Source organism: Lolium perenne, chromosome 5 (assembly GCF_019359855.2).
Source record: "Lolium perenne isolate Kyuss_39 chromosome 5, Kyuss_2.0, whole genome shotgun sequence".
Classification (NCBI taxonomy): domain Eukaryota; kingdom Viridiplantae; phylum Streptophyta; class Magnoliopsida; order Poales; family Poaceae; genus Lolium; species Lolium perenne.
In genome coordinates this window covers 233,326,574-233,387,521 of record NC_067248.2, presented here as the reverse complement: position 1 = coordinate 233,387,521, position 60,948 = coordinate 233,326,574, and the positions used below count along the sequence as shown (strand labels likewise).

Here is a 60,948-nt window from a genome sequence, read left to right as displayed (position 1 = left end):
CAAGCTGGAATTTGTCTGATCTGTTTGGTGTGCTTCAGTCAGAGAATGGCCGTCCATACATATCATTGATTTCCTTCCGATCGTGCCTTTTCCACTTAGTCTCCCCTCGTGCCGCGATTGAGGAAGACCAATCGGCTTAAGGTCAGGAACAAAGTCAACACAAAACTCAATTACCTCCTCATTTCCATAGCCCTTGGCGATGCTTCCTTCTGGCCTAGCACGGTTACGAACATATTTCTTTAATACTCCCATGAACCTCTCGAAGGGGAACATATTGTGTAGAAATACAGGACCGAGAATGGAAATCTCATCGACTAGGTGAACCAGGAGGTGCGTCATAATATTGAAGAAGGATGGCGGGAACACCAACTCGAAACTGACAAGACATTGGATCACATCGTTTTGTAACCGTGGTAGAACTTCTGGATTGATTACCTTCTCGAGAGATTGCATTGAGGAATGCACATAGCTTCACAATGGCTACTCGAACATTTTCCTACAGGAGCCCCTCAAAGCAATCGGAAGCAATTGCGTCATAATCACGTGGCAGTCGTGAGACTTCAGGTTTTGGAACTTTTTCTCCGCCATGTTGATTATTCCCTTTATATTGGACGAGAATCCTGACGGGACCTTCATACTGCTCAGGCATTCAAAAAAGATGACCTTCTCTTCTTTGGTCGTAGCGTAGGCGGCACGACCTTGAAACCGTTCCGGATGCCGGTCATCGTGGTCTTTCAAACTTTGCTGGTCCTGCCGTGCTTCCTTTGTATCATTTGACTTCCCATACACGCCCAAGAAGCTTAGGATGTTCACGCAAATATTCTTCGTAACGTGCATCACGTCGATTGCAGAGCGGACTTCTAGGACTTTCCAATATTCTAGCTCCCGAATATAGATTTCTTCTTCCACATGGCTACGTGCCCGTCAGCTCCCTTCGGAACTGATTGTCCGCCAGACCCTTTCCAAAGATGACTTTCAAACCCTTGACCATATCAAATACCTCAGCACCAGCAGTGTTCCGCAGGCTTCGGCCGGGGATCTGCCTTGCCGTTGTAATGCTTGCCTTTCTTTCTTCTTGGATGACCTTTCTAAGAAATCGACGATGCCCAAGGTACACGTTCTTCTTACAATTTGGCAAATGTACACTTTCGGTCTCATGTAAGCAGTGCGTGCATGCATTGTATCCCTTATTTGACAGTCACGAAAGGTTACTCAGAGCAGGCCAATCTTTGATGGTTACGAAAAGCAACGCTCGTAGGTCAAATTCCTCTTCTTTGTGCTCATCCCACACACGGACACCAGGTCTGCCCCACAGCTGTACAAGTTCATCAACTAATGGCCTTAGGTACACATCGATATCGTTGCCGGGTTGCTTCGGACCTTGGATGAGCACTGGCATCATAATGAACTTCCGCTTCATGCACAACCAAGGAGGAAGGTTGTAGATGCATAGAGTCACGGGCCAGGTACTATGGCTGGAGCTCTGCTCGCCAAAAGGATTCATGCCATCCGTACTTAGACCAAATCTTATGTTCCTTGCGTCACTGCAAAATCTTTGAACTCTCTGTCGATCTTTCTCCATTGCGTTCCATCTGCGGGTGTCTCAACTCCCCGTCCGACTTACGGTCCTCTTTGTGCCATCGCAACAACTTGGCATGCTCTTTGTTCCTGAGCAGAGACGTTTCAACCGTGGTATTATAGGAGCATACCACATCACCTTGGCGGGAACCCTCTTCCTGGGTTTCTGGCCCTCAACATCGTCACCAGGGTCATCGCCTCTGATCTTATAACGCAATGCAGTGCATACCGGGCATTCATTCAAATTCTCGTATTCACCGCGGTAGAGGATGCAGTCGTTGATGCATGCATGTATCTTCGTAACCTCTAAACCTAGAGGGCGGACAACCTTCTTTGCTTCGTACGTAGTGGCGGGCAACTCGTTATTCTTTGGAAACATATTCTTCAACATTTTCAGCAAGTTTTCAAATGCCGAGTCAGCTACACCTGCCTGTGCCTTCCATCTCAGCAAATCCAGTGTGCAGCCCAGCTTTTTCAGACCATCATCGCATCCGGGGTACAGCGCCTTCCTGTGATCCTCTAACATGCGATCCAAATTCTCCCTCTCTTTTTCAGTTTCGCAGCGTCTCCATGCATCAGCAATGGTCCGACCAAGATCATCAACGGGATCATCATCACGTGCCTCTTCTTCACCTTCCCCTTCACCTTCCCCTTCACCTTCAGCATCCTCCATGAAAGTATCACCGAAATGAGCAAGATAGCTTTCATCGATGAAATCATCCCCTTCTTCATCTTCTTTCATTATAACCCCTCTTTCTCCATGCTTGGTCCAACAATTATAGCTTGGCATGAAACCGTGCCGAAGCAGGTGCATGTGAACATCTCTTGAGGAAGAGTAACCATTCTGATTCTTACATTTAACACATGGACAGATAACAAAACCCCCCTGCTTGTTCGCATTAGCCACTACGAGGAAATCTTTCAAACCCGCACTGAACTCGCCGGAGAGTCGGTTACCGTACATCCATTGTCGATTCATCTGCATTATTATAATATAAAATATATAATTAACCATCATGCATTTGTTAAACTAACTAGCTACAAACAATATAAATTAAACAATGAACTACACACACATGCACATTTTATCAACGACACATCAAAGGTTCAAGTTGCTAACCGCGATCGAGGAGGAAAAAATAAATGAGAAAGCTCAAGTGTGGCTCCAACACTTCATATCATGTTTGTTTCATGCTCTTGGGGCATTTCATCAAACACCTTATGTGCATAAGAGGAACCAAAAGCAAACCTAACACCCACTTGTGAAGCTTGTGAAGAGAATGGCACCAAATGGCTAAGTGTTGGCTGCTGGATGGGTATATATAGGGGAGGGGCTTTAGTCCCGGTTGGCCTGGCCAACCGCGACTAAAGGCCTTCGGGCACCTTTAGTCGCGGTTGGCCTGGCCAACCGCGACTAAAGACCCCCCACGTGCACCGGCTGGCCACCGAGCGCCCTGGGCCCAGGCCTTTGGTCGCGGTTCTCCTCCCGAACCACGACTAAAGGTACCATTAGTCGCGGTTCCTGCAGCATCGCGACTTATGGGGCTCACCCGAAGCCTGTTTTTCCACCAGTGGGCTGACGAAGCAAAGATTAAAGGTCGAGCTTCAGGAGCTGGGCGTTTCACACCCCGCGCGGCCCCATCTACGGCGCTGGCTCCTTCGACGCGCTCCGCCCCTTACTCTACTCCGTCTAGTAAGCCGGTCTCCAATGTGTCTAACACAATAGAGCCAACCAGCTGAACATATTCATGCCTACCCGAACCCTGCCTCTCCAATCTTTGGCCGAACAGGGTCTTTTCCCAGCAACTCCAGTCGATTGAAGACATGGTGAGTCAAATCCCAGCTCAAGACGTTACTACTTCTCTTCTCCTTATATTCGGATTTCGTTAAAGCATCGCGAGATTGAGGGCGTTGGCTATCTAGTAGAGAAAGGAAACGGATCTGGATCTAGCACAAAAGAAAAGGAAATACTAAGCAGCAAATCACATAACAAAAAGCCTCATGGGAGCTTGGTGACCGGAAGCAAATGACACCGGGAGTTCCTTCAGCAGTTGGTCGACGGAATGGCGCACGCGTTCTTGCGGGATAAGCCTGGAAAGCACGGACATGGTCATAGCTCCTCCTGGAGCGGCTGCACGACGTCAGCGTGGGGCACGACCTCGTAGCCAAGCAGCTTGACGGGCTCCGCCCGACCACGAGCAGGAGCACCGAGGCGGAGGTAGGACAACAGGAGGCTTGGATGCCGAGCGTCGCAACCGCAGTGCGCGAGGGGATTTTTCCTGGGTGAATAGAGAAAAAATCAGTAAAACCGGTAGGGTGGCAATTTAGTGGTATTATGTAGTTTGGTGGGAGGGTAAAACGGTAAAAATAAGAATGGACCAACAAGAAGCCTTATTTTCTTTATTATTAGGTATATATAGATTAGTGCAAAGCTTGCCGAGATGGATCGCCTGCCAAAGGAGTTTTTCATGAATGGGTCACCCTCACATCGCGCATCGACACCTATCGTGCGGCCACCGTCTTTTAGACATTCCAACTCTCATGCTATGCTGAAGATGAGAATGAGGAGGGGTGGATTTTGGGGTCGACTCGGAAACTAATACACAAGACCACGACATCTAACATAAAAAATCAACTGATTGCAATGCATGGACACCAGTAGAAACGCACGAGTATATTAGTTACTAACTTCGTATGTTTCTAACATGCAGTTAGAAGACAACGATGTGTGAAATCACTGCTGTTATTGTACAAATGCAGCAGTGGTGCACTAATAATGTGGATTAGACGACTAAAGTTCATGCATTGACACTGAAGATCGAATTAATTACTTTCATATATTAACTCCCCAAATAAGAACAAAACAACAAACGTGGGTTGATTAGATATGCTTCAACTTTTACATTTGACACATCATATATTGTCTGGACAAATACGTGGGAAAATGACCCTCCATATTGTAAAATTAATAAAGATAAAAAAATAGATGATATAGTATGTGTAAACAAAACAATTTGGCAAAAACAAGATCCAGGTGTAATGTAGTACAAATCGTTGATGAGTGATGATATTTTTGGGCAAATCCTTAAATTTTCTCATAATTTACCATACCCTGGTACAATGAAAGTTCAAAAACACATCTTCAAGTGCACTAGTACTATAAAACACTAAACGGTGTTGGTAAACATTTGACCATGCCTACGAAACTAAACTCCTTAAAAATATAGAAAAAACTTGAAACTATTTAGTGAAAGCCAAGTTCATCTTTGTAAAATTGGGTGTAATCCACACGGGAGCTGGACACTTCGACCAAAGCTGAGGAGACACAATTTTCTCCCTTGTTTTGTTACCCAAGTTCAGAATCCCCATATCACGGCGCTTACTCTTGAATCCCCTTGTCCATAACACACTATCATCAGTAAAGTAAGCATGATTTCCCTTGAGAGCCGGATATTCTTCGGCGGTAAGACAAAGTGTTTGATTATGCCCAAGAAACAACACATGGTCCCGCAAGCAACTGATTTCCTTCATTTTGTTTCCTTCACCATAAACTTCAAATATCTCAAGTTGTCCGGTGTTCCAGGACACAGTTTCCCCGGGCTTAGGTTCTAAAATATAGTGCTCATATGATCGCCACACTTGAAGGAGATAGCCCGATGGAGATTGTGCAATGTACACACTCGGACCCCTGTCAGGCTGGGGCCCCTCCATAATAATCTTCATCGTGACCACAGTGCTACTAAGATTGAAACCATGAATTTCTCCCAATCTAGTCGCTGCGCACAGCAGGCCATCCTTGTAAATGCAATCATGATAGTGCATGTATGGTGGCAGCCATGTCCAACTATCATCCCCTGTCCTTGCAAATGAGAGCTGACAAAACGGATTGTGGATGAACACCAGCAGGAATCTATTGCATGTATCAGGAAACACAAAAGCTTTATGGTGAAGGTTGTTCCTCAGCTCCGCAAGAGCAAACACCGATGGTCGGCCGTAAACCATATTTGCGGTGCGGCATGTGTATTCATACTTGTGAAGAGCACCAGAATAATCATAGATGGGCTTAACCTGCTCGATGGTGCTCACCGAGGGCAGATCAATCTGTTCACGAGTGATTGGATTAACAAGGTGCATCTCGGACCTGTTGTCAACTGTAACCAGCAGACCTAGCGAGGACCCAATCAAATACCTAGTGCTGATAGGTGGCTCTGGAAGAGTCAACTTGTAGACCCGGTTCTCCGCGAGGCTGTAGAGGCAAGCAACGTTCTCACCAGCTGATTTGGAAGTGTAGATGAGGCATGGCGTCTGCGCGCGCTTGTAGTGCTTGCGCAGCCTCCTATATGCCGAGTGCCAGGAGGAGCAGACAGAGCCGGCACGTACGAGGTCAGGGATCTCAAGGGTGGCGAAGATAACCATGAGGATGTCCTGAGGCAGCTCCGGCGATGTGCCCGCCATAGTCTCGATCAACTCCGACGACGTACCCACCATAGTCAGAGCTTCGGCGACACTCTGACAATTCTCAGGAGGTGTACCGTCAGACTTCATAAGGCCTCTCCAAGGTTTCGAAGTTGTAAGTTTGGATGGAGGCAGGGAGGCTCCGGGGTATACTTATAGATCACAAACCGAGGACAAGCCTGATTCGTATAGGCCAAGAACTGGACTGGGTATTCTGTAAAAAAAATTGTTATTATTGAGTACGAACTGAATCGGTTTGCTTCTCAGAATCCTTTTCTACAAAGGCCGGAAATTATGGTACTAACCGACTAACCGGCCGAGGATGAAACTCGAATAATCCAGACACCAAACACTAGTAGAGAAAAAGGTCTTTAATCCCGGTTCGCAACTGCCATTAATCCCGATTACGCAACCAGAATTAAATATGCGGGACTATAGACCCCCTTTAGTCGCGGTTGCTTACGAACCGCGACTAAAGGCCCTTCCACGTGATTTGAGTACTCGAATCACCCCCGAACCACTCCTGATTTGAGTACAATTAAAGCGAGATAAACGAAAGTTTTTTCTTCCATACTTACCTTTTTAAATAGTTCGCATCAAATACTTTCATTAATATATATAAGAGTATAAGACCCCTTTCCTTTGAGACCAATTGGCGATGACTCCGGAGTTCGGCATATTTCTGTCAGGTTCCGTAAAGGAAAAACTGTCTTGCCAATTAACGTGGATGATCGTGTATGGTATTTTTTCGATAAAGGTAATATATTAATTAATATTAAAAGATACTGTACCAATTACATCTAACATCTGCAACAACGCAATGTCCTAAAAGCATTACGGATACACACAGCCAAAAAAGAGAAAAAAAACCAAAAAATTTATAAAGGCATTGTTTTGAGAGCGGGGACTATCTTGAGAGTGAAAACCTAAGACATTTGGTCGGACGACGACGGCGCTGGTGCACTGTTCCTTTCTTAGAGGTGTCGCTTTTGGAGAGTCTAGATTTCAGGTGTTGTCACAGTAGTGATTGTATTGCTGTTGCTAGGTCTGGAAGGCTGTAGCGGGACTTTTAATTCTTAGCTTTCTTTACTCGGTTTTGGTTGTGTGCATCCGTACTGCCACTAGGATGGAACGTTGTTGCAGAGGCTAGGTGTAATTGATATCTTTTGATATTAATATATTTCCTTTATCTAAAAGAATAGTCCAGCTACAATATCTTAGCCTTAGCAACAACAATACATCCACCACCAAGACAACACCTGAACTTCAGACTCTCCAAAAGTGACGCCTCCAAGAAGGGAACAGTGCACCAGCACTGCCGTCCTCCGATCAAAGATCTTAGGTTTTCACCCTGAAGATAGTCCCCGCTCTTAAAACAATGCCTTTATAAATTTTTTGGTTTTTTTTCTCTTTTTTGGCTGTGTGCACGGTGCGTGCGCGGTGAGAGAGAGAGGGCCGGCCGGCGGCGCGCGGGAAGGGGAGAGGAGGAGGGCGGCAAGGAGCACGGACGGTGAGAGAGAGACCGGCACGGTGGCGGTGGCGAAAGGGGGGCGGCGGTGGCGGTGGCGCCGCCCCGTCGCTGCGAACAAAAAAAAAGCCCGCACATATACGGAGGGGGCGGCGAGGGGGGCGGCGCATCGCCGCCCCCCTCGCTGCCCCCTCTCCGTATACGCGCGGGGTGCATGTCAAGTTTATATTTTTTAACTTTTAACTTTTTTGTCAAGTTTTACTTTTTTGTCAAAGTTTTACTTTTTTTCTTAATTATCAAGTTTTATATACGTTTTTGTTAATTATCAAATTTTACTTTTTTTTTGTTAATTATCAAATTTTACTGTTTTCTAAAACTAATTAACTAGTTAAAATTAAAAAAAAAACTAAAAAACTAAAAAAAAAAGGCGTGGCGCCCCATCTGCACGATCTCTCGTCAACGAGAGAGGGCCGGCCGGCGCGTGCGCGCGCTGCAACACAGCGCGCCGCGCCGGCGGGCGAGCGAGCTAGGCGGCGGCGGCGGCGCCGTGGCGAGAGGATCGAAGAGTGGGCCGGGGCGGCACGGTCGGGCGGGCGTGGCACGGCGGCCGGCGGCGGCGGTTTTCTTTCGGAGAGCGACGCGCGCGCGGGAAAGATCGAAGAGGGAGGCGGCGGCCGACGGCGCGGCGACGTACGGCGGCGACGACGGCGGTGTCGGCGATCGGCGGTCGGCGGTCGGCGGTCGGCGAGGGCGCGTCGGGCAGCTGACGGCGTACGGTGGCGTCGTCTTCGTCGGTTCGTGCAGGCGTTACGTTCGGCGGAGGAAGAAGATGAGCGGGCCGTTCGCGCCGCGAGCTTTTATAGGGAGGACCCTTTAGTCGCGGTTGGGGACGCGAACCGCGACTAAAGGTACTTAGTCGCGGTTGGCGGACCAACCGCGACTAAAGGGTATTTCGCCGGTTTTTCGTTCCAGTGAAGGACCCTTTAGTCGCGGTTGGCGAGGCCAACCGCGACTAAAGGTCTTTTTCGAATTACTTTTCTTTTTCAATTCAGAAAATAAAACTAATTCATTTCAGAATCATAAAATACAAATAATATATCAAAAAATTCAGAAAAATAAAACTAATTCAATTCAAATTCTTAAAAATACAAATAATATATCAAAAAAATCAGAAAAATAAAACTAATTCAATTCAAATTCTTAAAAATACAAATAATATATCAAAAAAAATCAGAAAAATAAAACTAATTCAATTCAAATTCTTAAAAATACAAATAATATATCAAAAAAATCAGAAAAATAAAACTAATTCAATTCAAAATTTTAAAAATACAAATTATATATCAAAAAAATCAGAAAAATAAAACTAATTCATTTCAATATGTTAAAAATACAAATAATATATCAAAAAATTAAGAAAAATAAAACTAATTCAATTCAATATGTTAAAAATACATATAATATATCAAAAAATTCATAAAAATAAAAATAATTCAATTCAAAAGTTCGTTGGCCCCCTCTTCCCGCCTCTTTCCGCCGACCCCCTCTTCCCTCCTCGTCTTCCCGCCATTTCTTCCCTGTCTTCCCGCCTCTTTCTTCCCGCCACCAATTGTTTCCCGCCAATTTCTTCCGGCCTCTTTCTTCCCGCCAATTTTTTCCCGCCAATTTCTTCCCGCCACTTTCTCCCCGCCTCTTTCTTCCCGCCTCTGTCTTCCCGCTCCCATTTTTCCCGCCATTTGTCACTACATATAGGTAGCCCGGCTTGGCCGACATCACATCTCTACAATCTCTCATCACTCTCTCATGGCTTCCACCGCACCCACTCTAACCTACCAGCAGGTGGAGGAGCTTTGCGCCTCGAACTACCCTTGCCCTCCGGGCTACCGCGTCCCTGCCGGCTGGAGCCTAAGCGCCGGCGGCGTGCCGGTCCCTCCCGTCCCTCGAGTGCTTTGTGCGCCGGCGGCCATCACGAACCACTACTACCTCGACCTCACGCCGGAGCAGCGGATGAATCCCGGCGGCATCCCGATAACCAGCATACTTGGGACGCCTTCTTCATCAATCGGCGTGAGAGGGCGCTCGCCGGTATGAGGAGGACGGTCTGCCTCCTGAAACTTCCACGAGGCCGGCCGTCGGCTATGGTGGTACGGCCGGACTCTGCAGAGTGTCATGGACTACATCACGGCCGGCGATATCCCCCGCTGCGCTACCCTCGATTCGAGCCACGAGCGCCGCCCGACGACAGCGACGACAAGCAGCCGACGACGACGCCGGCATCTTAGAAGGCGACGACTACCAGTACAACGGCGGTGGCTATGAAGACTACGAGTATGCATATTATACGCCTAGGCAGGAGTATGACTAAATCACTCCAAATTTCATGTATGCAGGAGTATGACTTAGTCACTCCAAATTTCCTATATGCAGGAGTATGACTTAGTCACTCCAAATTTCATGTATGCGGAGTATGACTTAGTCACTCCAAATTTCATGTATCATCGGTGCTATCTCGAGTCAATTGAATCATTCGAAAATGGACACCAAACACATCACGGGTAATATAATTCACATGATTCATTCAACAAAGTTTGGTACAATAAATTATTACACATCATTTCTTCCCTTGTGTCCCCGCTTGCTTACGATTGTGCCGTATCCATGGAGCATCCTCATCATTTAACTTAATGCTTGGGTCGGTGTTCACTTTGAAGGGCGGAATTTCAGCAAACATATTATAATCTTCGACATATCTGTCTTGTCCTCCACTCCCACGATGTTTCTTTTCCCTGAAAGAACAATGTGGCGCTTTGAATCATCGCATGATGTGCGATCGTTTTCTTATCTTTCCGTTTCCTTGGTTTGCTACTCATGTCCTTCACATAGAAAACCTGAGCGACATCTTTCGCTAGGACGAATGGTTCGTCAAGGTAACCAAGATTCTTGAAATACACTATTGTCATTCCGTATTGCTGGTCCACCTTTACCCCACCTCCTGTTAGCTTGAACCATTTGCACCGGAACAAAGGGACCCTAAAGGAGGGTCCATAGTCAAGTTCCCATATCTCCTCTATGTAACCATAATATGTGACCTTTTGCCCATTCTCGGTTGCTGCATCAAAGCGGACACCACTTGTTTTGGTTGGTGCTCTTTTTATCTTGGGCGATCGTGTAAAATGTATTCCCATTTATCTCGTACCCTTGGAAAGTCGTTATAGTCGAAGATGGTGTCTTGGCCAACATGTACAGCTGATCTACAACCTTATTGTCACTCATTAAATGTTTTCTCAACCAACTGCCGAAAGTCTCCATGTGGGCCTTACTAATACAGGATTCAGGATTGGCAGGGTTGTCCTATCGTAAAATATTCTTGTGTTTCTCAAAGTACGGAGCCTCCAAGCTGGAATTGGTGAGATCTGTGTGGTGTGCTTCGATCGAGAGAATGGCCGTCCATACATATCATTGATTTCCTTCCGATCGTGCCTTTTCCACTTAGTCTCCCCTCGTGCCGCGATTGAGGAAGACCAATCGGCTTAAGGTCAGGAACAAAGTCAACACAAAACTCAATTACCTCCTCATTTCCATAGCCCTTGGCGATGCTTCCTTCTGGCCTAGCACGGTTACGAACATATTTCTTTAATACTCCCATGAACCTCTCGAAGGGGAACATATTGTGTAGAAATACAGGACCGAGAATGGAAATCTCATCGACTAGGTGAACCAGGAGGTGCGTCATAATATTGAAGAAGGATGGCGGGAACAAAACTCGAAACTGACAAGACATTGGATCACATCGTTCTGTAACCGTGGTAGAACTTCTGGATTGATTACCTTCTGAGAGATTGCATTGAGGAATGCACATAGCTTCACAATGGCTACTCGAACATTTTCCGGCAGGAGCCCCCTCAAAGCAATCGGAAGCAATTGCGTCATAATCACGTGGCAGTCGTGAGACTTCAGGTTTTGGAACTTTTTCTCCGCCATGTTGATTATTCCCTTTATATTGGATGAGAATCCTGACGGGACCTTCATACTGCTCAGGCATTCAAAAAAGATGACCTTCTTTTCTTTGGTCAGAGCGTAGCTGGCACGACCTTGAAACCGTTCCGGATGCCGTTCATCAGGGTCTTTCAAACTTTGCTGGTCCTGCCGTGCTTCCTTTGTATCATTTGACTTCCCATACACGCCCAAGAAGCTTAGGATGTTCACGCAAATATTCTTCGTAACGTGCATCACGTCGATTGCAGAGCGGACTTCTAGGACTTTCCAATATTCTAGCTCCCGCAATATAGATTTCTTCTTCCACATGGCTACGTGCCCGTCAGCTCCCTTCGAACTGATTGTCCGCCAGACCCTTTCCAAAGATGACTTTCAAACCCTTGACCATATCAAATACCTCAGCACCGGTGTGCTCCGCAGCTTCGGCCGGTGATCTGCCTTGCCGTTGTAATGCTTGCCTTTCTTTCTTCTTTGGATGACCTTTCGGAAGAAATCGACGATGCCCAAGGTACACGTTCTTCTTACAATTTGGCAAATGTACACTTTCAGTCTCATGTAAGCAGTGCGTGCATGCATTGTATCCCTTATTTGACAGTCCCGAAAGGTTACTAAGAGCAGGCCAATCGTTGATGGTTACGAAAAGCAACGCTCGTAGGTCAAATTCCTCTTCTTTGTGCTCATCCCACACACGGACACCAGGTCTGCCCCACAGCTGTAAAAGTTCATCAACTAATGGCCTTAGGTACACATCGATATCGTTGCCGGGTTGCTTCGGACCTTGGATGAGCACTGGCATCATAATGAACTTCCGCTTCATGCACAACCAAGGAGGAAGGTTGTAGATGCATAGAGTCACGGGCCAGGTACTATGGCTGGAGCTCTGCTCGCCAAAAGGATTCATGCCATCCGTACTTAGACCAAATCTTATGTTCCTTGCGTCAGCTGCAAAATCTTTGAACTCTCTGTCGATCTTTCTCCATTGCGTTCCATCTGCGGGGTGTCTCAACTCCCCGTCCGACTTACGGTCCTCTTTGTGCCATCGCAACAACTTGGCATGCTCTTTGTTCCTGAACAGACGTTTCAACCGTGGTATTATAGGAGCATACCACATCACCTTGGCGGGAACCCTCTTCTGGGTTTCGGCCCTCAACATCGTCACCAGGGTCATCGCCTCGATCTTATAACGCAATGCGGTGCATACCGGGCATTCATTCAAATTCTCGTATTCACCGCGGTAGAGGATGCGGTCGTTGATGCATGCATGTATCTTCGTAACCTCTAAACCTAGAGGGCGACAACCTTCTTTGCTTCGTACGTAGTGGCGGGCAACTCGTTATTCTTTGGAAACATATTCTTCAACATTTTCAGCAAGTTTTCAAATGCCGAGTCAGCTACACCTGCTGTGCCTTCCATCTCGGCAAATCCAGTGTGCAGCCCAGCTTTTTCGGACCATCATCGCATCCGAGTACGAGCGCCTTCTGTGATCCTCTAACATGCGATCCAAATTCTCCCTCTCTTTTTCAGTTTCGCAGCGTCTCCGTGCATCAGCAATGGTCCGACCAAGATCATCAACGGGATCATCATCACATGCCTCTTCTTCACCTTCCCCTTCACCTTCCCCTTCACCTTCAGCATCCTCCATGAAAGTATCACCGAAATGAGCAAGATAGCTTTCATCGATGAAATCATCCCCTTCTTCATCTTCTTCCATTATAACCCCTCTTTCTCCATGCTTGGTCCAACAATTATAGCTTGGCATGAAACCGTGCCGAAGCAGGTGCATGTGAACATCTCTTGAGGAAGAGTAACCATTACGATTCTTACATTTAACACATGGACAGATAACAAAACCCCCCTGCTTGTTCGCATTAGCCACTACGAGGAAATCTTTCAAACCCGCACTGAACTCGCCAGAGAGTCGGTTACCGTACATCCATTGTCGATTCATCTGCATTATTATAATATAAAATATATAATTAACCATCATGCATTTGTTAAACTAACTAGCTACAAACAATATAAATTAAACAATGAACTACACACACATGCACATTTTATCAACGACACATCAAAGGTTCAAGTTGCTAACCGCGATCGAGGAGGAAAAAATAAATGAGAAAGCTCAAGTGTGGCTCCAACACTTCATATCATGTTTGTTTCATGCTCTTGGGGCATTTCATCAAACACCTTATGTGCATAAGAGGAACCAAAAGCAAACCTAACACCCACTTGTGAAGCTTGTGAAGAGAATGGCACCAAATGGCTAAGTGTTGGCTGCTGGATGGGTATATATAGGGGAGGGGCTTTAGTCCCAGTTGGCCTGGCCAACCGCGACTAAAGGCCTTCGGGCACCTTTAGTCGTGGTTGGCCTGGCCAACCGCGACTAAAGACCCCCCACGTGCACCGGCTGGCCACCGAGCGCCCTGGGCCCAGGCCTTTGGTCGCGGTTCTCCTCCCGAACCGCGACTAAAGGTACCATTAGTCGCGGTTCCTGCAGCATCGCGACTTATGGGGCTCACCCGAAGCCTGTTTTTCCACCAGTGGGCTGACGAAGCAAAGATTAAAGGTCGAGCTTCAGGAGCTGGGCGTTTCACACCCCGCGCGGCCCCATCTACGGCGCTGGCTCCTTCGACGCGCTCCGCCCCTTACTCTACTCCGTCTAGTAAGCCGGTCTCCAATGTGTCTAACACAATAGAGCCAACCAGCTGAACATATTCATGCCTACCCGAACCCTGCCTCTCCAATCTTTGGCCGAACAGGGTCTTTTCCCAGCAACTCCAGTCGATTGAAGACATGGTGAGTCAAATCCCAGCTCAAGACGTTACTACTTCTCTTCTCCTTATATTCGGATTTCGTTAAAGCATCGCGAGATTGAGGGCGTTGGCTATCTAGTAGAGAAAGGAAACGGATCTGGATCTAGCACAAAAGAAAAGGAAATACTAAGCAGCAAATCACATAACAAAAAGCCTCATGGGAGCTTGGTGACCGGAAGCAAATGACACCGGGAGTTCCTTCAGCAGTTGGTCGACGGAATGGCGCACGCGTTCTTGCGGGATAAGCCTGGAAAGCACGGACATGGTCATAGCTCCTCCTGGAGCGGCTGCACGACGTCAGCGTGGGGCACGACCTCGTAGCCAAGCAGCTTGACGGGCTCCGCCCGACCACGAGCAGGAGCACCGAGGCGGAGGTAGGACAACAGGAGGCTTGGATGCCGAGCGTCGCAACCGCAGTGCGCGAGGGGATTTTTCCTGGGTGAATAGAGAAAAAATCAGTAAAACCGGTAGGGTGGCAATTTAGTGGTATTATGTAGTTTGGTGGGAGGGTAAAACGGTAAAAATAAGAATGGACCAACAAGAAGCCTTATTTTCTTTATTATTAGGTATATATAGATTAGTGCAAAGCTTGCCGAGATGGATCGCCTGCCAAAGGAGTTTTTCATGAATGGGTCACCCTCACATCGCGCATCGACACCTATCGTGCGGCCACCGTCTTTTAGACATTCCAACTCTCATGCTATGCTGAAGATGAGAATGAGGAGGGGTGGATTTTGGGGTCGACTCGGAAACTAATACACAAGACCACGACATCTAACATAAAAAATCAACTGATTGCAATGCATGGACACCAGTAGAAACGCACGAGTATATTAGTTACTAACTTCGTATGTTTCTAACATGCAGTTAGAAGACAACGATGTGTGAAATCACTGCTGTTATTGTACAAATGCAGCAGTGGTGCACTAATAATGTGGATTAGACGACTAAAGTTCATGCATTGACACTGAAGATCGAATTAATTACTTTCATATATTAACTCCCCAAATAAGAACAAAACAACAAACGTGGGTTGATTAGATATGCTTCAACTTTTACATTTGACACATCATATATTGTCTGGACAAATACGTGGGAAAATGACCCTCCATATTGTAAAATTAATAAAGATAAAAAAATAGATGATATAGTATGTGTAAACAAAACAATTTGGCAAAAACAAGATCCAGGTGTAATGTAGTACAAATCGTTGATGAGTGATGATATTTTTGGGCAAATCCTTAAATTTTCTCATAATTTACCATACCCTGGTACAATGAAAGTTCAAAAACACATCTTCAAGTGCACTAGTACTATAAAACACTAAACGGTGTTGGTAAACATTTGACCATGCCTACGAAACTAAACTCCTTAAAAATATAGAAAAAACTTGAAACTATTTAGTGAAAGCCAAGTTCATCTTTGTAAAATTGGGTGTAATCCACACGGGAGCTGGACACTTCGACCAAAGCTGAGGAGACACAATTTTCTCCCTTGTTTTGTTACCCAAGTTCAGAATCCCCATATCACGGCGCTTACTCTTGAATCCCCTTGTCCATAACACACTATCATCAGTAAAGTAAGCATGATTTCCCTTGAGAGCCGGATATTCTTCGGCGGTAAGACAAAGTGTTTGATTATGCCCAAGAAACAACACATGGTCCCGCAAGCAACTGATTTCCTTCATTTTGTTTCCTTCACCATAAACTTCAAATATCTCAAGTTGTCCGGTGTTCCAGGACACAGTTTCCCCGGGCTTAGGTTCTAAAATATAGTGCTCATATGATCGCCACACTTGAAGGAGATAGCCCGATGGAGATTGTGCAATGTACACACTCGGACCCCTGTCAGGCTGGGGCCCCTCCATAATAATCTTCATCGTGACCATAGTGCTACTAAGATTGAAACCATGAATTTCTCCCAATCTAGTCGCTGCGCACAGCAGGCCATCCTTGTAAATGCAATCATGATAGTGCATGTATGGTGGCAGCCATGTCCAACTATCATCCCCTGTCCTTGCAAATGAGAGCTGACAAAACGGATTGTGGATGAACACCAGCAGGAATCTATTGCATGTATCAGGAAACACAAAAGCTTTATGGTGAAGGTTGTTCCTCAGCTCCGCAAGAGCAAACACCGATGGTCGGCCGTAAACCATATTTGCGGTGCGGCATGTGTATTCATACTTGTGAAGAGCACCAGAATAATCATAGATGGGCTTAACCTGCTCGATGGTGCTCACCGAGGGCAGATCAATCTGTTCACGAGTGATTGGATTAACAAGGTGCATCTCGGACCTGTTGTCAACTGTAACCAGCAGACCTAGCGAGGACCCAATCAAATACCTAGTGCTGATAGGTGGCTCTGGAAGAGTCAACTTGTAGACCCGGTTCTCCGCGAGGCTGTAGAGGCAAGCAACGTTCTCACCACCTGATTTGGAAGTGTAGATGAGGCATGGCGTCTGCGCGCGCTTGTAGTGCTTGCGCAGCCTCCTATATGCCGAGTGCCAGGAGGAGCAGACAGAGCCGGCACGTACGAGGTCAGGGATCTCAAGGGTGGCGAAGATAACCATGAGGATGTCCTGAGGCAGCTCCGGCGATGTGCCCGCCATAGTCTCGATCAACTCCGACGACGTACCCACCATAGTCAGAGCTTCGGCGACACTCTGACAATTCTCAGGAGGTGTACCGTCAGACTTCATAAGGCCTCTCCAAGGTTTCGAAGTTGTAAGTTTGGATGGAGGCAGGGAGGCTCCGGGGTATACTTATAGATCACAAACCGAGGACAAGCCTGATTCGTATAGGCCAAGAACTGGACTGGGTATTCTGTAAAAAAAATTGTTATTATTGAGTACGAACTGAATCGGTTTGCTTCTCAGAATCCTTTTCTACAAAGGCCGGAAATTATGGTACTAACCGACTAACCGGCCGAGGATGAAACTCGAATAATCCAGACACCAAACACTAGTAGAGAAAAAGGTCTTTAATCCCGGTTCGCAACTGCCATTAATCCCGATTACGCAACCAGAATTAAATATGCGGGACTATAGACCCCCTTTAGTCGCGGTTGCTTACGAACCGCGACTAAAGGCCCTTCCACGTGATTTGAGTACTCGAATCACCCCCGAACCACTCCTGATTTGAGTACAATTAAAGCGAGATAAACGAAAGTTTTTTCTTCCATACTTACCTTTTTAAATAGTTCGCATCAAATACTTTCATTAATATATATAAGAGCATAAGACCCCTTTCCTTTGAGACCAATTGGCGATGACTCCGGAGTTCGGCATATTTCTGTCAGGTTCCGTAAAGGAAAAACTGTCTTGCCAATTAACGTGGATGATCGTGTATGGTATTTTTTCGATAAAGGTAATATATTAATTAATATTAAAAGATACTGTACCAATTACATCTAACATCTGCAACAACGCAATGTCCTAAAAGCATTACAGATACACACAGCCAAAAAAGAGAAAAAAAACCAAAAAATTTATAAAGGCATTGTTTTGAGAGCGGGGACTATCTTGAGAGTGAAAACCTAAGACATTTGGTCGGACGACGACGGCGCTGGTGCACTGTTCCTTTCTTGGAGGTGTCGCTTTTGGAGAGTCTAGATTTCAGGTGTTGTCACAGTAGTGATTGTATTGCTGTTGCTAGGTCTGGAAGGCTGTAGCGGGACTTTTAATTCTTAGCTTTCTTTACTCGGTTTTGGTTGTGTGCATCCGTAGTGCCACTAGGATGGAACGTTGTTGCAGAGGCTAGGTGTAATTGATATCTTTTGATATTAATATATTTCCTTTATCTAAAAGAATAGTCCAGCTACAATATCTTAGCCTTAGCAACAACAATACATCCACCACCAAGACAACACCTGAACTTCAGACTCTCCAAAAGTGACGCCTCCAAGAAGGGAACAGTGCACCAGCACTGCCGTCCTCCGATCAAAGATCTTAGGTTTTCACCCTGAAGATAGTCCCCGCTCTTAAAACAATGCCTTCGACAAGGACATTGCCAGGCACAACGAGCTAAGGCCAGACCTTAGGTTTTCACCTTGAAAGGTAAGACTCCGAACTTCACATGTGTTGCCGCCCCCACTTTCATACCACTGCTGCGAACCCCGAAACACCAAGCAAGTCCCTCAATGGCGGAGACACTTAAACCTCCCTTAGCTAGCCCGTCAATCTGGCCTTCCTGATATTCTCTTCTTCTTACTTCACCATGGACCAAATATCACTTGATGTCAACACAGAAGAGAGCTTCACGCAGCTCCCTCTAGGACTAAACGGTTGGAATAAAAGCATGGGTGCGCACGACCGAATACCACCGATCCAGCAAACTCCAGGCAATAAAAGCACTTTTACATTCGTCGGTGGTGCCTTCCGGAACTCAAGACTCCAGCCAGATTAAGAAGGGCAGGCCTCAGGCATGTCTTCATCTTCACCCACGAGAGACCCTAGGACCGCCACCTTTATTCAGGTCGGACCCCCACACCGGCGACCATCCCATGCTGACCAAGGTTGCCGTCGGAGACATCAAGCGCAGATCGCGTAGTCTAGAGACACCGCTCACGCCTGGGCATCGCCGCAGCCGAAACGCCAGCCCTCCGCCGCTGACTGGCGGAGAGGCGAGGAGAAGAGGACCTAGGGTTTCCCCCTGTAGCCCGTCCCCACCCATTATCCCTTCGCCGCCGGCAGGGTTCACCACCACCTCATCGGCCGCAGTGCCTAGCCCGAGCGCCGCCACCGAGGCCCCTGACGAGAGGGCCACGCCGTGGCCCGAGGAGGGAGACCCGCGCCGAATCCCCGCACGCGAGAGGACGAGGAGTCCCAGCCGCCATCGGCGCCGGCCAGTCTTTGCCTGCCCACGCCCCCTGGCGGCGGCGAGGGAGAGGAGGGCGAGAGGGGGGAGGCGGCGGCGGCGCGGCAGGGCTCCTCCCGGCCGCCACGCGGGGGCGACTCGGGAGGGGAGAGAGACCACCTGGGAGCACCCTTTTTTTCATATATCTTGAAAGCATTATTTTATCTTTCCGGAACGGGATTGTTGCAAGCTTCTATGTATAGAATCATGTTTCATGTCACGTAATCAACTCTTCTTGCAATCCAGTTGATCGATTACTTTGAACCTACTATTTGGTATCTTAGTCCAAAAGTCCACTCAAGTTATTCCGTGAACATTTGGTCCACCATTATTTTTCTTCTATACTCTTGTGATTGGAATGCTTGACCATGGTGTTGGAATTTGGTTTTGGTTTATATTACAGTAGTCACAATGGAGGTATCATACAGTAGTATCATGATTATAGTTTATGATACCACATCTACAATACATAGTATTATGACGTAGTATTATAGTTTTTTCATATTTAATATTTTATACGATCTCAATGCAAATTTATGTACATAATGTATTTTTCATTGAACTTTCAAGATTTATGTATTATGATAGGTATCTACCTATGATATCTCTCTCACCTCTTTTCTCGTTAATTTTAGTGTCATATTAGATTTTTGTTAACATGGAATGCACAATACTACTTATAATACTCTCATTATGGCTAGTCTTATACTAGTTCTAGTGGGAAGTAAAACAATGTACATAATGCACATATTGTTGCAGATATTCCCAAGTGGCAATAATAAATTGGTTATTATTATATCTTTGTGTTTATGATAAATGTTTGCATCTCATGCTATAATTGTATTAATCGGAAACGTTAATACTTGTGTGTTATGTAAACATAAAGAGTCCCTAGTAAGCTTCTTGTTAAGCTAGCTTGTTGATTAATAGATGATAATGGTTTCCTGATCATGAACATTGGATGTTATTAATAACAAGGTTATTTCATTGGGGAATGATATAATGGACACACACCCGTAGTAAGCGTAGCATAAGATTAAGTCATCAAGTTCGTCTTGTTGCTATAAGCTTTCAATACATAGTAACCAAATCCTTCGACCATGAGATCATGTAAATCACTTACATCGGATGGGTACTTTGATTACATCAAACGCCACTGCGTAAATGGGTGGTTATAAAGATGGGATTAAGTATTCAGAAAGTATAAGTTGAGGCATATGGATCAAGAGTGGGATTTGTCCATCCTGATGACGGATAGATATACTCTGGACCCTCTCGGTGGAATATCGTCTAATTGGCTTGCAAGCATGTGACAAGGTCACAAGAGATGACATATCACGGTAAGAGTAAAGAGTACTTATCGGTAACGAGGTTGAACTAGGTATGGAGATACTGATGATCGAACCTCGGATAAGTAAAGTATCGCGCGACAAAGGGAATTGGTATCGTATGTTAATGGTTCATTCGATCACTAAGTCATCGCTGTATGTGTGGGAGCCATTATGGATCTCCAGATCCCGCTATTGGTTACTGATCGGAGAGGAGTCTCGATCATGTCTGCATAGTTCACGAACCGTAGGGTGACACACTTAAGGTTCGATGTTCTTTAAGTAGATATGGAATATGAGATGGATACCGAATGTTGTTGGGAGTCTCGGATGGGATCCAGGACATCACGAGGAGGTCCGGAATGGTCCGGAGAATAAGATTCATATAAGGGAAGTCGTCTTCCGAGGTTCAGGAAAAATATCGGTATTTTGACCAGAGCTTCTAGAAGGTTCTAATGGGCCACTGGTGGGCCCACCACCTTGGGAGGGGCCGTATGGGCCGAAGAGGTGCTTCCTAGCCTCAATGGGCTGGGCGCACCATGCTAACCAGCCCAACCCCAAGCAAGCTTATGGGACAAGTTTCACATAGCTTAAGGGACAAGTTTCCCAAGACTTAAGGGCTAAGTTTCCCCGAAACTTGAGGGTCAAGTGACGAGGCGGTTCCTCGGCAATGCCCACCATGAGGGGCTTGGGTTTTAGAGAAAGGCGACGACGGAAGTTCCGGGAGCGAGGCGGTACACGACGTACCCAGGTTCACGTCCCGGCGGTGGAGGATCGCTACATCATGCTAGCAATCCAGTATATGAAAATATGAGTACATGGGGCCGCCATAGGCGGAGTTGTTGGATCTAGTCTAGTTCTAATCCGCGGGTTGCGGTTTCTAGGCGTGTCGCATCTATAATTATGTTTTTGATTGTGTGTCCTAAGGGGTGCCCCTGCCTGGCTTTATATATCAGCCAAGATAGGGTTTACAAGAGTCCTAGTAGGATTCGTATTGGAGTCTTGTTTCCTTGTAGTCCAAGTTGAGGCACGTGCATGTCCAGCTTGTCGAGTCCTCGTACTGGTCCAGCTTCATAGTTTGCACCGGGTATGGCAATGTCGAGTACCCGAAGGGTCATGCCCACGTCAGTAGCCCCCGAGTGTCTGGCCGAAGTGAAGCTTCGGGCAGGGACTAAAGTTGTCTTCGCCGAATGTCTTGATCATCTGTTGAATCTTGTGCTTGATGTAGAGTCGAAGTTGCTTTCTGTTGGGTGCGCGAAGCGCTCCCGATGGGAGTAGCCCCCGAGTCTATGGGCGGGTGCTTGCAGCCACGCATAGACTCAAGTTGTACTACTCGAAGATCTTGATTGTTGATGCCGACGTCTTCAAGTTTATTCTTCTTTGTAGGCAAGGTTGCCATATTTTTTATCGGGTGCGCGACTAGCGCTCCCGATGGGAGTAGCCCCCGAGCCTGTAGATAAATATGAAATAGTTATGTATAGGGTGTAAAAAATTATAAGTCAAATACCGTAGATGTCTCAGAGGAATCGATGATTTGGATGATGGCCCAGAGGAGCCGATGATTTGGATGATGACCCATAGTATCCGATGATTTGGATGATGACCCAGAGGAGCCGATGATTTGGATGATGGCCCAGAAGAGCCGATAATTTGGATGATGGCCCAGAGGAGCCGATAATTTGGATGATGACCCATAGTAGCCGATGATTTGGATGATGACCCAGAGGAGCCGATGATTTGGATGATGGCCCAGAGGAGACGATAATTTGGATGATGGGCCAGAGGAGCCGATAATTTGGATGATGGCCCAGAGGAGCCGATAATTTGGATGATGCTCAGGAGGAGCCGACGATTTGGATGGTATCCAAGAGGAGCCGATGATAGGATGATGGCCCAAAGGAGCCGATGATTTTATCGGGTGCGCGTCCAGCGCACCCGATGGAAGTAGCCCCCGAGTCTGGGCACTGATGCTTGCAACCGTGAGTAGACTCAAGTCGAGCAACCCGATGTTTATAGTTTTTCAGGTGCCGTTGACACATTGTTGTTTATTTCAAGGGGAAATTCTTAATGCACCTTGAGCATCGTTGATGCCATTGTTCGTAACTTTATCGGCAGCAAATCATTTGAGTGATCAGCTCGTGTTGCGGGTCTTGCTAAACCCGTTGTATGTGCAACTTTGCTTTCAACCGATGTATGTCTTGACAGCAGCTCCCGAATAGATCGGTGACACTAGATCTGCCGATGACTCAGTTGCTTTTTGATACCTTTGTGATTTAAAGTATCGAGCGTGGGTCGTTTTCGTACGTGTTTCATGATCCTTGCTATCTGCGGCACTCTTTGAGGCATCTATAGCAAAGGAAAAGAGCAAGGTCCCCGTTGTTTCATGATCCTTGCTATCTGCGGCACTCTTTGAGGCATCTATAGCAAAGGAAAAGAGCAAGATCCTCGTTGTTTCATGATCCTTGCTATCTGCGGCACTCTTTGAGGCATCTATAGCAAAGGAAAAGAGCAAGGTCCCCGTTGTTTCATGATCCTCGCTATCTGCGACACTCTTTGAAGCATCTATAGGAAAGGAAAAGAGCAAGGTCCCCGTTGTTTCATGATCCTTGCTATCTGTGGCACTCTTTGAGGCATCTATAGCAAAGGAAAAGAGCAAGGTTCCCGTAATAATCTTCAGGGGACCGTGAGCACAGTCAAATCTTCAAGGGACTGTGAGCACAGTCAAATCTTCAAGGGACCGTGAGCACAGTCGAATCTTCAAAGACCGTGAGCACAGTCGAATCTTCAAGGGACCGTGAGCACAGTCGAATCTTCAAGGCACTCGTATTTTCAGAGGCTTTTAGATGGCAATTTCAGGTATAATGAGTCTTCAAATCTTGCTTTAATTCCTGCGAACCAGCAAAATAGTCGGAGATCTTCATGTCATCTTGAATTTCAATGCTCCCGATAGGAGTAAACGCAATAGTTTGAAAATACTCCAAGAGCTCCCGAGTAATTCCAGCGCTCCCGACAAGAGCACATCGGGTCAATATAATACGATATTCATTGAATACTCCAGATGATGAATCCACCGACCGAGAGTGCATCGGGAGAAGATATATCCAGAGTTGAAGAAGATAAATCCAGTAGGCCGGCTGCGGCGAGGCCAATAAGGAAGCATGTCGTATTGCGGGCGCAGTCGAAGTAATCATCCGTCCAGAAATAGTCCATGCGGCAGGCGCAGCCGAAATAATTCCGCGGCCAGAGATAGTCCATGCGTCGAGCGCAGCCGAAATAAATCCGCGGCCAGAGATAGTCCATGCGGCAGGCGCAGCCAAAATAATTCCATGGCCAGATATAGTCCACGCGGCGCCTAGCTGACGTGGCCGATGAAGAGGACGCGGTTGACATAGCCGATCCGCTGCGGGTGAGCATCTGAATATATCGGGTCCGTAATGTCGGCTTCAATCTGCAGTTATGTTACGGTGCAAAAACCTGCGCGCAAATAATAGTACGAGCAAAAGAATATTTAGCGAAAAATATTTTGTAAGTAATAATTAATTGGAAATATATCACCTGATCTTTGTATCGGATAGCGAATTCGTGACGACGGATCTTTTTAGTGGCGGCTTCGACTACCATAAGTACGAGCTATGCTTTAAATCAACCGCGGTGCAATAGACTGATCCATGCTGATTCACTTCTCCACCCGATGAATCTTGCTTGAGGTTTAGGGTGTGTTCGGCTCTGGAACGACGTGGAATGGAATGGAATCGTTCCGTTCCAAAGGAACGGAATGGTTTCATCCTCGCGTTCGGTTTGGAAAAAAAGGAGGAACGGAATGGTATCATATTTTGTTCGGTTGGAGGAATTGGAGAGCAGAACGGAATGTGGTTAAACTAAACTTTTATCTCAAAATCGTAATTAACAATGGAAAATGGTCTTTTTAATCTCAAAGTTGTAATTAACAACACCTACTGGCCTTTTAAATCTCAAAATCGTAATTAATATTATTTTTCATTGGTTGGGGGAATTGGAGAGTAGAACGAAATGAGGTTCAAGTTTAATATTTTGTATCAAAATCATAATTAATAGTGGAAAATGGCTTTTTAATCTCAAAATCGTAATTAACAATGGCTAATTATTTTTCGGCTGGATTAGTGGACTGCTTCGTAATTAATAGCGGCTAATTAACAGCCGTTCCACCACATTCCACCGATTCGGTGGAATGGGTGCATTCCGCATATGGGGAGAATATTCCCTTTCGAGGAACCACTCGGTTCCGTTCCATTCCACAACCGAACACAAAAATTGGCTCTAGGTGCGGAACGGTTCCGTTCCATTCCATTTGGTTCTAGAACCGAACACACCCTTAATCTTCATGTATACAGCGGCTCCTGTTGTGAGCATCCGAAACTTCCGTGAAATTTACTGCTTTGTAGATTGATTTGCCTGAGATTGTTTCCTTGAGACTTGATCGATGTGAAATAAGCAGAGAGCCGTGAAGATGATTCGCTATAAATGAATATATAGGAATAGGATGGCTACTGCCCGCTGATCATGGCAGAAGTAGCTTAATTCCTTTTTGCATGCAGTAAGTAGTATAATCAAATGCATCGGAGGTGGTGAAGCTTGCTGGCTCACACGATCTGGCACATATTCCGTTATTTGTTTTTCCTTTCCTTGGAAGTCCATACTTATGCCAATCGATTTTTCCCAGCTTGCTAGCTTCCGCGCGGCCTGAGTTTGGTTTCATCAGGACGCTGTGCGTATAGATTACTAGAAGATACCCTGCGCGTTGCAGCGGGATATTTTGTTATATCATATATATCTGAAAGAAATATGCACAATAAAAAGAAGGAAGTGAAGATAAACTAAATGAATTTTTTTGATGCTAACATTTTTTGGATGTCGGATAAATACAATTAGAAGTACGTAAGAGGTATCATTAAAAGGTTCTCATGCCTGGTAGTCACCTTAGGCTTTTAAACCTTCTTTGAGATGACCTAAAGTGACCTAAAATGAACATAAGGGTCGCCCCGCATTTAATTTTCCTGTAGAAGACCAAGTGTTGCTTCTGGCTATAACCCTTTGTTGAAAACCACTAATTTTTACTCCAACACACACCAACGAAGAGTTATAACTTCAGTTTAGCACTGGTAAGAGAATGTAAAATGAATCCAATATACTGTACACAAAGAACAATTTAGTAGTTTGGTTAAAACGAAGAATAGCTTCAAACTTGGGATACCCCATCCAAACCTATAGTCTAATTTCTTGTATAGATAGTACTAATACACCACTGTTGAAAACACTAAATACCTACAGTACCTACACATGAATGCAGTAGTTTTATTTTCACTTGTTATCTGCATATAGATAATACCTGATGCAATTACCATGACTATCATGCCACACTCAAATATTTGAATTATATGGGAAATTGCATAGTCACAGTTGCATCGGATCACAATGTTTTTTCTTTCTTTTCATTTGTCCTGAATAATTTGGAGTATATGCTTTGTATTTCTTAACAAAACACAAAATGGTAATCATGAATATATATGTCGTACTTATTAAGAAGACACATCATAATTTGCAGGCCACAAACTATTTGTAATGTTGGAAAACTCCGCAAATTCAGAGAAAAATTATTATAGAATCCACAACAGTAAACTGAATAAAAAATGAAAACATTGAATGATAGATGAGAGGAGATAATCTTAGATCCAATAATAAGAACAGAAGAACTTTTCAGAACCAAAATCTCCTTCCATTACCATGGGCTAGCTTGCATGAAGTTGAAGAAGTTCCGCCTTAATTATTAGAATATAAAACAATGAAGGTCTTACTATGTAAAGAAAGAGCATTACCTGTGAAGAAATGACAAATGCTCAATAATCATACTCTAAAATCAAGCACGACACACCATTTTATATAGCTTCTGCCAGCGATTAGTAAAGGAAAACTGCAGTTTGTTTAGCTTCTACCAGCTGAGTCAAAAAAAAATAGAGCGCTAATATTTCAGTAATGTTGTTTGGTAACTTCAAGAAATGCACCGTCAGATTTGTACATATACCTAAGAAAATCCAAAGCAGTAAGCATACAATTCAATACATGAGGGGAAGGCAAAGGCAGATCGTGGATAAACAGACTGAGGTAGGATTGCAGGATAATAGATTAATATGGAGAAATTTTCTTCTCCGAAGTCCAAACTCAATGAGGATATATATCCTCCAGGGCCTGGAGAGTAGGATCTTTGTGGACTTCTAGCGGTGATGATCACCGACCAGATGAAAGAGAGGCATCGACATTTGAATTGGTGCTACAGGCAAAGTGGAGGCAGGAAATTGGAAAGATGCTTACAAATTAAATATAGAAGAACTGGCACATGCATGCAGTGGACAAAGGTAACGGAAAAGAAGGTGAAGAAATACAGACTGTGAAGGTTTGTGGGAAGAGAAACTAAGATGTTTAATTAAATGAAACAGTAATGGAGATGGAGCGCCGAAATTAACTGAAGCAACAACTATTCGTCTCTTCTAGTGGGATAGTAAAAGACATGCATGCCGTCTGTTCAGTTTCATCATAATGTACAGAGATTTGGACATTTGGTGCTGCGTGATTTTCATGTGGAGTGAGCCAACAAAAATAAAATCTTCTCTTGTAAATAGAAGATGATGTGGCATGTTTGCTGAGGTGGATAGTCTGCATGTTGAGAGAAATCATATAGTGGGTTGCTCCTATTTAGGTATTATAGATTAGTGACCGGCACACAGACGATTGACGGGATCGACCAGATCCAATCTCGAGGGAAACTGGCCGCGAACAGGTGAACCAGTAAAATCCAATCGCCGTTGTTGTTGAAGACATTGGTCGTAGATGAATCAGCCGAAACTTGATGATGATGTAGAGAGATCCCGCCCGGATTACAAAATTCAGTCGCCGCTTTCCCCACAGACGGCGCCAATTGACGAGGCGGTTCCTCGGCAATACCCACCATGAGAGCATCCCCACTCGTTGGCGCTCCCCACGCCCAAATCCGGCGAAATTTTTGTCCGGATTGGAGGAAGATTTGGCGTGGGGAGCGCCGAAGTTCCAGCCGTCCCCCCGGCAGGAAACCCCCAACCTCGACCATTTGACATATTTCAAACAAATTCAACATAAAATTTAACAAGTTCGGCAAACAAGAGTACAAAAATTACTGAAACAAATTCGGCGATAATCAGTACAATGTTTAACAAGTGCTGAAACAAATGAAGCACACAATTTAACAATTTTTCAAACAAATTAAGACAGACTAGTTGGCGTCGGCGTTGGCGTTGCCTCGGAGCCTCCATATGTGCTCCACCAGATCATCTTGCAGCAGCTGATGCATTGTAGAGTCTCGAATCTCCTGGCGCATAGCAAAGAAGGCGGCCCATGATGGAGGCACCTGGTGATTAGGCTGTGCAAGAGGACCCTCTCTCTCATATGGTGCTTCTTGCTCAGCCAAAGGAACCGGATGCTTTCGCTCATCTTCAATAATCATATTGTGTAGGCACACACAACAGTTCATCACCTCCCACATCTGATCTTTGGACCAAGTCATAGCGGGGAACCGGACGACAGCAAATCTCTGCTGGAGGACACCAAATGCACGCTCGACGTCTTTTCGGCAAGCTTCTTATTTCTTGACAAACTCGCAAAGTTTGGGGGTGCTAGGGTTGGAGATAGTCTTCACAAATGTTGCCCACTTTGGATAGATACCGTCTGCAAGGTAGTATCCTTTGTTGTAGTGCCGACCATTGATCATATAGTCCACCGGGGGAGCATGACCCTCAACAAGCTTGGAAAAGATCGGGGAGCAGTTTAGGACGTTGATGTCATTGTTGGATCCAGGCATACCAAAGAAAGAGTGCCAAATCCAGAGATCATGGTGTTATCACCAGAATTTGACAGGATAAGAGGTGGGCCGCGATCAAGATTGGGCTTGAAGAATATACATGGAAGAAATACGTGAACCGGCCTTGTACACGAAGTTTGGGCAGTTTGCCCTTGTATCTGTAAATATAGTAGGATACGTGTCGGTTAGTTAGAGTTTGGTTCGTGCACGGTTGGGATTATTCCCACGTTAGAAAGTCTACGGACTATAAATATGTATCTAGGGTTATCGAGAAAAATAACAATCACGTTCATCACAAACCAATCTAGGCGCATCGCCAACCCCTTTGTTTCGAGGGTTTCTTCCGGGTAAGCATCATGCTGCCTAGATCGCATCTTGCGATCTAGGCAGTACACGTTTATTCGTTGTTCATGCGTTGCTCGTGCTGAAGCCTTGTTGATGGCGAGCAACGTAGTTATCATAGATGTGTTAGGGTTAGCATTGTTTCATCGTGTCACATGCTTTCGTCCATGCAACCCTTAGACGTCTAGCTGCCCTTACACCTATCTTAGGTGTAAGGGCGGCACCTTGCTTGATCATTATTTAGTAGATCCGATATGTTATGATTGCTCCTTGTTCTTCAAGGATTAGTTTAATATCTGCATAGTTAGGCCTTGCAAACGGGTTGAAGGATCCAGTGGCACGTAGGGTGTAGTTTGCTAGCCTAGATAAGATGTTCCGGGGATCAACTTCATGTTGGTTTTTAGGCCTTGTCTAGGGTTGGTTTATTATCACCGTGCGTGGCTGCCAGGCTCAATCACGCGTAGGACGTTCCGATTATGCGGTGAAAACCCTAAATCGTCGTAGGTCGTTTTAGCTATATATCGATCAAGCAGGACCACCATGTGATCGTAGACCTCATACGAACCATGGGTGGATCGGCTCCTTGAGCCGATTCACAGGACAACCTGAGAGCCGATCGAGGCTCGTATTTAATGTTTACGTGTATGCCATGCAGGAAACTAAGCGAAGCAAATCCATCACCTTCCTGATCAGGTATAGGTCAGGTGGCACGCCCTTGCACCAGCATCGGACGTGCGTACCAGAGGCTTTGCGGGCCGTCGCTCGAGGGACCAGGGCCAGCCGCAGCTCTGAGTTGTTCCCGGCTCTACGTGTTGCCCATCGCTACTCGCCGGTGGGTTTCTGACGCCAACACATTCTGGCACGCCCGGTGGGACAGTCTTCGACATCAACTGCATCGCCATCTACATCTGAGATGGCGGAAGGTACTCCAGTCACGTACGAGGATCTGACCGAGGAGCTCAAGAAGAAGTATGACGAGGTCAAAGCTATCCTCAAAGCCGACCTCATCGGCTCTTTCCAGAGGACCCGCTCACACGGCATCAGGTGGAAAGGATTCACGCCTGAAGGCGCGCTCGATGGAGTGGACCTGTCTACCCCTTCAGAAGAACGCACCAGGTCTCTGCGTCAGGAGATTAATTTCATGGTAGCGCATTCGCTACATCGCCATTCTGAGAACCTGGTGAACACGTTGGAGCGTGTCGCCCTCCGGGTGATCCAGGAAATCATGAGGCATCAGTACTCTCCGTCAGGACCTGCTCTAGGGACTCACCAAGGAGAGATACCTCTCCAGTCCCGACCACCGCTGCCGTTCGCGTTGGCAGCACCAGAGGTGCCGAGTTCACCGGCATTCGTCGTCCACAAGATCGGTGGTGACCCTAGTGATTACCAGTTCTTGTATGAGGCGCCCAAGGAGATCCCTCACGGGTACACGTGCACATACGTGCCAGATTGCAGTACCTGGGCACTCACGAACCAGACTACAACAGCAGGGACTTCCGGAACAGCAGGAGGAGCTTCTGGACCAGAACTTGAGAAGCAGACATGGCTAGCTAAGTATGCCACTCCGACGAACCTCCAGAGCTCAACTCCTGCAGCTGGCTCAGATCGTGAGAAGCAGACGTGGTAGCTAAGTATGCCACGCCAACAAACCTCCAAAGCTTAACTCCTGCAGCTAGCTCAGAGCTTGAGAAGCAAGCGTGGCTGGCTAAGTACGCCACTCCAGCGAATCTTCAGAGCTCGACTCCTGCAGCCAGCACCGCGGATCAGATCAGTACCATTTTGAGAGACCAGTTCGGCATGGTGCCGAAAAGGAGGGCAATCGGCTATTCCAAGCCGTACCCCAACGAGTACGATTTGATCCCACTACCACCCAAATATCGGCTCCCTGAATTCTCCAAGTTTAGTGGGGCAGATGGCTCCAGTTCAATCGAGCATGTGAGCCGATATTTGGCGCAGCTGGGCACGATCTCAGCATTAGATGAACTACGTGTGAGGTTCTTCGCACAGTCCCTCACAGGATCGGCTTTCGGGTGGTACACGTCGCTGCCACCAGATTCAATCCGGACTTGGAAGCAGATGGAAGAGCAGTTCCACATGCAGTATCATTCAGAGGCTTCCGAGGCTGGCATTGCCGATCTAGCGGAAGTACGTCAGAAGCGCGGAGAAACAGTGCGAGAGTACATCCAGCGCTTCTGGACCGTTAGGAACCGATGCTATTCGGCTCGTTTGACTGAAAAAAATGCAGTCGAGTTGGCGGTAGTGGGTCTCGCATCGCCGCTCAAGGACATGGCTTCCCAAGCAGATTACCCTTCACTGGCGCATATGGTTCAGAAACTGACATTATATGAACAGCGCCACCCAGAGTTGTACCAGGACAAATTCAAGCGTGCGGTAGTCCTGGTTGAGACAGAATAAGATGAAGGCTCTGCGGGAGATCAAGAGATAGCAGTGGCTGAATGGACTCGGGGGGCATGCCCCGTGTCCTGCAAGTGGGTTAAGCCACAAGGTCCTCCAAAAGGGTTCGACTTCGACGTGACCAAAGCTGAGCAAATTTTTGACCTCTTACTCAAGGAGAAGCAGCTAAAGTTACCCGAAGGCCTCAAAACCCCCACGGCACAGGAGTTGAACGGAAAGCCATACTGCAAATGGCATAACACGTTCACCCATACCACCAACGACTGCAGGGTGTGGCGTCAGCAGATCCAGATGGCGATAGAGCAAGGGCGTCTAATCTTCAGCCAGTATGCCATGAAAGTTGACACTCACCCCTTCCCCGCCGTTAACATGGTGGAGTGCACTTACCCTGGGAGGTGCCGGCCAGGTTTCTCATTCAGCATCAACATGGTAGGGCCTGGGCACCACTTTGGTAAGGACAGAGACGAGGGCAGCCGCTCTCGTAGCAAGGACAAGGAAGAAGCCGTTCCGCGCGATCAGCTCCGACACGATGGCAAGCGCTACATCACAGAGGGAGAAGTGAAGAATGTACGATATCAACGACCTCTCTCTGATCATCTCCTCAACAAATATGTGAGTCAGTACGACCAACGCCGACGATGTGACGACGGTGACGAAAGAGACCGTCTGGCTAGCAGGGACGCCAGGAGACATCGTCGGCATGATCGAGACGAGGAGAGATATGAGCGCCATGCCAAAGACAAGACAAGAGAGCAAGACGACGTGGACAAGCACTGGGACTGTCCCTTCTTCAAACACTGCTGGGATTCAGGAATGAGCCGATTGCCTACAATCGGCAACTGCCCAGAATGTAGGCAGAAAAAGAAGAGCACAGGAGACGTGTCAGTGTTCAAGCGTCTAGGACCTCTCCCATCTCGGAACAAGCAAGCTGAGTCCTCTCGGGTGGAAGATCTCGAGGAGTTAGAAGATGACGATGAAGAAGAAGAAGATAAGTACCACCGGCCAAGGTGGTGCCCTGATGGACTCAACCGTTCCCAAAAGCGTAGGGTTCAGCGACTACGTGGCTTGGAGGAAGCCGAAAGGTTATACCTGCACATGTTAAGGAAGGCGCGGCCCGATCTGGCCGCGAAAATTCAACGAACCCTGGATGAAGAGGGTCGACCACAAAAGATGGAGTGGCGCCCCAAGCAAAGGAAAGCCGATGATGAGACATCGGCTGGTACAAACATGGTGTTCATTCTTCCAGCGGAGTTTTGTGCTCCAGGATTAGACAAAGCACCTGTGGCACAACTTGACTGCGGCCCACGGCCAGTTATCTTCGAGAAGCCACGAGAAAGAAGCTACATGCATCTGAAGGCCCTGTACTTGCGAGGTTACATCAATGGGCAGCCTATCAACAAGATGCTGGTGGACACCTGAGCGGCAGTCAACATCATGCCATACTCCATGCTACGTCGGTTGGGACGCTCTAGCTCAGATCTGATCAAGACCAACGTTACGGCCAAGCATCTGAAGCCCAAAGTGTTCTGAACGTGGATCTGACCGTAGGGAGGAAAACCATCCCTACAACATTCTTCATTGTCGATAGCAAGAGCACTTATGTTGTCTTGCTAGGGAGAGATTGGATCCACGCCAACTGTTGCATTCCATCCACGATGCACCAATGTCTGATTCAGTGGGATGGAGATGAAGTAGAGGTCGTCCACGCAGATGACTCAGCCGAGATTTCGACGGCTGGCATGAACGTTTGGGAGACGGCAGGCCAAGAGCCACTCTCAGGCATCACTTTGGACGACTGCGAGCGCATCGACGTGACAAAAAACGGGGTGAGGCTGGTCTTATCCACCGGCCTGACCGTGTAACAAGAGCAAAAGCTATGGACATACGTGGCGAGGCCGATCCTTGTGATCGGCCCCAAAAAATAAAAAGTGATAATCTTGTCTCAAGCATGTCACGTAGTCATAGTAAAGCAAGACCACGATGTAAACCTTCATTGAGCAATGCAATCAAAATGGGGGCCGATTCCAGCAATCGGCCCATATTATCCTTACCACACGTTTTTCCTGTGTTCAGTGTCGATCTAACAGGTGACGGAAAGCTAGGGTATGGGTTTACATCGGCTGATGAGCTAGAAGAAGTCGACATTGATCCTGGGGATAAGCCACGACCAACTTTCATCAGCAAAAAGTTAGATCCACATCTCAGGAGCCAGATGATAGCTTTGTTGAAAGAGTACCCAGATTGCTTTGCATCGGATTACACAGAGATGCCTGGGTTAGACAGGAGCATCATTGAGCATTGATACGCGTACATCACGCGTCCGTTGGGAACCCCAAGAGGAAGGTGTGATGCGCACAGCGGCAAGTTTTCCCTCAGTATGAAACCAAGGTTTATCGAACCAGTAGGAGCCAAGAAGCACGTTGAAGGTTGATGGCGGCGAGATGTAGTGCGGCGCAACACCAGGGATTCCGGCGCCCATTGATACGCGTACAGCACGCGTCCGTTGGGAACCCCAAGAGGAAGGTGTGATGCGTACAGCGGCAAGTTTTCCCTCAGAATGAAACCAAGGTTTATCGAACCAGTAGGAGCCAAGAAGCACGTTGAAGGTTGATGGCGGCGAGATGTAGTGCGGCGCAACACCAGAGATTCCGGCGCCAACGTGGAACCTGCACAACACAAACCAAGTACTTTGCCCCAACGAAACAGCGAGGTTGTCAATCTCACCGGCTTACTGTAACAAAGGATTAGATGTATAGTGTGGATGATGATCGTTTGCAGAAAAACAGTAGAACAGTATTGCAGTAGATTGTATTTCAGTAAAGAGAATTGGACCGGGGTCCACAGTTCACTAGAGGTGTCTCTCCCATAAGATAAACAGCATGTTGGGTGAACAAATTACAGTTGGGCAATTGACAAATAAAGAGGGCATGACCATGCACATACATATTATGATGAGTATTGTGAGATTTAATTGGGCATTACGACAAAGTACATAGACCGCTATCCAGCATGCATCTATGCCTAAAAAGTCTACCTTCAGGTTATCATCCGAACCCCCTCAAGTATTAAGTTGCTAACAACAGACAATTGCATTAAGTATTGCGCGTAATGTAATCAGTAACTACATCCTCGAACATAGCACCAATGTTTTATCCCTAGTGGCAACATCACATCCATAATCCTAGAGGTTTCTGTCACTCCCCCAGATTCACGGAGACATGAACCCACTATCGAGCATAAATACTCCCTCTTGGAGTTACAAGCATCTACTTGGCCAGAGCATCTACTAGTAACGGAGAGCATGCAAGATCATAAACAACACATAGATATAAATTGATAATCAACATAACATGGTATTCTCTATTCATCGGATCCCAACAAACACAACATATAGAATTACAGATAGATGATCTTGATCATGTTCGGCAGCTCACAAGACCCGACAATTAAGCACAATGGGGAGAAGACAACCATCTAGCTATTGCTATGGACCCATAGTCCAGGGGTAGACTACTCACACATCACTCCGGAGGCGACCATGGCGGTGTAGAGTCCTCCGGGAGATGATTCCCCTCTCCGGCAGGGTGCCGGAGGCGATCTCCTGAATCCCCCGAGATGGGATTGGCGGCGGCAGCGTCTCTGGAAGGTTTTCCATATCGTGGCTTTCGGTACTGGGGGTTTCGCGACGAAGGCTATTTGTAGGCGGAAGGGCAGGTCAAGGGGCGTCACGAGGGGCCCACACCCTAGGTCGGCGCGGCCAGGGCTTGGGCCGCGCCGCCCTATGGTTTGGCCACCTCGTGGCCCCACTTCGTTGACTCTTCGGTCTTCTGGAAGCTTCGTGGCAACATAGGACCCTGGGCGTTGATTTCGTCCAATTCCGAGAATATTTCCTTACTAGGATTTCTGAAACCAAAAACAGCAGAAAACAGCAACTGGCACTTCGGCATCTTGTTAATAGGTTAGTTCCAGAAAATGCACGAATATGACATAAAGTGTGCATAAAACATGTAGATATCATCAATAATGTGGCATGGAACATAAGAAATTATCGATACGTCGGAGACGTATCAGCATCCCCAAGCTTAGTTCCTGCTCGTCCCGAGCAGGTAAACGATAAACAAAGATAATTTCTGGAGTGACATGCCATCATAACCTTGATCATACTATTGTAAAGCATATGTAGTGAATGCAGCGATCAAAACAATGTAAATGACATGAGTAAACAAAGGAATCATATAGCAAAGACTTTTCATGAATAGTACTTCAAGACAAGCATCAATAAGTCTTGCATAAGAGTTAACTCATAAAGCAATAATTCAAAGTAAAGGCATTGAAGCAACACAAAGGAAGATGAAGTTTCAGCGGTTGCTTTCAACTTGTAACATGTATATCTCATGGATATTGTCAACATAGAGTAATATAACAAGTGCAATATGCAAGTATGTAGGAATCAATGCACAGTTCACACAAGTGTTTGCTTCTTGAGGTGGAGAGAGATAGGTGAACTGACTCAACAATAAAAGTAAAAGAATGGTCCTTCAAAGAGGAAAAGCATCGATTGCTATATTTGTGCTAGAGCTTTGATTTTGAAAACATATAAAGAGCAATAAAAGTAGAATTTTGAGAGGTGTTTGTTGTTGTCAACGAATGGTAGTGGGCACTCTAACCCCCTTGCCAGACAAACCTTCAAAGAGCGGCTCCCATTTTATTTTATTTTTGTGTGGCGCTCCTTCCAACCTTTCTTTCACAAACCATGGCTAACCGAATCCTTCGGGTGCCTGCCAACAATCTCATACCATGAAGGAGTGCCTTTTTATTTTTAGTTTTATTATGATGACACTCCTCCCCACCTTTGCTTTCTCGAGCCATGGCTAACCGAATCCTTCGGGTGCCGTCCAACAATCACATACCATGGAGGAGTGTCTATTTTTATTAATTAATTTGGGACTGGGAATCCCATTGCCAGCTCTTTTTGCAAAATTATTGGATAAGCGGATGAAGCCACTAGTCCATTGGTGAAAGTTGCCCAACAAGAATGAAAGATAAACACCACATACTTCCTCATGAGCTATAAAACATTGACACAAATCAGAGGTAATAAATTTTGAATTGTTTAAAGGTAGCACTCAAGCAATTTACTTTGGAATGGCGGAGAAATACCATGTAGTAGGTAGGTATGGTGGACACAATGGCATAGTGGTTGGCTCAAGTATTTGGATGCATGAGAAGTATTCCCTCTCGATACAAGGCTTAGGCTAGCAAGGTTATTTGAAACAAACAAAAGGATGAAGCGGTGCAGCAAAACTCACATAAAAGACACATTGTAAACATTATAAGACTCTACACCGTCTTCCTTGTTGTTCAAACTCAATACTAGAAATTATCTAGACCTTAGAGAGACCAAATATGCAAACCAAATTTTAGCATGCTCTATGTATTTCTTCATTAATGGGTGCAAAGTATATGATGCAAGAGCTTAAACATGATCACAACAATTGCCAAGTATCACATTATCCAAGACATTTTAGCAATTACTACATGTATCATTTTCCAATTCCAACCATATAACAATTTAACGAAGAAGAAACTTTGCCATGAATATTATGAGTAAAGCCTAAGGACATACTTGTCCATATGCTACATCGGAGCGTGTCTCTCTCCCACACAGTGAATGCTAGGATCCATTTTATTCAAACAAAACAAAAACAAAAACAAACCGATGCTCCAAGCAAAGCACATGAGCTGTGATGGAATAAAAATATAGTTTCAGGGGAGGAACCTGATAATGTTGTCGATGAAGAAGGGGATGCCTTGGGCATCCCCAAGTTTAGACGCTTGAGTCTTCTTGATATATGCAGGGGTGAACCATCGGGGCATCCCCAAGCTTAGAGCTTTCACTCTCCTTGATCATGTTGTATCATCTCCCTCTCTTGATCCTTGAAAACTTCCTCCACACCAAACTTAGAACAACTCATTAGAGGGTTAGTGCACAATCAAAATATACATGTTAAGAGGTGACATAATTATTTTTAACACTTCTGGACATTGCACAAAGCTACTGAAAGTCAATGGAATCGAAATATCCATCGAACATAACAAAACTGGCAATGCGAAATAAAAGGCAGAATCTGTCAAAACAGAACAGTTCGTATTGACGAATTTTATCGAGGCACCAGACTTGCTCAAATGAAAATTCTCAAATTGAATGAAAGTTGCGTACATATCTGAGGATCACTCACGTAAATTTACATAATTTTCTGAGTTACCTACAGAGAAGTTTTCCCAGATTCGTGACAGCAAAGAAATCTGTTTCTGCGCAGTAATCCAAATCTAGTATGAACTTTACTATCAACGACTTTATTTGGCACAATAAAACACTAAACTAAGATAAGGATAGGTTGCTACAGTAGTAAACAACTTCCAAGACACAAATATAAAACAAAGTACTGTAGTAAAAACCATGGGTTGTCTCCCATAAGCGCTTTTCTTTAACGCCTTTCAGCTAGGCGCAGAAAGTGTGTATCAAGTATTATCAAGAGATGGTGCATCTACAGCGGGATGAGGAGTTTTCTCAACCATGCATAGTATATTGGATACATAAGTTTTAGCGTCTCCCTTTTCATTAGTCTCGGGCTTGCTACTCTCATCAAACAAATTTTCAGGAACAAGCCAAGCATAGTTATTTTCTAGTGCTTCATGCATTGCTAGGAGCTTACATGGTATTGGTGTTTTAATCTCCCCACCATCATTAATATTATAGTGTAATTTATTCTAGCCATATCCATCTTTTCAAGGAGATTAACAAAATTGGTATAAGAACCAAGCATATCATATTTAGCAAAGACCTTTCTAGCCTCTCTTGCTATACCACCAAATTCTCTAAGAAGGGTTTCTAAAACAAAATCTTTCTTTTCCCCTTCTTCCATATCACCTAGTGTAAGAAACATGTGTTGGATTATAGGATTGAGATTAAAAAATTTAGTTTCCATCATACGAACTAAAGCAGCAGCGGCAATTTCATAAGTAGGAGCAAGGTCTACCAAGTGTCTATCTTCAAAATCATCAACGGTACTAACATGGTTGAAAAATTCTTCTATATTATTTCTCCCAATTATAGACCCGCGCCCTACCGACATGTTTTTTACGGTAAAATTAAAAGGAAACATGTTGAAACAAGTAAAGCAAATATAAGTAACTAATTTTTTTGTGTTTTTGATATAGCAAACAAGATAGAAAATAAAGTAAAACTAGCAACTAATTTTTTGTATTTTGATTTAGTGCAGCAAACAAAGTAGTAAATAAAACTAAGCAAGACAAAAACAAAGTAAAGAGATTGCGATGTGGAGACTCCCCTTGCAGCGTGTCTTGACCTCCCCGGCAACGGCGCCAGAAAAAGAGCTTGATACGCGTACAACACGCGTCCGTTGGGAACCCCAAGAGGAAGGTGTGATGCGTACAGCGGCAAGTTTTCCCTCAGTATGAAACCAAGGTTTATCGAACCAGTAGGAGCCAAGAAGCACGTTGAAGGTTGATGGCGGCGAGATGTAGTGCGGCGCAACACCAGGGATTCCGGCGCCAACGTGGAACCTGCACAACACAAACCAAGTACTTTGCCCCAACGAAACAGCGAGGTTGTCAATCTCACTGGCTTGCTGTAACAAAGGATTAGATATATAGTGTGGATGATGATCGTTTGCAGAAAAACAGTAGAACAGTATTGCAGTAGATTGTATTTCAGTAAAGAGAATTGGACCGGGGTCCACAGTTCACTAGAGGTGTCTCTCCCATAAGATAAACAGCATGTTGGGTGAACAAATTACAGTTGGGCAATTGACAAATAAAGAGGGCATGACCATGCACATACATATTATGATGAGTATTGTGAGATTTAATTGGGCATTACCACAAAGTACATAGACCGCTATCCAGCATGCATCTATGCCTAAAAAGTCCACCTTCAGGTTATCATCCGAACCCCCTCTAGTATTAAGTTGCTAACAACAGACAATTGCATTACGTATTGCGCGTAATGTAATTAGTAACTACATCCTCGAACATAGCACCAATTTTTTATCCCTAGTGGCAACAGCACATCCATAATCTTAGAGGTTTCTGTCACTCCCCCCAGATTCACGGAGACATGAACCCACTATCGAGCATAAATAATCCCTCTTGGAGTTACAAGCATCTACTTGGCCAGAGCATCTACTAGTAACGGAGAGCATGCAAGATCATAAACAACACATAGATATAAATTGATAATCAACATAACATGGTATTCTCTATTCATCGGATCCCAACAAACACAACATATAGAATTACAGATAGATGATCTTGATCATGTTCGGCAGCTCACAAGACCCGACAATTAAGCACAATGGGGAGAAGACAACCATCTAGCTACTGCTATGGACCCATAGTCCAGGGGTAGACTACTCACACATCACTCCGGAGGCGACCATGGCGGTGTAGAGTCCTCCGGGAGATGATTCCCCTCTCCGGCAGGGTGCCGGAGGTGATCTCCTGAATCCCCCGAGATGGGATTGGCGGCGGCGGCGTCTCTGGAAGGTTTTCCGTATCGTGGCTCTCGGTACTGGGGGTTTCGCGACGAAGGCTATTTGTAGGCGGAAGGGCAGGTCAAGGGGCGTCACGAGGGGCCCACACCCTAGGTCGGCGCGGCCAGGGCTTGGGCCGCGCCGCCCTATGGTTTGGCCACCTCGTGGCCCCACTTCGTGGACTCTTCGGTCTTCTGGAAGCTTCGTGGCAAAATAGGACCCTGGGCGTTGATTTCGTCCAATTCCGAGAATATTTCCTTACTAGGATTTCTGAAACCAAAAACAGCAGAAAACAGCAACTGACACTTCGGCATCTTGTTAATAGGTTAGTTTCAGAAAATGCACGAATATGACATAAAGTGTGCATAAAACATGTAGATATCATCAATAATGTGGCATGGAACATAAGAAATTATCGATACGTCGGAGACGTATCAAGCATCAGCTCCCTCTCAAGAAAGGATTTCGGCCATTCCAACAACGAGCACGTCAGATGAAGGCCGAAATTCTCGAAGAAGTCAAGAAAGAGATCGAGAAAATGTTGACCGTTGGGTTCATCAGGCCATGCAGGTATGCTGAATGGATCTCCAGTATCGTACCTGTAGAGAAAAAGGACGGCCGATGGCGTGTGGCAATAGATTTCCGAGATCTCAACAGAGCCACTCCAAAGGATGAATATCCAATGCCTGTGGTAGAAACATTGATCAATGCAGCTGCTGGCCACAAGGTGTTAAGCTTCATGGATGGCAATGCCGGCTACAACCAAATCTTCATGGCTCCAGAAGATATACACAAGACCGCATTCAGAGTACCAGGATCAGTGGGCTTGTTTGAATATGTGGTCATGAATTTTGGGCTGAAGAATGCCGGTGCAACGTACCAACGAGCCATGAATTATATTTTTCATGATCTGATCGGCAAGTTGGTGGAAATCTACATCGATGACGTGGTGGTCAAGTCTGTCTCCATGGAGGGACACTTGGATGATTTGCGACGCATCCTAGACCGAACTCGGAAGTTCGGACTGAGAATGAATCCAAAGAAGTGTGCCTTTGGTGTGACGGCCGGTCAGTTCCTAGGGTTTCTGGTCCATGAACGAGGAATTGCGATCGGCCTGAAAAGTCAAGAGGCAGTACGTACCATGCAGCCGCCTACCACGAAGAAGGAGCTCCAACGTCTTATCGGCAAGATCAACTTCGTCTGACGATTCATCTCTAACCTGTCAGGACGAATTGAGTCGTTCATGGCATTGGTGAAGATTAAATCCGATGACGAGTTTCACTGGGGGGCAGAACAGCAGCTGGCGTTTGACGAGATTAAGCGGTATCTGACAACGCCGCCTATGCTAGTTCCACCTCAGCAAGACAGGCCGTTCTACATCTACCTATCAGTAGCTGACACGTCCATCGCTTCAGTAGTGGTGCAACTCTACGAGGGTGTTGAAAAGGTCGTTTTCTACCTCAGCAGAAGGATGTTGGATGCAGAGACAAGGTATCCTGAGGTCGAGAAGCTATGCCTTTGCCTGTTCTTCACCTGCACCAAGCTTCATCACATCCTTTTGACGGCAGAAATCATCGTCATATGCAAGTCAGACGTTGTCAAGCACATGCTGTCGGCTCCTGTTTTGAAAGGCCGACTTGGTAAGTGGATGTTTGCATTATCGGAGTTTGATCTTTGGTATCAGCCTGCGAAAGCAGTCAAGGGACAAGCGTTGGCCGATCTCATAGCTGAACGTATCAATACTAATATAGCAGCACTATCTATACGTGCATGGGCTATGTTTTTCGATGGATCGGCTTGCGACGAAGGTTGTGGCATCGGCATTCTGCTCGTGTCGCCTCGGGGGGCAACATATTCCTTCTCCCTCAGGCTGTCTACACCTTGTACCAACAATGTTGCCGAGTATGAGGCAGTGCACAAGGGAATGGAGTTGCTTTTGGAAGCCGGGGCAGAGGCGGTGGAGCTTTTTGGAGACTCGAAGTTGGTGATTTCCCAGCTCACGGACGAATACAAGTGCGAGAGTGAGTCACTCTTCCCATATTGGATGGAATGTCGTGATCTGATGACACATTTTCGGTACATCAATTTCAATTGGGTCCCAAGATCTCAGAATACCGACGCCAACGATCTCGCACAGATGGCGTCAGGCTATAAGTACATACCAGACGGGTCGAAGTTCGAGTGCGGTTCCTAGAACAGATGATTGGAGAGCCGATATCTTCAATTACTTGAAGGATTCGGCTCGGGGGCACCTAAACGGATAAGATACAAGGCCATGAAATATGTCCTTATAGGAGATGACATGTTCTACGGGACGTTGGAAGGGTTCTTGCTCAAGTGCAGGACCAAGCGAGTCTAATCGGCTCTTACATGAGGTGCATGAAGGCGCCTGTGGAACTCACCAATCGGCTCATAAGATGAAATGGCTGATTAGGCGATCAGGATTTTATTGGCCCACCATGCTTGAGGATTGCTTCAAGTACTACAAGGGATGCCAAGCGTGTCAGATGTTCGGGAAGATTCAGATGGTACCCGCATCAGCAATGAATCCCATCATCAAGCCTTGGCCATTCCGAGGTTGGGGCATGGATATGATCGGCAAAATCCATCCTGCGTCGAGCAAGGGCCACGAGTGGATCCTGGCCATTACAGATTACTTCACCAAATGGGTGGAGGCCGTCCCTATGAAGAAGGTAAAATCAGAAGATGTTATCAAATTTGTGAAAGAACACGTCATTCATAGGTTCGGGATTCCTCAAACCATCACGACCGATGGAGGTTCGGTTTTCATCTCTAAAGAATTCAGAAAATTCTGTGATGAGATGGGAATTAAGCTGATCCGATCATCTCCATACTATGCTCAAGCCAACGGGCAAGCTGAAGCGTCCAATCAGAGCCTGATCAAGCTGATTAAGAGGAAAATTGACGAGAACCCTAGGGTTTGGCATGAAACATTGTCAGAAGCTTTGTGGGCCTATCGCATCTCATGCCATGGAGCTATAAAAACTTCGCCATACCAGCTTGTCTATGGGCAGGAAGCCGTATTGCCTTGGGAAATTACGGCTGGATCGAGACGTGTCACGTTTCAGAATGACCTGACAGCTGAAGAATATGCAGCTCTGATGAGTGATACTATTGAGGATGCAACGGAACTTAGACTTTGGTCGTTGGAGAAGATTAAAGAGAACAAAGCCAGGGTAGCTCGTGCATACAATAAGAAGGTGAGACCAAAGGAGTTCCAAGTTGGTGATCTAGTATGGGAAGCAATGTTGCCATTAGGAACCAAGGATAAAGCATATGGCAAATGGTCTCCTAATTGGCACGGTCCATACAAAGTCGTCCAGGTTTTGAAGGGTAATGCATACATGCTGGAGCAGCTGGACGGCGCCAAGTTCCCAGCAGCTGTCAATGGTCAGCACCTCAAGAAATATTTCCCAAGCATGTGGGATGATGGACAGTGAAACATGGGGGCCAATTCAGAAAATCGGCCAGTAAAATTTTTTTATATACAAATCACAGCCGATGCGCAAACATCGACTTGAGAAATATGGATACCAGTACAACCGATGCACGATCATCGACTTTAGAATAATGAAAAAGCCGATGCATTGCTATCGACTCTAGACAGAACAAGCTCAATTGAGCAGGTTAACAGATCAGTTTCAAGCCAGAGCCCATGGCATTTGAGATGATTCTCTCGTTGGATTTGCTGAGTCTGTGCGTTTGAAATTTGAGGATGGCGTGGACACGGATGAGATCTGTTTGACCGTGCGAATAGGCAACCTGCTTGGCCTTGAATCGTGTTTAGGGTGCAAGCCGATGCCCTGCCATCGGTTCTTTGTGCAGCAACTTCGTTTTGACAATCGGCAAAATTAACAAGAAAGCAAAGTTAGTGGGGAAATATTTTCTTCATTAATAAGAGGATTTCTTACAAGGAAAGAGCCGATTGCTCAAGGGAGGAAGAACAAAAGAAAGGCCTACTGGCCAATCTGCTACTACTACTAGACCTATACTAGTAGACCCTACTCTACGGGCCGTCGCTGCCCTCGTCGTCGGAGCTCTCATCGGCGCTGCTGCCGGCGAGCTCCTCGTCGCTGCTCCCATAGCCCTCTATGGGAGCCTCCTCCTCCTCCTCCTCGTCGTCGTCATCATCATCCGATCTGGCGCGGAAGCGCTTCGCCGGCGGATAGTTCTCGAGGGAGTCGTCATCGTCTTCTTCTTCCTCCTCTTCGGAGGAAGTGTAGCCATCCCAGGAGAACGAGTCATCCTCGCTCGTCGCTTCCAGCTCCCCATCGGCGAGGAACTAAAGGTCGTCGTCGCCACTGGTCAAGGACTTGTCGTCCTCGGACCAGACGTAGGGCTCGTGGTCCTCCTTGTCCCACTCCGATGCGGCGAGGATGTCGTGCGCCGCCAGCGAGCCCCACTCCGGCGTTGGCTCACGAGATGAGGAAGAATCGGAGAAGACTGACGAGATGGAGGAGGACGAAGAGGAGAAGGACTGGGAAGAAAGATCCGACGAGGCGGCGGAGGAAGAAGAGGAAGAAATGGCTACGGGAGATGGGAATTTTTTGGGTGTCGATGGCCAGAACAGAGCAAGGGGATGAAGAGGCGAACTGTTCGGCGCGGTTAAATAAAAGGGGATATAGTGGAGATTCAATGCCACAACAGTTTCCGAGGAAGTGGTGCCCAAAGAAAGAAAAAAAAACAATGGTCAAATCACGCGGAGAAGTTGAGAAGGCAAGGCATCATGATGAAGGATACTGCGACGGTTTTGCTCTGCCACGACATGACCCGACGAAGAAAAAGCAGAGTGATTTTGGAATTATCAATTCCAAAACCAGGGGGGCATGTGTTATCACCAGAATTTGACCGGATCAGAGGTGGGCCGCGATCAAGATTGGGCTTGAAGAATATACATGGAAGAAATACGTGAACCGGCCTTGTACACGAAGTTTGGGCAGTTTTCCCTTGTATCTGTAAATATAGTAGGATACGTGTCGGTTAGTTAGAGTTTGGCTCGTGCACGGTTGGGATTATTCCCACGTTAGAAAGTCTACGGACTATAAATATGTATCTAGGGTTATCGAGAAAAATAACAATCACGTTCATCAAACCAATCTAGGCGCATCGCCAACCCCTTTGTTTCGAGGGTTTCTTCCGGGTAAGCATCATGCTGCCTAGATCGCATCTTGCGATCTAGGCAGTACACGTTTATTCGTTGTTCATGCGTTGCTCGTGCTGAAGCCTTGTTGATGGCGAGCAACGTAGTTATCATAGATGTGTTAGGGTTAGCATTGTTTCATCGTGTCACATGCTTTCGTCCATGCAACCCTTAGACGTCTAGCCGCCCTTACACCTATCTTAGGTGTAAGGGCGGCACCTTGCTTGATCATTATTTAGTAGATCCGATTTGTTATGATTGCTCCTTGTTCTTCAAGGATTAGTTTAATATCTGCATAGTTAGGCCTTGCAAACGGGTTGAAGGATCCAGTGGCACGTAGGGTGTAGTTTGCTAGCCCTAGATAAGATGTTCCGGGGATCAACTTCATGTTGGTTTTTAGGCCTTGTCTAGGGTTGGTTTATTATCACCGTGCGTGGCTGCCAGGCTCAATCACGTGTAGGATGTTCCGATTATGCGGTGAAAACCCTAAATCGTCGTAGGTCGTTTTAGCTATATATCGATCAAGCAGGACCACCATGTGATCGTAGACCTCATACGAACCATGGGTGGATCGGCTCCTTGAGCCGATTCACAGGACAACCTGAGAGCCGATCGAGGCTCGTATTTAATGTTTACGTGTATGCCATGCAGGAAACTAAGCGAAGCAAATCCATCACCTTCCTGATCAGGTATAGGTCAGGTGGCACGCCCTTGCACCAGCATCGGACGTGCGTACCAGAGGCTTTGCGGGCCGTCGCTCGAGGGACCAGGGCCAGCCGCAGCTCTGAGTTGTTCCCGGCTCTACGTGTTGCCCGTCGCTACTCGCCGGTGGGTTTCTGACGCCAACACATGGGTAGCCACTGCTTCAAGTATCACAGTGCAGCCTTTTTTGTGACCCTTGTACATTCCCTGCCACGCAAACGGACAGTTCTTCCATTGCCAATGCATGCAGTCAATGCTTCCAAGCATCCCTGGAAAACCCCTAGCTTCATTTGTTGCAAGGATCCTCTGAGTGTCTTCGACAGTGGGTGATCTCAAGAAATAGTCCCCGAACACTGCTATGATGGCCCTGCAGAACCGGTAGAAACAATCAAGGGCGGTGGACTCCGCCATCCGAAGATAGTCATCTGCAGTATCACCGGGAGCTCCATACGCCAGCATCCTCATAGCCACTGTGCACTTCTGCAGTGACGAAAATCCAACCAAACCAGTGCAATCCGCCTTGCATCTGAAGTAGGGATCAAAGTGGCGGATGGCATACACAATTTGCAGAAATAGCTTTCTGCTCATCCTGAAACGACGCCGGAAAACACTCTCACCATGCAATGGATTGTCGGCGAAGTAGTCGGCGTACAACATGCAGTAGCCCTCCATTCGCTGTCTCGGCTTGCACTTCTGGCGACCTGGTGCCGACCCACCACGTCGACCAGTTGCCAGTCCGGCGTACATGCTTGCCAAGCAACCGAGGATCATCATGTGCTCGTCATCTTGGGCGGCTGCTGCCATCTCTTCTTGCATAAGCTCGACGAACATCTGCTCCTCCTCTTCGTCCGAGTCCATGGCCGGCGAGGCAAATGGACGAACACCTGACGGGCGTGGTCGAGGCAACCCGAGCCGCGAGCGACGAGGAGCCAGCCAAAGTCGGAGAACAGGCCGGCGGAAGAGCAGCCAGATAGGCCGTCGTCGAAAGGCGGCGGAATCTGGGCAACAAGCCGGCGGGGTGGTGCCGGCGGCGAGAGAGATACGAGGGGTGGGGGAGATTTTGAGCGACGTGGCGGTGGGGTTCGTGCGTCGAGTCACCGACAGATCGGGCCCTTCCCCGCTTTTCACTCGTCCGGAGTCCCCGAGCGCGCCCCGAGGGGCCGGGGATGGCGTGGGCTCGCCGGATGGATGAAGGGCCAAATCCGGACGAAAACGAGGAACCGGGGGCGCGACTGGGCCGAATTTCGCCGTCCGGATGGAAAAAACATCGCTCGGGGGCCTCGTCGGGGGGACGAGTGGAGATGCTCTGAGGGGCTTGAGTTTTAGAGAAAGACGATGACGGAAGTTCCGGGAGTGAGGCGGTACACGACGTACCCAGGTTCACGTCCCCGCGGTGGAGGATCGCTACGTCCTGCTAGCAATCCAGTATATGAAAATATGAGTACGTGGGGCCGTCATAGGCGGAGTTGTTGGATCTAGTCTAGTTCTAATCCGCGGGTTGCGGTTTCTAGGCGTGTCGCCTCTATAATTACATTTCTGATTGTGTGTCCTAAGGGGTGCCCCTGCCTGGATTTATATATCAGCCAAGATAGGGTTTACAAGAGTCCTAGTAGGATTCGTATTGGAGTATTGTTTCCTTGTAGTTCAAGTTGAGGCGCGTGCAGGTCCAGCTTGTCGAGTCCTCGTACTGGTCCAGCTTCATACTTTGTACCGGGTATGGCAATGTCGAGTACCCGAAGAGTTATGCCCACGTCATCAAGTTTGCCCTTTTGTGGGCCGGCCCAAGGAGGAAAAGTAATGGCCAAGGCATCCCATGGCTGCTCCCTCCCCTATATAAAGAGGGGAGGGGCAAGGGTGCTAGGGTACAAGAAATAAGAAACCCTAGCCGCAATCCTCTCTCTGTCTTTGCTCCTGTACCGGCTTGGCGAAGCCCTGCAGGAAATCTTCTCCACCACCACCACCACGCCGTCGTGTTGTTGGGATTCCGAGAAGGATCTACTACATCCGCTGCCCGCTGGAACAGGGAGAGAACGTCTTCATCGACACCGTACGTGTGACCGAGTACGGAGGTGCTGCCCGCTTGCAGCAATAGAAGGACTACATCCCGAACTTGAGTTCGGCAAGAGTACGACTACATCATCCACGAGATTTGATCTCGTTAACACTTTGGATCTTCGAGGGTACGTCTCTTATCTATCTCGTTGCTCAGATCTGGTAGATTAGATCTTGGTGGTATTCGTTCTTGCGGTAGAATTTTTTTTGTTTTCTATGCTACGAACCCCATCACATATTACTATTTTATGTTATTCATTCATAGTGGTTAATGGTTAATAACATCAAAGTAGTATCATAGATGGCGGATGTAAATTTTTAGCTCATAGGTGCTCGCGCACCCTATATTGAAAATACTTTAGAGAAATAGTTTAACAAATATGTCGTAAATTATATGAGTAGGACATGTATGCAGGCACGTGTATGTCAAATTTGAACCTAAAATATGAAGTTATAGTAGCTACACACAAACGGTAAAAAAAGATTTGTTGCGTGCGAGGAAGCTTGGCTCGGGAATATGCATCTAACACTCGGGACTCCCGTGTAGCTTGTGAATACAAGACAACAAAGAACAAAATTAAGTTACTTTTCCTACACACTTATATAAATTAACAGGAAGTAATCACATACTTGTAGAGTTGTAGTATGGGTGTTTGTTGCACAGTTGGCTGGCTACTATTTTCGATGCCTTCATCAGAGCTTGCAACATATTCTGTACACCCTATCTTTTAATAAAGGTAAGATACCTGTGTATAGTGTTATTTTCGGAATCACTGATAGCACACACATTACAAAATATAGTAATCATTGCAATAGTATCAAATTACTACATCGTTGATCCAAAGGGTAAAGTAAAACGTTACAATTTGCATAGTCACATGGACTAGCTCCATAAAATCTTCAGAACAAACACAGCGGAAAGTAAATCATCAATGAGCCTTCATCATCTTCATGTGCCACAGGCAGTCATGTTGGAATGTAGACTCTAGATCATATCAAGTACTTCTCCTCAGAAAATCCTGCACGTTTGAATATGTAGCCCCACGAATGGAGGTCAGTACAATGATGTACTAGAAAATGACACTTATTTGGTGGCTATTTTAGACATGACTATCTACATGATATTTGGCTAGTGGAGTTTAGGCAAATTTGCATAAAGTCAATTTTATCCTATATTTTATTTAAAACAAAACATTTTGAAATTCTTGAATGACATTATGAAATCTCACCATGGTTAAATCCTCCATGGATTTTAGAATAATCACATGGTTACATCTCCCATGAGTTTTACAAGGTTGATCAAATTTTGAATACATTCAGAAAAGGTGATGAGATTCTTCCGTACATTCCTTATCCAGGAGCTCAAATTGTCCATAACCGGGAACACGGCTAAGATCTTAGGTTTAACTCTTGAGAGATTGTGCACTTTCACCTTACCACCCTTCCCAAGAGAAGAATGAGACAAGATCTTTCAGAAGAAGGTTTCAACCATACTAGCTAGACCCGTTCCCATTTGGCCGAAGCCACATCCTCATGTCTAGCAACCAAGTTGGACCTCACAACATACTTAATCCCGGCAGAGCCCATAATACCATAAGGCTGCACTGGAAGCTATCTAAAACATGGACGACATGATAATCTCTTTAATCCTGGGTGGCCAACCACAAGTGCACTCTCGGGCGACGACAACCAGATGACAAGTACTAGACAGGAGTCATGTGTCCCTGAGTAGCCACTCAACATTTGCGCACCCTCAGGCGAAGACAACCACATGACAAGTACTAGACAGGAGTCATATGGCCCTGAGTAGCCGCCCACCAAGGAATACCAAATCCACCCAGGTGTTTCATTAAGGTTGTTAATTTTTAAATTTTCAAACATTCCCATTCAACAACGAAACAACACTTGGCATTTGATGTTGCAAGCAAAAGAAGGCATCCTAGCAATGAGTTCAGGAGTAGCTCCACACTACTAGGGTTTGCTAAGCATAGCATAATACTTTTACTTTTGAAATCAAAATCCTACCATGCATACTAATTTCAAAACACTAATGCATAAATAAAATAAGTAGGATTTGAATGTCACTTGCCTTTTTGGTAGTCGAAGCGCGTTCAATTTCTCCTAACAAAACGTGTCGCTCTTCACACGCACTATAAGATAAAATATAGCACAACATAAACACACCATTCAACATTAACAACAACAACAAATTAAACAATACAACAATCGGAAATCGCTCTATGGTACTAAGGTGTGGCATGAGGTTTGGCTTGCAAGATATGGTCTTGGGTTGTTGGAATGTCTAAGTCAAATACTTAGAAATAAATAAATATTATCTAAGCCAAATGCTTAGAACGAAAAGGTTGACAAGGAACTATGGTCAAGAGTTGTTCGCTACACAAGAATGGGTAATTGGAATGATCCATGTGATAAAATCACATGAGTCTCAAATGGCGCAACTCAAAATACCATTAAGTAGAGTGTGACAACACTTTCTAAGATAGTATGAGTTACACATAGGCTTGGGTATGAAATAAAGATATGTAGAGTTACTCAAAATACTCAATTGTTATTTGAATAATATGAACTAGACAATCAGGGGTAAGCTATGCATTATCCATGAACATGATAAAGAATTATAACTGGTCCTGGAAGATGGGTATGATCATAAGGATATTTTTGGCTAAAGGAACTATGTTGAAACCAGTTATAGAACTCTACTTTTCGCGAAAAGTTATTAGAAGAAGTTTTTTGGATGGAAGAACTTTCTACACGGAAGTTGTAGAGAATTCCATTACAAACGTATCGCCAAAAGAATCTCCCGGAAAAAGTTTGCAGGATTTATTTTATGGATGATGTTGCGGATTAAAGAGGTGCCGTGGAAATAAAGTGAGCGAAACTGCCACGCAAAAAGTCTAAAATGATCTATGCAATTTACTGATTACAACGCTATAAAATTTGTCGAAATCCGACTTGTAAAACTCAAGATATGAATTTTACAAAATTATACCGAAGCGGGTACAAATTTAATGGTGTACGAAAAGTTGTCCAAACAAGTGGCTCGGATGGAGAAACTTTCTACACGAAAGTTGTAGAGAATAATTTTACAAACTTAACGCAAGAACCACTATTCTAAACGGAGATCCAGATCTAAAGAATTTTTTTTGCGAAGATACATATAACAGCTAGATAAAAAGAGCATAGGACTATTACAGATGTGTCGAGTGGCGGCGTTCTCCCGGTATTTCTAATAGTATAAAAAAAATTAAGCTTATATTTGAACACTCGATCCTACTACGGAGTACATTATTTGCTCTGCTGTTGATTCTCCAATTTACCGAGACTCAAATCAAGGTACCACCAGATGAACCCATCTCGTGGTCCATCCATATGTGCAGCCGCAAAAGTAGGATTAAAAACAAAGGCTCCTATTTAGCGAGCACGAATTCCTTCTCTAGTTGGCTGAATATTTTCCTGAGGCCGGAAATTATTTTGGATGCGTGATCTTCTTTCGACTGGCGCATGGTTTCTACTTTGACTAGACTAGACTCTGAACCGGACTGAATTTCACTGGTTTCTTAATCTAACCTCACAGAATGATACGAATCCAAAACTGACTCGAACTATGGCACGGTTACTTCAGAAACTTAGACGAAAAACTAGGATCAAGATTATTTCTAACAGGTATCGTTTAGGTGGACGCACGATCTGAATCTGTGGGATAAAAAAAATCAAGTACATGGATCTTTGAAACGATACGGGATGGACACCTGAAAATGACCATACCATTGATCGATGGAGATGTTCGGGACGGCAGTGCTGGCTCACAAATCGTCGAAGGCATAGAAGAAGGTCCTCCAGAGTGCATGAAGTAGCAGAATTTTCTCATGTGTGTCATCGACAAGCGGAAGCCGCGTCAGGTCGTCGTCGTGGGAGACCCTCTGGCTGCAAATCGAGGGAAGGGAAGGCATGAAGATATGAACACGAGTCTAGAGAAAAGAGAGAGATAAACCAGGGTCTAAGGGCATCTCCAACCGGGTGACCCATCCCGCGCCCGCGCGTCCGGATGGGTCGAAACGGACAAAAACCCGGCCCAACGCGGGGACGCACCGCAAAAGCGGACGGCCGCGGCGTCCGGAACGACGCAAACCCGGCCCAAATCTGGGCTAGGTTTGCGTGGCCGCGGATGGCACGCGCCGTCCGCTCGCGTCCGCGCGCTGGTCGCCTCGTTTCCCTTGGGCCCACCCGTCGGTGACCAGGGGAGTCTATTAAATGGGGACTGGAGGGGATCTGGCCCTCCACTCCAGTCCCCACTCCACTCCCGCAGCGAAACCGCCGCCATGGCCCCGAAGCGAGTTTTCGCCGGAGCCAACGACGACGAGGCGAGCAGCAGCCGGCGTCGTCCGCCGGCGCTGCGGCCATCGTGCGGAAACCGAGGCGGCCTCCACATCGGAGAGGCCGCCCGCGGCGGCGCGGCATTGCCGCAACCGCCGCCGCTGCTGCTCGAGCCCAAGCCCGAGTCCTCGGAGGAGGACCCGGACCTCCGCGCCGCCCTCATCATCTCGGCGGCGGAGGAGGAGGCGAAATGGCCGCAACTCCATGCGGCCATTCGCACCTCCGAAATGGAGGAGGCGGCGCGGCGGGAGGTGGAGGACGCGGAGGGCTGGGAGCTCTACTCCCAGGCCCTCCAGGCGCGACGGGAGGAGGAGGAGGAGGCGGCGCGGCGGGAGGAGGCCAGGCGCCGCGCCGAGGAGCAGCAGCGCCACCGGAGGAGAGAGGTGCCGCCGCCGGAGGAGGCGGCGCCGAGCAGAGGGCGCCGCCGGCGCGGGAGAGGCAGCAGCGCCTCCAGGCGGCGCGGGTGGCTCCGGACCCCCACTCGCCTTGGGAGGAGGCCCTGTGGTCTCCCTGGCCGGAGTCCCCGGCGCGGTCGAGCCACAACAGTGCCTCGCCGCCCGGGGACCTCGACGACGTCGCCGACACGCCCCACAGGGGCTAGGCGGCGCACCGGCGGCCACCGCGCCGCCGACCAAACCCTAGAGGGTTTTTTATTTTCTGTTTATATTTTAGTTTAAATTTAAAAGCCCATATAGGGGCTTCTTTTGTTAGTTTTATTTGCCCAAAATAGGGCTATGTACTAAATTTGCCCAAAATAGGGCATATGTTTAATCAAATATCGTTTAAATTTGCCATTTTTATTTTGTTTTCGTGTTTGTCCGGTTATGCGATGCGTCCGCGCGTTGGGCGCAGCGCGCGACCCAAACGGACACGCGGACGCGGGGCGCTGTCCGCGTGTCCGGGCGGCGACCCAAACGGCCCAAAACGGACGGCCCAGCGCGTCCGTTTGGGTCGCCCGGTTGGAGATGCCCTAAGTCGCATGGTATCCGACGGAAACGACAGCGTCGTCACCGTGGCCGGCGGAACAACGGCGATGCGACAAACAATGACAACAAGGTGCACAACCATGTCCTGGAGGTAGGCCTTGACGAGAATAATCTCTCGGTGCAGGGAATCGACGAAATGATCACCGAGGACGACGAAATCTAGCGATGAACTTGATTTTGTGGTTGTTCTTGGCATGGTTCGTACGGTGTTTACAGAGCTCCTCTCAAGAAACTTTGAGAACGAAAATGAGGGAGGAGGAGGAGAGGCTCGAAGTGACGCGCTCAGATCTTTCGGGGATGGACTGAGGTGGAAAATCGGTAGGGGTATGCCAACGAATGGCATTCGGGCGCCGGTTGGGTTTGGGAGATTAAAGAAACTATATGAGATTTTACTTCCCTGAATGAATTCCCCATTCAATCTATACTATTATATTGGAGTTGGCCGTTGGTCGTACAACGCGTTTGATGAAGAAGATTGGGATCATCTTGTCCATCCGATCTAATATCATGGTATCTGCTTTACATCTAACCGTCCGACTACGATCATGGAAACAAACTACAAATAATTCCGGTACGAAGTAATTAGGAAACAAATCACGGTCATTTCCTTACTTGCCTTCCGTAGATATTTCTTACCCCAAAAATATATCTTCTACCTTACATCGTTTTTTCCTATGTCTACCGCGCGCACTCTTTCTCTCTCTCGATCAACTGCGGGCTGTAACGCTGAACACGCCTGCCTGAGCTCCTTATCTGGCAGCCACCGTTGGACTTAGAGGAGTATTGGATTCCAATTGCACAACAGCTAGAAGATGAGGAGGCCGCAGAAGGGGCCGCTGCGCGTCCGACGTTGGCGGCGTCTCAGTGTGACGCAGTGGCCAAATGTAGGCGGACATACCAGACGGCACAGGTGCACTTGATTGTGCAGGTAATTTTTCCTTTTTCAAATTTTTTGTAGCATGATTTATCTGTATAGTACCGAGAATATTAGAGGACTCAATTTTGCTATCAATTTTAATATTTTAGGACATTTAACCAGCTGCTGCATTTAATCTAGATGATGTTATGTCTGATCGGCGCGTCTCACGCGGCTAAAATTAGTAGGTTTTAAGTGTTTTGTGCTTTTTCATATTCCTGATAGTTGTATTTTGCTGATCATGATAGTTGAATATTTTGTGTGCAATTTACCCTATCATTTATATCTAGCAGACATGTATTGTGTGCGTTATCTTTTCCTCCTAAATTTGTTCGCCCCGGAAAACAAAAAATTCTGGGTCCACCACTAGATGAGAAGGAGAAGAGTGGTGCGCCCGGGCGGCTTCTACGGGCCCCTCTAGCAAAGGGTCATGAGGTGGGAGACTGAATTCTTGATTTTTTTACCAAGATTAGAGATCCAACTAATCACGAAGAAGATTTCTCTCTTGTTTGTAGTTTACTATGTTAAGCTTCATGCACTAGCCACTTGAACCAAAAGTCCGAACTGATGGAAAGGGCTAAGCAATCCACATATACACTTCACAACACCCCCACTCGCGTGTGATGGGAGAAGAGAAAGTCAACACGTGAAAGAAGAAGAGGACACCGAAACAGCGGTGGCTAAAGAGGGGGCAACGGCAATTTTTAGGCTTAATTGCGAAAACCACGTGAAAGCTAGGATTTGAACTCAAGACCTGGGGCTCTGATACCATGCTAAACTTCATGCACTAGCCAGTTGAACCAAAAATCCAAACTGATGGAAAGGGCTAGGCAATCCACATATACATTTCACAACATACTAATGCACATCACTTCATACGTGGAGTGATGTTTTTGCTCCGTATGAGAGGCTCAATAAAATGTGCACCATAAGGTAGAATTCCTCTCATCGGTTAAGCGCAACACCATGATGCTTTCGTTTTAAACTTAATTCAATCTCTTCATTCAGTCCAGAGTCTTCCGTCCCGTTGAGAGTCGCCTCCACCAAACCGGGCCTTCCCGATGTCCTCCCTGCCGGAGTAGCTGGCCGGAGTTGGACTAGGTGGGGCGCCGGAGTTAGGGATGTATATAGTAGTTGTAGATCTGGTTGGCGTTTGATGTTTTGGCGAGATGCCGGTCGTCGGCTTTATGCCGGGAGGTGGGCTCTGGATCTTGTGGCCGGGATCTGGTGCCTTCTGCTGTTTCTCTTGCCTGTCGTGGCGCTCCGGAGGTTGGAGCCGGAAACGATGGGCAGGAGAACTTCTGGACCCTCCATCAATAAGAGGCCTTTTCCCTGCAGATCGGTTTCTGGCGGCCAGGATGTGGTGTTCCTCTCCTCTGTTCTTGGTGATCCTGAGGTGGGCGGCCTGCACGCCGGCGGCTGCTGGTCGGCGATTCTGCATCAGGGGAGTCTTGAAGCTGCTCTTGGGAGTTCATCCACGACAGCTCAGTTCCTGCTGTCGTCGCTTTTGGTCGAAGGGCGACCACTCCCTCCTCGCTTGTCGGTGGCGGTTCTTTCCGGCCGGCGAACGACGGTGATTCTCAACCTCCAGGCTGGTATGCCATTGTGGAGGCCTCTCTGCTACAGCGTAGCTTGCTCCCGCCGTCTCGTCCCAAGTGGTAGCGTCCCCGGTGACGTCTCGGTTGACTGCGCTGTGAAGCAACAACAAGGTGGAGAAGGAGCAGGACCGGATCGCGTTCTTCATCTCCGTTCTAAGGTCTTCAGTGCAAAATGTGTGGGTTCTGTTGAACTTTTCCTTTTTCTATTGGAACCTTTTGTAAAATGTACTCCACCTCTGTTTAATGAAAGCTTGTAGGCCCTTTTGGGCCTTCCCCTGTTCAAAAAAAAAAAAAAAAAATCTCTTCATTCACAGAGATGACATGCTACTCTAGAAACAACCTATCAACGTCACCATTGTTGTAGGCACCAGAGAGACACTAGAGCACGACGGAATGGAAACTCCATGTAGTTGCTACTTGCTACTCGCTATTGAGGAGGTCCAGGTTAAAGTACTTAATTGGCCTCTGCTTATAATGTTATTGTGTTACCTAATAGTACAGTACCTTGTACAGCTTGCATTAAGATGTTTGCTTGATACGAAAATTAATGTCCTAATCATGTTTGTAAGTAATTGGACAATTTATGAGCTCTTGACCAGTGTAAAAGAGATTGTTAATTGCTAATTCAAGTATAGCCTGGGTTATATTTTTGTTATGATGTTTGTATTGCCAATTTTTTGAACTGAATTTCGGGGATGATTTGTAAATATAAAACCTCTCGGATTTGGTACCCTGCTGGTTTTGAGTTACCATGTACTACTCTTGATAGGTTCAGCTAATTAGTAGGTGAACATGATGTGCAAGACATTAATCATGTTGATCTCTTATCATAAGGTGATTCAAAAAATCACCCTGATTGGCCATCCTGAAGTTGGTGGGTAAATATCTTACGATGACATGAAGGTGAGAATAGGCTCTTATGAGCCGTTAAAAAATATTTTTGGAGCAACCGGCAGGAGCACTGCCTTTTCATTAAGCAAGGGGGAAAAACCGACCAAACGGTACAGGAGAGGGCATATTTAGCTTAAGGTGGGAATATGCCCCAGAAAACCACGCAAAGAAAAAAGAAGAAAAAAGAAGAGGGGAAAAAATGTCAGTCAGGTTCGGCCGGTATGGCCGGCTCGAAGCCGTTGATGGCACGATCCCTCTGGAGGATGTCTTCCTTTGCGATATCGGCGACCTCCAGATAGGTAAGGCGGCGCCCAGTGAAAATGCGTCTGTTTCGCTCCTTCCAAGCATTCCAAAGAACATATAGGAACCGGCCGCTGATGCGTTTTTGTTCCTTTGTAGCCTTTCCAGAGATCAAGTCATCCCACCACTCAGTGATGGATTGGTGGACGTGGCGATTATCAGGGCTGTCATCATTGTCCCAGGTCTTCATCCGGTTCCAAATGGCTATAGTGAAGGGGCAATCTTTGCATAGGTGGTTGGCCGTCTCGGGTGCATGTAGACATAGAGGACATAGAGGTTCATGTGGCCAGCCCCAAATGGCGAGCATATCAGCAGTTAGCAGCTTTCCGTGCAGGGCAATCCATCCAAAAAGCTTACACTTCGGTTCGGCGTGAGCAGCCCAAATCTTTGTTGCGAGAAATCTAGCCTGACCACCGAAGAACTGTGCCTTGTAAACAGAGCTAGCACTGTAAGTCGAGTCGGTAGTGAGAGTCCATATAATGGAGTCCGGTTGCTCAGGGGCCAGGTTGACGGCTTGGATGATGTCCCAAAGCTCCAAATATTGTGTCAGCTGCGTGGGTGTGTTTATCCTGTTGACGGAGCGGATCCAGTTGTTGTCGCTCAACTCTTTGGCAACCGTGCGGTTTTTCCTGGAGGCGATCTTGAAAAGGTCAGGCGCCCAAGTCGAAAGGGGGCCCCGTCCACACCAGTTGTCGTGCCAGAAGGAGGTAAGCTTTCCGTTGCCAATAGTGATTTTGGTGGAGACCCTGAAAAGTATCATGTCAGTCTCATCACAGGGAAGCTTTGATCCCGCCCACGTACGCTCAGGGTCAGTCCATTTGAGCCAAGGCCAGCGGAGCCGTAAAGCTCTTCCAGATCTTTCAATATCTGGCATTCCCAAACCCCCCAGAGTCTTCGGCCTGCACACCGTTTTCCAATTCACGAGGGCTTTCCCTTGAGCCGCATGTTCTCCCTCGTCCCCTGCCCAGACGAAGGTCCTGGCAATCTTGTTGATCCTGTCTCTAGCCCATTTAGGCAGCGCTATGACCGTAGCGTGGTATATACCGGTAGCCATGAGGACCGTCTTAGCAAGGATGACTCTTCCTGGCCGCGCTAAGTTCTTGCCCATCCATCCCGGCAACTTTCCCGCAATCTTGTCGATCAGAGGCTGCAGGTCGACCTTTCGGAGGCGTCGAAAGTGGAGAGGTAGGCCAAGGTATTTTCCAGGGAAACTGGCCAGTTTAGCCGGGAAGTCAGTGAGGATGTCCAGCAGGTCAATGTCCGCACAACGCACCGGGAAGATTTCCGTCTTCGTCATGTTGGTGACAAGCCCACTAGCTTTTCCGAAGCAGTCTAGGATAGAGGAGATGGCACTGAGGTCTTCCTTGCAGGGGTTCACAAAGATCCCAGTATCATCGGCGTACAGGGAAATCCGACATCTTGTGACCCTGGAGCGAATGGGAGTGAGGATGCCCTGTTGAGTGGCAATGGAGAGGATGCGCTGAAGAGGGTCGATTGCCAGGATGAAGAGCATGGGGGATAGCGGATCCCCTGACGAAGACCAAGGGCGTGCCAGAAGGGGGTGTCGGGCTCGCCGTTAAGAAGCACCCTGGATGTGGCAGAGGATAAAGACAGGCATACCCAATTCCTCCAAATTTGGCCAAACCCCAGAGCCGCAAGGACCTCCAGAAGGTAAGCCCAGCCAACGGAGTCGAAAGCCTTGGAGATATCTAACTTCAGGAAGAGGCTTGGCGTCTTGGAAGAGTGAAGCTCCTTGATGAGGTTCTGGACGTGGAGAAAGTTGTCGTGGATACTGCGTTTCTTGACAAAAGCACTCTGGCACTTGGAGACGATGTCCGGGAGAATCGGTGCTAGCCGGTTAGCCAGAAGCTTGGAGAAAATCTTCGAAAGGCTGTGAATGAGACTTATGGGTCTGTAATCTCCCACCGTCACCGCTTCAGATTTCTTCGAGATGAGAATGATGTTGGCGGAATTGACCAGGCTAGCACATCCATCCCGGAGATGCGACAAATGGAGAATAGCGGCGATGACGTCGTGCTTGATGATGTCCCAGCAATTCTTGAAAAAGGCGCCGATGAAGCCGTCGGGACCGGGCGCCTTAACAGAGGGGAGGGAGAAAACAGGGTCCCGAATCTCCGCCTCGCTGAAGGGGGCATCCAAGTCCGAAAGGTCGCGAGGGGTGTAGCCCAGACCGTCCCAATCGAGGCGAAGGAGTCTGGGGGCCTTCTTCCCAAGATGTCCTTTGAAGTGGTTCAGCAGCACCTCTTCTTTGTCTTTGGCGGTGATTGCAGTGCGATGCTCAGAGGCAAGAGTCTGAATGTGGACTTTCCTTCTACGTCCGTTTGCCCTGACATGAAACAGCTTCGTGTTAGCGTCGCCAAGACGAATCCAGGTTAGGCGGGAGCGCTATCGCATTTTGATCTTCTGGATGGAGAGAAGGCCCAAGTAAGAGCATTTGAGCTGGCGCCGCAACTCCCGCTCGTCGTCCGAGAGGGGCCTAGCCTCCTCCGCCTGATCCATACGTAGGATTATCTCTTTCGCAGTTGCTAGCTGAATCCGAAGGTCGCCGATGCTCTGCCTTTGCCACCTTTTAAAGGCCTTTGCCGTGCGAGCAAGTTTGATATGGACTCGACGGAGGGGGTCGTGGGCGAGGATGTCCTTGTTCCAGGCTTCGGAAACCGTTTCTTTGAATCCCTGCATACGAAGCCAGAGTTCTTCAAACTTGAAAGACTGCTTTCTGGGCGAGGCGACCGACCCTTGAAGAAAGAGAGGCGCGTGGTCGGAGCAGGCGGACGTAATGGCCTGGAGATGGGCATCCGGAAAAAGGGCATCACAATCGGCGGTGCAGAAAACATGGTCTATCTTGGTAAGAACAGGGTCCGCTTGGGCATTGGACCAAGTGAAGCGCCGACCATCCATACGCATGTCTTTTAGGAGAAGGAAATCCCGTGCCGCCCGGAACTTTCCAATGAGCCTACGATTTATGTTGAGGTTGTTTTTGTCCGAAGCTTTCGTGATGAGGTTGAAGTCGCCAAGAAGAAGCCAGACATCCTGAATGATCGCCTTCAGGCCTTTAAGTTCCTCAATGAACAGTAACTTGTCGCTCTCGCCCTGAGGCCCGTAGACACAGGAGATGGACCAAGTGGTCCCTTCACTAAGCATGGTGATCGACGCCGAGAGAGTATTAGCTGTGGCGTGAACGTTCGAGATGGTGAAGAAAGCATCTGACGCCGACAGGATCATTCCCCCAGAAGTGCCGATAGCTGGGATGAAGGCGTAGTTGGCTGTAAAGTTTGGTCCGAGGGTGGCGGAGATTATCGCGTCATCGACGTGGTCGAGCTTAGTTTCTTGTAAGCACACTATAGAAGCATGCGTGTCGCGGATGAGGTCTCGGACTGCATCACGACGTAATCTATTGTTGAGGCCGCGCGGATTCCAGTTGAAGATGTTAACATTTTTCTGCGACATTATTGTAGCGAGGCTTTCATGTTGAGGCTGAGCAGATTGCAGAATGAGTAGAGGACGTCGGTATCGCGCGGACGAGTAGACTTCAGCTCGATCGCAGCCTTAGGGAACTTAAAACTTTGCTTACAGGCCCAGTAGCACAAATGGTGAGTAGTCTTGCTGACGCAGCAGCTTAGGTGAAGATGAAAAGAAGAGCCTAAAAAACGACGGGGCTCATGCCCAGGAAGGTAGCGGCTTGGATGTTCTCTAAATATTGGCAGGGATGATCACGTTTTCGGCTGCAGGCTTTGTGGCGCCCTTCTTCTTCATTTTCTTGACCTGTTTCACAAGAGCTTCCAGGGCTTGGATGGCTGAAGCAGCGAGTGGGGCGTTGATGAACAGCTGCTGGTAGGCCGTTTTCGCCGCGTCGTCGAAAGTGGCCGTCGGTGCTAGGAGACCGCAGACACGCGCGATGAGCTCCTGGATGGCCTCCGCGCCATCGGCGAGCGATCGCGCCTTTTTCTTGATGGCGATGCGTCCGCTGCGACGCGGAGAGGCAAGCGGGAGGGCGACTTTGTTCTTCTTCTTCTTAGGCGATGGAGTGCTTATGAGCGGCTGCTGAATCGGTGCAGCGACGGAGTCGATGAAGGTCAGAAGACGCGTGGAGGCGTCAACAACCGCCGGCGTGGTGATGTTGCTTGCGGGCGGCGCGGCTGTTGCCAGAGTGGTGACCGTGTCCGTGGCATCCGCCACCACCATGGTGGCCGTCGGCGTGGTGATGTTGCTTGCAGGCGGCACAGCTGTTGCCAGAGTGGTGACCGTGGCGTCCGCCA

General features: G+C 47.1%; 2 protein-coding genes across 2 annotated transcripts; both read right to left on the bottom strand.

Annotated features, from left to right (window-relative positions):
- Positions 1-3,688: 3,688 nt before the first annotated feature.
- Positions 3,689-6,033, bottom strand: LOC127304191 (putative F-box protein At2g33190). The gene is made up of 3 exons (XM_071821094.1): positions 5,647-6,033; positions 5,255-5,451; positions 3,689-3,857 (listed from the first exon to the last, which is right to left on the bottom strand). Exons 1-3 carry the CDS (start codon positions 6,031-6,033, stop codon positions 3,689-3,691), a joined length of 753 nt encoding a protein of 250 aa, XP_071677195.1.
- Positions 6,034-14,576: 8,543 nt separating this feature from the next.
- On the bottom strand, positions 14,577-16,921 carry LOC127304190 (F-box protein At5g25290-like). The gene is made up of 3 exons (XM_051334887.1): positions 16,535-16,921; positions 16,143-16,339; positions 14,577-14,745 (listed from the first exon to the last, which is right to left on the bottom strand). Exons 1-3 carry the CDS (start codon positions 16,919-16,921, stop codon positions 14,577-14,579), a joined length of 753 nt encoding a protein of 250 aa, XP_051190847.1.
- Between the last annotated feature and the right edge of the window lie 44,027 nt (positions 16,922-60,948).

Bases quoted from the DNA above. Each gene is read 5' to 3' on its own strand.
- LOC127304191 (XM_071821094.1), bottom strand. From the start codon at position 6,033: ATGGCGGGCACATCGCCGGAGCTGCCTCAGGACATCCTCATGGTTATC. The intron at 5,452-5,646 runs GTTAAGCCCATC...CCGTTTTGTCAG, and splicing joins CGGTGAGCACCATCGAGCAG to CTCTCATTTGCAAGGACAGG. The intron at 3,858-5,254 runs GTACATTGCACA...CTATTCACCCAG, and splicing joins CCTGACAGGGGTCCGAGTGT to GAAAAATCCCCTCGCGCACT.
- LOC127304190 (XM_051334887.1), bottom strand. From the start codon at position 16,921: ATGGCGGGCACATCGCCGGAGCTGCCTCAGGACATCCTCATGGTTATC. The intron at 16,340-16,534 runs GTTAAGCCCATC...CCGTTTTGTCAG, and splicing joins CGGTGAGCACCATCGAGCAG to CTCTCATTTGCAAGGACAGG. The intron at 14,746-16,142 runs GTACATTGCACA...CTATTCACCCAG, and splicing joins CCTGACAGGGGTCCGAGTGT to GAAAAATCCCCTCGCGCACT.